At 48.1% G+C, this 57,958-nt stretch overlaps 1 protein-coding gene across 1 annotated transcript; it reads right to left on the minus strand.

Annotated features, from left to right (window-relative positions):
* Positions 1–233: 233 nt before the first annotated feature.
* LDLR (low density lipoprotein receptor) lies at positions 234–41,968 on the minus strand. The gene is made up of 18 exons (XM_048490047.1): positions 41,829–41,968; positions 35,707–35,829; positions 34,276–34,398; positions 30,378–30,755; positions 29,299–29,421; positions 28,138–28,260; positions 25,476–25,595; positions 23,803–23,928; positions 21,182–21,353; positions 19,653–19,880; positions 18,232–18,350; positions 16,410–16,549; positions 13,438–13,579; positions 8,147–8,299; positions 7,864–8,016; positions 6,095–6,172; positions 5,181–5,338; positions 234–3,161 (listed from the first exon to the last, which is right to left on the minus strand). Exons 1-18 carry the CDS (start codon positions 41,884–41,886, stop codon positions 3,126–3,128), a joined length of 2,553 nt encoding a protein of 850 aa, XP_048346004.1. The 5' UTR covers positions 41,887–41,968; the 3' UTR covers positions 234–3,125.
* Between the last annotated feature and the right edge of the window lie 15,990 nt (positions 41,969–57,958).

A 57,958-nucleotide genomic window follows, 5' to 3' on the forward strand; every position in this document is an offset into this window, starting at 1 on the left:
ATGTTCATGGACTACAAATCCCATCAGCCCCTGCCAGCATGGCCAATTGGCTCTAGAACAGGCGGGAAAGAGGACTGAGCTGCTGTAGCAGAGTGGACTGCAGAGGCTCAGGTGGAGAAAGGTGTGTTTGTGAGTGCTTACCCATGTGGAAAGGGAAAAAGACCAATGGACTAGACTCTGGGGGCTCACTGAATTTTCAGGCATGGACCACAGAAAAGCTAAAAAAACACCAGTTTTAGTGTGTTTCAAAATTTATTAACCTCCATTTGGGGGACGACCCCTGAGATTTTCAACATGGCATTAAAGTATTTTTTTAAAAAATGTCTTATATCTCCATGAGGCTACTGCAAACCCTGTTCAGCACATCTAAAAGCTCGCTGGCTCAGTACCAGCAACTGCACCTTCCTTCAGAACCCAAACTTTTCTTTCAAATAGCTGTCATTTTACCACCAATTCTTGGGTTAAAAAGGGTTTCCCCGCTGAAGGCTTTGTAATATAGACACAGCAGGGCCAGACCCACAGCACACAAACTGCTTCATTACGCTTGTTTTGGAACTCCAGTGTTGACAAACCTAGTCATTGTCCCAGGGGCACAAAAGAAGCCTAACTAACAAGAAGCCTAACTAAAAAGAATGAGTGAGACAATGACCCTAAACCACAGGGTGTCCAACTCTGGCCCTTCAGATGTTCATGGACTACAATCCCCATCAGCCTGTGCTGGCATGGTCAGCAGGGGCTGATGGGAATTGTAGTCCATGAACATCTGAAGCACCAGAGTTGGACATAGCGCCCTAAACGAAGCCAAAGGAAGATGCAGTGTACAGCACAAGATCAAGGGCGCCACGAGCACTTGCAGAGGCCTTGCCTTCCTCTTCCCCTTCCTTTTCAGAAAAAAAGCCACTCACTTATTGTGGAGTCCCTAAACTGGTACAGGAACTACTAACAGACACAAGAGAATAGGGGAGACCAAAACATGGCATTCCACAGTAATGAAGCTATTCCTTTAAAAAGAAATATTGGGTTCTATAGGGTCGCAAAGCCAGCTTGTGCTTTTACAGCAGCAGATAAGATATAAACATGAGCTGAAGAAATCAAATGCAAGAGTGACAGGAGAATTAGCCTATTTCGATCCCTCTCCTGCCCTGCTGAAAGGGCAGAAAGATGCTATGAACAGACCAATACGATGTGCCAAAGAAGACAGAAGTACGATCTCCCTGCCCCATGTTAGCACACCCACGCAAATACCGCTAAAGACAGAGACAGGCATTCTCCAAACTTTAGGTTGCCAGCTTCATGCTACTAAGAGCAGCAGTAAAAAGAGCAATAAAGCCTGCAATGACTAACCAATGCATCACATGTGATTATTCTAATAGGGTGCCAGATACAGAAGTGTAAAAGACAGATTTATACCATACCTAAAATACATTTCTAGAAATGTCTCAGCCGTCAGGTTTACACCAATCGCAGCTGACACAACTTTCAGATGCACCCCTCCTTCTCACAAGCACGCTCTGTTGCCAGGTTCACAAAAAAAGAGGCGGGGCGGCGGGGGATAAACCAGAAAGCCAAATTGAAAACCATAAGAACATAAACTTAGAAATAAATAATTCATGTATTTTATCAACATATGTACAAATACACAGCAGAAGGCAGATTTCACGCAAGAGGAAATATGTATAGCTATATAGGCATATATAATCTCAACGCTGTACATGTATTAATTTACACCGTTTCAGAGAAAACAAAAAGTTTGGACTTTTTCCCAGCTTCAGGCCAAAAGAGTTGAGTTCTTTTCCTTAGGACGTAGTGCTTTTTCCCCTCCAGTGAAAGGAAATCAGATGTGCTCGGCCATGAAGAAGCACTTGATACTTGAGGTCCTGTTAATTGACGAAGGCTTCGAATTACAGACTGAGCGACGGGATTTCGTATCCCTTCATCCCTGCAAAGACAAGAGGCTTGAGCCGCAGCAGGTAAGACCACCTGTGCTGTCTGGCTCTGCGGCTTTGTGAAGGTAAAGATCTGCCTCTTGACAGCAGAACACCAGTGCATCTCTTGAGAGGACAGAATCAAAGCTCGGATGCTGCCGCGCTCGAGACATTTTCTTTGCGACAAAGACGCAGAGCCAGAGTTGGGGGGCGGGGAAGGGTAACAGCATAAAAAAGCAAGCCAAAGTGGAACACAGGATCCCTGGCATAAGGACCACAGGTTAAGGCAACTGGAACCCTGCAGTCAACGAAGAAAGCAGGAAGATGGCTTTTGAGGTCCGGGTTTTCTTGACCAGCACAATCTGACTGACACAGTTCATCAGCACCAAATGCACAAGCAGCGCAAAACACAAACAAAAAACCCCCCCTTTCCTTCCACATCAGTGGTTTGGATTTCTCTCTTGGCAACTGTGACAAGAGACAAAGGAATCAAGTGCAAAGGCATGTTTATAGGAGACGGATGTCACGAGGAAGGCTCAAACACAGGAAAACAAAACGCCAGGTAGGCTAACAGGAAAAACAAAGGACCGGGAGCCGTGGGTCAAGCAAAAAGTTGCAACCTGGATCTGAGCAGGAGAAGACCCCGGAGTTATATTTTCTTTGGCCACAGTGAACAAAGCCCCTCTTTCAAGTGGGACGGCACACGCTGCGAGGTCACTTCAAAGGCTTCTCCTCAGTCTTGGTCTGGGCCGGACGCAAGCGTGGCTCAGAAGCCTCTGCAGAGGGTCCCTTTCCCAGTTTGCTTCATCGCTGCCCGCTGGTCCTTTTGAAGGGCTGCCGCAGGACACAAGGTCGGCCCAATACGGACTCCTGAGACTCGAATCCAATTTCGCCGTCTTCCCTTCCGACATAGGAAAATGTCACCCTGCTCCGGTTAAAAAGTCTCAGACACAGTAGGCACGTCAGCATCTGGGCAGCCGCGTGGGCTATAATAAATATGCAGAAATATAAAGGTCCGACAAGGCCCCGAAGTGCAGTTGGCTCGAGCTTGCAAAGGCCACTCGGGGCCAGTGCGCTGTCTGTCTTTTCTTTAAAAGGGAGAGCGAGGTCTACCCAGTCCCTTTGGAAGTGGTGCTGGCCAGGGCAGCCGAACGGTCTCTCCCAGCAAGGAGCAGCAAAGGCACTTCCGGCGCTGAAGGTTCACGCTGCGTCGTCCTCCAGGCTCACCATTTGTCTCTGTTTCCAGAAAAGAAATGAAAATAACCGAGTTACTCAAAGGGTTAGTGAAGGGGAGTCGGCTGAACTGCCATGCAGGCCTCAGGTCCAAAGCCTGCCTGGGCAGTATCGTTCTCAGCATCTTCTTTGTGGCGTAGTGGTTAAGAGCAGGTGTACTCTAACCTGGAGGAACCGGGTTTGATTTCCCGTTCTGCCACCTGAGAAGTTGTGGAGGCTTATCTGGGGAATTCAGATTAGCCTGTGCACTCCCACACACTAGCTGGGTGACCTTGGGCTAGTCACAGTTCTTCTGAACTCTCTCAGCTCCACCTACCTCACACGGTGTTTGTTGCGAGGGGGGAAGGGTAAGGAGTTTCAAAGCCCCTTTGAGTCTCCTATAGGCAAGAAAGTGGGGACATAAATCACACTTCTTCCTCTAGGTCAGGGGTCTGTAACCTGCGGCTCTCCAGATGTCCATGAGCGACAATTCCCATCAGCTCCTGCCAGCGTGGCCAATTGTAGTTCATGAACATCTGGAGAGCCACAAGTTGCAGACCCCTACTCTAGGTGCCCTACCTGCAGAGGTTAAAAGGGCATCTGAGACCCAGGAAGAGCAAAGATTCTTTCCTCAAGAGTGGAAACATTTCTGAAAGATGCTTCAGCAACCATTTGGGCAGAAGGGGAACACAGGAGCTAACAAAACTGCAGAAGCAACCCAAATTAGCATTTCATCGTAGAGTAAACAAAACTCATTCAGTCCCCTTGCATCTGCTCCTAGTGAAACCTCTCCTTGTTCAAGAACAGTACACTGAAGCTAGATGATAATTGTTCAAATCAGCAGGATCCAGAGAAAGTTTCATTAGGAGCAGATGCATCGCTGCTTGCTTCAAGGCAGGGGCGACTACCCTTCTCTCAGGGAGGCACTTACTGTCTCCCAGATTCAGTCCATCAGCTCCCACTCCCCCACCCACAGTAGATTTAAGGAACTAAGAGGGGCAAGGGTCATACAGGCAGACGGCAGACCTTGAGCTTCCAAGAATCCTGCTGGGAATTCTATCTGAGATCTTCAGTAGAAGACAGGACGTCAGATCAGAAGAGGAAGAAAACAAGTTGGGATTTATACCCCACCTTTCTCTCCTGGAAGGAGACTCAAGGTGGCTTACACGTTCCTTTCCCTTCCTCTCCCCATGAACAGACACCTTGTGAGGCAGGTGACCAGCCCAATGTCACCCAGCAGGAATGTAGGAGTGCAGAAACATATCTGGTTCACCAGATAGGACTCTGCCACCCAGGTGGAGGAGTGGGGAATCAAACCCGGTTATCCAGATTAGAATCCACCTGCTCTTAACCACTACACCACGCTGGTTCTCCAGAGACAAGAGTATAAGGAAACACATCCCATGCCTCGTCAGGGGCTATAGCAGAGCATCAACTTGGCATGGTTCAAACAGTGATGAACGTTCACATATACCAGGGTCTGCAACCTGTGGCTCTCCAGATGTTAATGGACTACAAATCCCATCAGCCCCTGCTGGAATGGTCAATTGACCATGCTGGCAGGGGCTGATGGGATTTGTAGTCCATGAACATCTGGAGAGCCGCAGGTTGCAGACCCCTGACATATAAGGCGCTTTTGCAAGAGGACTTTCCTGAAGGCAATCTTCCTTGTGCAGAAGATTAATACAATCACACATGTAACTTTTTACAAAACTTAAATACTCTAGCCCAGTGGTGGCGAACCTTTGGCACTCCAGATGTTATGGACTACAAATTCCACCAGCCCTTGCCAGCATGGTGATGCTGGCAGGGGTTGATGGGAATTGTAGTCCATAACATCTGGAGTGCCAAAGGTTCGCCACCATGGCTCTAGCCCAACTGTCAAGCAATCACTTTTAAAACGGCAAAGGGGTGTGTGCGAGAGACAGGGGGTCTCTCAGTGAAAGCAAGTGAAAAAGCCCAGAAGACGTCCTTATCGCTTCCCTTTGCAGGACTGGCCCAGGACAATGGCCAACCTCCCAGCTATCTTCGGTGCTAGCTTACCGACGGGTATGTATATCCTTCCTGACTCCGGCAAATGTGAACCTCGTCTTCAGTCGTTTTCTGATAGACCGGATTGTCAAAATTGATGCTGTTGGTATTCTTGAGGCGCCAGTTTTTCCAAACCAGAAAGACTCCGAACGAGATCAAACTGATCAGCACTGAAAAGACAACCAGGGAACGACACTGTTTAGCCAACAACGAAGCAGAATGTGGAAAATTGTACGCAAGTCAGAAGCTGTTGTTAAGATAAATATACAGAGCCTAAAAAATGAATAAAAAGCGCCCAACTGTCAGGAAGCACACTTGACGTCAAAAGGGGTCCTGGTTTCTGTCATGGTAATGGGTTTTCTCTACTTTTGGCTGCCTTTATGCTTTGTAATCTGTAGTAACGTAGATTGCGCCCAAGCGCCAGTTGGGCTGATAGGCCTTCTGACGGCCTTGAGAACTAATGGTTTTCACATTCCTGCTCTGTATTGCCTTGCTTTGATATCTCTGGGGGGGGAAGGAAAGGGGGCATCTTGGTGGGCATAAAAAGGGGTGCTTGAGAAGTCAGTCTTTAGAAATGGCTTCTTCTAAGGCAGGGGTCTGCAATCTGTGGCTCTCCAGATGTTCATGAACTACAATTCTCATCAGCCCCTGCCAGCATGGCCAATTGGCCATGCTGGCAGGGGCTGATGGCAATTGTAGTTCATGAACATCTAGAGAGCCTCAGATTGCAGGCCCCTGTTCTAAGGCCATGCTGTTGTCTGTCAATAAAGGCTTTTGACTGAAATCACCGGTACTGGCGACAGATCTGGGGCTTGACACCAACCCACTCAGAGGATCCTACTTGGCTACTGCTGAAGTATCTCAACGCTCAGTCGGGGTGCCCCCATCTCACTCCCCAAGCCAGAGCCAAAGAAAAAGCCACTTACTCAGGGGCAGGACAATCGAGAGCGCTGTTCGGCTACCTTGTTTTTCATCATTGGTTTCTGCAGCAAGGCCGTTCCGAGCTGGGGAAAAAGAGACAAAGCGCTCAAGGTGAAACATCCCTTCATCAGAGAAACCCAGGAGAGCGAAACCATCCCTGTTAACAGCCGCAGTTCTGAAGAAGAAGAAGAAGAAGAAGAAGAAGAAGGAGGAGGAGGAGGAGGAGGAGGAGGAGGAGAAGAAGAAGAAGAAGCTGCTCACATATAGAGCACATAGTGCTGCTCACATATATTCTGAACCAAAAGCCAGCTGTGGCGTAGGAGGTTAAGAGCTTAAGGAGCAGGAGTGGCGTAGGAGGTTAAGAGCTCGTGTATCTAATCTGGAGGAACTGGGTTTGATTCCCAGCTCTGCCGCCTGAGCTATGGAGGCTTATCTGGGGAATTCAGATTAGCCTGTACACTCCCACACACGCCAGCTGGGTGACCTTGGGCTAGTCACAGCTTCTTGGAGCTCTCTCAGCCCTACCCACCTCACAGGGTGTTTGTTGTGAGGGGGGAAGGGCAAGGAGACTGTAAGCCCCTTTGAGTCTCCTGCAGGAGAGAAAGGGGGGATATAAATCCAAACTCTTCTTCTCTTCTTCTATATTTGCAGCCAGAACTTATCCCTCTCCAGACCCACCACACCTGCACCTATCTTCCCACACTGTGCTTGGAGAAGAAGCTGCCACAGGCCACTGAGTCCAGAAGACACCTTGAGACTGGCACCACTGGACTGCGCCTACCAGGGCTCTCCCGGGTCTCATGCAAAGGAAGGTCCTTTGTGCTACACCCAGAGCACACGCTTGGCCACTGCATCGCTGCACTCACCCGTGATCCCTCGGGTGTGCCCTCCCCCATCAGTTGAAAGAGGCCCCAAAGGCCATCCAGTCCAAGCCCCTGCCATGCAGGAACACACAATCAAAGCGCTCCTGTCAGATGGCCAGCCAGCCTCTCTTTAAAAACCTCCCAAGGAGGAGACTCCACCACATGCCAAGGTAGAGAATTCCACTGTCAAACAGCCCTGACTGTCAGTACGTTTTTCCTGATGTTTAGGTGGAATCTCTTTCCGGTCATCTTGAACCCATGACTCCTGGTCCTAGTCTCTGGAGCAGCAGAAAACAAGCTTGCTCCCCCACCAACATCCCTTCAAATATCAAAACATGGCACCTCTTAACTGTCTCTTCACCAAACTATTAATGGAGCTCCAGCACAGTGGACACGTGATACCACCCCCCTGACCCCCCTTCTTTGCTTTGCTCCTTGGCTCTCCCTCTGGAGAACCAGGTTCAATTCCCCACTCCTCCACATGAAGCCTTCTAGATGACCATGGGCCAGTCACGGTTCTCTCAGAACTCAGCCCACACAGAGGCCGACAATGGCAAACCTCCTCTGAACATCTCTTGCCCTGAGAACCCTACATGGTCGCCATATATCAGCGATGACTTGACGACACGCACGCACACATCAACCGGCCACTGAGCAGAGCAAACCTGAAACCTCAGGACTCCAAGGCTTCCGAATGCTCAGCTCAGCATTTCGGTCCGTGGTGGCAAACCTTTTGCACTCCAGATGTTTTGGACTACAATTCCCATCAGCCCCTGCCAGCATGGCCAATTGGCCATGCTGGCAGGGGCTGATGGGAATTGTAGTCCATAACATCTGGAGTGCCAAAGGTTCGCCACCACTGATTTAGGTACTTGTGGGAAAGACTGAACGGCTGGAGTTTTGCTTCTTACCTTGCTGGGCCTGGGTGGCCAGCGCTGGCGTGGTATATCCGGAACGGTCTGTGGTGCGTTTGCTCAGCACGGTGGGGGCAGGAGACTCATGTTGTATAACAGCTGGGGTCCTTGTGGTGCTGACAGAAGCTGGGCTGCTGGCAACAAGGTTATCTGTACAGTGAAAGACAACAAACAATTGACACATCTGCCCGAAACAGAAATTTTAACAAAATGAGCAGAGGTGAAGAGGAAGAGCCCTAAAGTGGTCTAAGAAAGGGCAGCTGGCATTCCACATCTGTACCTGTAGTGCAGCTTCTCATATCGTTGGCCAGGTGCATGCCATCAGGACAGGTGCAGGTGTACTTGGCAGAGTGAACAGTGATTTGTGGGGCAGGAAGACACAAGTACTGGCAGCCTCCATTTGAAATGCCGTTCTTCTCACACTGGTTGACACCTTTAAATAAAATACAGTGCAATTGTAAAGCGTGGCATTTGGGATCTCACAGGCATCCGTGTGCTGAAACAAAAATGCATAGGGATCTGTGAACTAGATCACCATTCAAGTTAATGCCCCAACTACAGATGCTGATGAGGAAGAAATTGAAAGCTTTTATGCAACTGTCCAGGAAGAATTTGATCACCCACTTAATCAAGATTCCTTGCTTTGCTTCCTGGTTCTCTTGCTCCCTATTTTATAATCTGTTTTTGCATATTTTTTGCTATTTTTAGGGAGGAGTTTGGTTGCTCCCTTCTTTTTGGGGTGGTTTTTAAAGGAATTGGATAGCGGGACACCATTTTTATTGTTATTGTTTTGACCGCTGTTTATATGGTTTTAATGGAATTTTAGTATATATGGTCACTATTGCAACCCTTGTTATATATTGTACATAGATTATGTTGTGCACCGCCCAGAGCCCCTTGGGGATTGGGTGGTCTATAAATTTAAATAATAAATAAATAAATAAGATGTGCTGATAACTGGACTCGAACAGAAAAGTAGGAAACAAAGCAGAATCAAATAGTTGGCAGATTTAGGCTAGGAGCATGAAATGAAACAAGAACACCACATAGAATTCCAGAAAAATAACAATTTGTTCATTGCGAACAAATTTCAGGCAACCAGACAAATATATACATGAACAACACTCGACAGCCAATACAGAAATCAAACAGATCATATAATTGGTAGCAGAAGATGGAACTCTATTCTCTCTGCCGACAGTGGTACAGATCACGAACTGTTAATGTTGAACATTAGAATAAAGCTGAAGAAAAACCTCAAAAACATTCATACTGCCAAAACACAATTGAAACAGCATTCCAGAAGAGTGTAAAAAACAAATCTGCATTACTAAGTTCAAGTGAACGTGAATCATAAGAACTATGGATTGAAACTAGAGATATTATCAAGGGAGAATGCGCAAGGTCCTGTAGCCAAAGAGAACTGTTATTACAACCACTGTTAAGAAATTGAAGGGCGATTCCGCACACAAGTAAAATAGGTTCGACCCAGTTCCCTGAGAAGGGTACTAACCTAGGTCGAAGCCACTGTTGTTCCCCACTGCAACCAGCTTGATCCCAGCTTGGAGGGCAGAATCATCCTGTGCCTCTTCGTCGCTCCGTTCCGATTGGCTACTGTTCTATGGCCATGTTCCGTCTCTCCCCACACACGTTATAAAAAAAACTGCCACAGGAATGGAGGGACAACGGTGGCGTTTTTTTGATTGGCCAGCTGTACGCATGCCCGAAACACTCAGCTGTGATTGGCTGAATTGGGGTCTCCTGGCACCAGGGATTCCGCACTTTACTGGGATCGAGCTGAGTTTGAGCGTGGTTCCCTGAAAAAGTAGTAGTTCCCAACTGGAGTCGGAAATTTGACCGTTACACGGGGCAAAGCTGGTACAAAACCACGTCGATCCCAGTGGTTGTGTGGAGCACTTAGGTCGAACGCAGCTCGAACTTAGGTCGATAACCCAAGTGCGGAATCGACCGAAGAGAACAAAATGGGAAGAACACGAAATCTGTTCTTCACGATCCAAGAAACCATGGCAAAATTTAAAGCACACAGGCATGCTGAAAGATCAACCTAGAAATACATCAACTGAAAAGCACTAAATAAATAAAAGATGGGAACAATATACCGAAGAACTATACAGAAGAAATGGAAAGGTGAGGGATTCCTGCCAAAAAGAATCTTTTGAAGAAAAGCCTTCATTTTTAGAAAGTGAAGTGAAAGCTGCACTGGCAGAAATTGGGAGAAATAAATCACCAGGAGTAGATGGGATATCAGTAGAGCTATTCCAAGCCACAGAAATGGAGGCTATCAGAATCTTGACAAGAATACGCCAACATATTGGGGGGGGGGGGGGGGAGAATGGCTCACAAACTGGAAACGGCCAATTTACACAGCAATTCTCAAAACAGGAGACGTCAAAGAACGCACCCACTGTCAGACGATCGCACTAATTTCTCACACAAGTAAAGTGATGCTCAAAATCTTACAACAAACACTGTTACAATACATGAAGAAGAAATGCCTGACGTTCCAACTGGATGCAGACAAGAAAGAGGCGCTACCAATCATACTGCAAATTTATGTTGGTTACTGGAGCAAAATTACATTGGTTACTGAAGCATACGAGCGAATTTCAGAAGAAGATCATCTGGTGTTTCATCAATTACAGCAAAGATTTTGATTGTGCGATCATGAAAAGCTCTGGCTGGTTTTAAAGGAAATGGGTGTGCCACAAGCAGCTGACTGTTTTGATGTGCAACCAGCACTCTGGACAAGAGGATACTGTTAGGACAGAATAGGGAAAGACATAGCGGGAATGTTGTGGGGTTTCCGGGCTGTATGGCCGTGTTCCAGCAGCATTTTCTTCTGACGTTTCGCCTGCATCTGCGGCTGGCATCTTCAGAGGATCATCTGAAGATGCAGGCGAAACATCAGGAGAAAATGCTACTGGAACACAGCCATACAGCCCGGAAACCCCACAACACTCTAGTGATTCCGGCTGTGAAAGCCTTCAACAATACAAAAAACATAACATTTTCCAATTGGCAAAGGTGTTGGACAAGAATGTGTTTTATCTACCTAGCCCTTCAATCCGGATATAGAAAAAAATCATAACAAAAATGGATTAGATTTAGATGAAGGTGGGGTGAAAATAAGGGGAAGGAACATCAACCGTTTGAGATACGCCAAAGCATGACTACAGCGAAACATCAAGACGACAAAATTAATTACTGGGGAATTACTCAACTTTAAGGTTGACAATGAGGAAACTGAAATGGGTCACGACTTTCTACTCCTTGGCTCCATCATCAACCAAATGGGCAGTGGTGGGATCCAAAAATTTTAGTAACAGGTTCCCATGGTAGTGGGATTCAAACTGTGGCGTAGCGCCAATGGGGCTGGGCGGGGCACGACGGGGGCCCGGCCGGGCATTCCAGGGGCGGGGCATTCCTGGGTGGGGCTGTGGCAAGGACGCAGCCACTGCACCAGTCCTTGGGCGGGAAACGAATGCACGCAGGCGCAGGCTGCCACGCCCGCCGGTGCACCTCCTGCTAGACTGCTTCAAGTTCTGTGCGCTGCTGCTGAGAGGAGGGGCGTATCTAAGGCAAAAATCCTGTGGCAAAATCACCAATTAGTAACCCCCTCTCGGCACACACACATAATTAGTAACCTACTCTCGGGAACCTGTGAGAACCTGCTGGATCCCACCACTGCAAATGGGTGACTGCAACCATACTAGGAAATTGTGTCTAGGAAAGGAAGCCATACAGGAACTTAGAAAAGTTTCTTAAGCGTGAGGTTGTGTCACTGGTAGTCAAGGACCAGTTAATTCAGGCCATAGTATTCCCTATTACTATGTACGGGTGTGAAGGTTGGACAATGAAAAAATCTGACGGGAAAAACAGGCAGATTCCTTTGAAATGTGGTACTGGAAGAGTGTTACAGCTAATATGGACCACCCTAAAAAAACAAGTGGGTTCTAGATCAAATCAAGCCGAAACTGTCTGTAGAAGATAAAATGCATAAACTGAGGTGATCGTACTTGGCTCACATTGTGAGAAGACGAGAGTCACTGGGAAAGACAAGGCAGCAGGAAAAAAGGAACCCAAATTGAACAGGTTAAGTGCTATAAGTACCTTGGCCTTTCGTTCTCCTATAACCTTTCATGGGCAACCCAGAGGAAGGCCGCTCTCCTAGATACATCTAACAGTATGTCAGCATTACTCCGATTCTTTTACAGCTGTGGCCATTCCTTTATCCCTCCTGCCCTCAAATTTTTCAATGCCAAAGTCGCCTCGAGATTGCTTTACAAAGTCCCAATTTGGATTCAAGCTATTAACCACTCCTTGAATTCCCTTCAATCCAAATTTTTTCACAAGATAACTGGACTCCCAAATTGTGTGCCGCTTGGCTGAGGGCTTTTAGATTCTGGCTGCGAATTCATTTTCTCTCGGACTTCTCTCGAAATGGCTTCTATTGGACTGTCAATGGATTCACTTTGCCCTTTGTCCTATTCAGAAGCCTACAGAAAATTAAAAGGTCAACTATTGGATAGAGAGTTCTCTACCCTAATCACCGCAGCCAAGAAAACATGCTCCCCCCTGTATTTTTCTCTCCCATTTGAACAGGGCCACTTGGCACACTACCTGTATTGCTTAATAAACCCTGCTCAAAGGAGAGCCATATTGCTCGCCAGGTTTAATGTTATGCCTTCTGCCTTGTTCCATGGCAGATTTAACAAGCAAGAAAAGGCTAATAGATTGTGCCCATGTAATGATGGCTCAGTTGAATCTCTGGCCCACCAATTACTACACTGTTTCAGATTCAAGGAAATCAGATCCAAGTATGTGAATCTTACTCCTTTACATTTACCCAATCTCCCCGATTTATTTAGATTACACTACTTGCTGGACAATCCTGATCCTTCTCTCTGTATGATAGTGGCAGACTTTCTTCTGGAAATTACTAAATGCCAGTAGATTTCCTTCCACTTAACATTTATTTCCTGTACTGTATATGTTTTTAAATCAGTTTTTTACTATTGTTGTACTGTTGGCTATGCCAATAAAGGCTTGCTGATTAATGAAGGAAAAAAGGAAGAAGAAGAGGAGGAGGAGTTTGGATTTATATCCCCCTTTTTCATTAATAAGGAGACTCAAAGAGGCTTACAATCTCCTTTCCCTTCCCCACAGTAAACACCGTGAGGTGGATGGGGCTGAGAGAGCTCCAAAGAACTGTGACTAGCCCAAGGTCACCCAGCTGGCACATGTGTTGGAGGGCACCAGCTAATCATATTCACCAGATAAGCCTCCACAGCTCAAGTATTGGAGCAGGGAATCAAACCCAGTTCTCCAGATTAGAGTGCACCTGCTCTTAACCACTACACTACGCAGGATGGGAAGACCCAACATGAGATGGGTTGAGTCGATAAAGGAAGTCACCACCCTCCCTTTGCAAGACCCGAGCAAGGCAGTTAACAATAGGACATTTGGGAGGACACTGATTCACAGGGTTGCTGTGACATCTTGACAGCTGAACACACACATGTGGACTAGACAAGCGTCCAAGGCAAATACCTTTTGGCTGTCGCACACTATGATACAGAGTCATAGCATCTGGCGAAAACAGATCTTCGGCCACTTTGACTATATCTGAGCCAGTGATGCGGTTGGCGCTGAAAATGGCTTCGTTTAATACATCTGTCCAGAATACTTTATCCTGCAAAAGAATCCAGAGTTAACATTCAACTTAGAATGTTGCAGGATGCTAGTTCATCCTCAACCTCCAGACAAATCCAGAACAGTTGCTGAAAAAAATTGATACCGTATATACTGGTGTATAAGTCGACCCGAATATAAGTTGAGGCACCTAATTTTACCACAAAAAAATGGGAAAACTTATTGACTCGAGTATAAGTCTAGGGTGGGAAATGCAGCAGCTACTGGTAAATTTCAAAAATAAAAACAGATACGGTCGAGCGCTATTTGGGGGTCTCTGCCACTGACACCCCCCCCATCTCACCAATCCCAAGGTCTCTGCCACCGACCTCTCCATCCCGCAGCTTGTCCAGCTCACCCAGGAGAGCCAGGGGTCGGCCACCGCCAAGAAGAAGGCAGAGGTAGAGAAAGCAGCTGAAAGGGGCAGAGAAGAAGGCAGAGGAGAAGGCAGAGGAGAGCGAAGCAGAGAAGGAGGTTGAGAAAGCGGCAGAAGGGGGGAGGCAGAGAAGAAGGCAGAGGAGAGCGAAGCAGAGAAGGAGGCTGAGAAAGCGGCTGAAAGGGGGGAGGCAGAGGAGAGCGAAGATGGGAGAGGGGGAACGCCACACAAGAATTAAGTGGGACCCTCACTCACATATAAGTCGAGGGGGGCTTTTTCAGCATAAAAAATGGGCTGAAAAAGTAGACTTATACGTGAGTATATAAGGTACTTTTAGAATTAAGCCAGCATTTACAGATGGAGGATTTATGGGAAAAAAAGAAGCCATCCAGGAGATGGAAAGGAAGGTTTCTTCTCATCAGAGGACTGGAAAGTATCCCGGGGGGGGGGGGGGGAAGCCTCCTGCTCACTCTGTTGGGCAGAGCACATGCAAAATGAACAGCAACAGCTGTCACATCTGGATTTCACTTTTACTTATGGTGGAAAAAGGAAAAAGCCCCAGAGAAGGACAGGAATCCTATCCTAGCTGCAGCATGCTGGGCGTGGCCCATTCCAGCCAGGCAGGACGCATGGTCTGCCAGAGGAACACCGTCCAACCCACTGATGAAGAACATGGTTCTGTCACAACGTGAGCAACGAATAACTTATTTCAAAGGACGACTCTGTGGCTGAACATAAGTAAAGTATGCTGAAGACTTAGTGTCATAAGTCACTCAGAATTAAGTCAGTGCAATAGCCACGGACTCCCCCACTCCCCCCAGATCCGAAAAGCCAATGAGCAAGTCCAGGCTACGGTTTACAGCTTTGCAGAGGTGTATCAGGGGGAAATGGCACCCGGGGACAACACCTTCTCTTGGCACTCCCCACACCCGCCCTCGAGGGTGGGGCTTGGGGGTGTCAAGCCCTGCCCCCCCCGGCCTCCGTGCAGGCTGGCTCCTGCCATCTCCAGGGTCTGCGGAGGGCAAAAGCCAGCCTGCACAGAGGCTGGGGCCACCCACAGCCGAGCCCCGCACCCCTGCAGGCCAGCTCCTGCCATCCCCGGGGCCTGGGGAGGAAAAAGCTGGCCTGCAGGGAGGCGCAGGGGGCAGGATGCTGCAGCAGGTGGCCAGGAGCTGGCCTGCTGCCGCAACGCCCATCTGAGCTACCCCCCGCCTGCCCCCAAGGGCCTGGGGAGGAAAGCAGGCAGATTGGACAGGTGCCGTCGCAGCAGGCCGGCTCTTTCTTTAGGGCCCCCCCCCACGCCGACTGTCCTTCCGAGCCAGGTCAGTGTGGGGAAGGAGGGGGGTGGGGGCGATTTTGCAGGGGCCCCATTGCGCCCGGGATCATTTGACCCTCCCCCCCAAACCTGTGGGTCTATGCCCTTTGCACATCCAGGGTACCCCTACGCTGATCGATAAACATTATTTGAAAATAACACAAGCGATGTCAACTACAGTTTAAACACTGCCAACCTGGGCAAAAAACAGCCACAGTGAAAAGCAGCAGGTAAGATGGCATCCCCACAGATGCACACTCCACCCACTGTGAACCTGCTTGCACATCTGGACAACAGATGTGGAACGATGAGTTACCAACAAGATGGGCTAAGACAGAGGTGTCCAACCATGGTGCTTCAGATGTTCATGGACTACAATTCCCATCAGCCCCTGCTGGCATGGCCAATTGGTGCTTCATGGGAATTGTAGTCCATGAACATCTGAAGCACCACGGTTGGACAGCCCTGGGCTAAGATGACCTGGGTAAGCAGGACATGGGAAGGAAACCCGGAGGGGGGAATTGTGTGCAAGCAGAAAATGCAGGCAGGAGGAAAGGATGTCAAACGGGGTGGGGAGATAAGACTAAAATGGCCAGAGATGGAGGGAAGACAGATCTGAGGCAGCAAGCAGGAAGGAGTCGAGGAGAAATGGGATTTCCTCTCCCCTCTGTGGTTTTATTAAAGTCTTCTTGTTGTTGTTATACAGAAAGTTGTCGTTTGCCCACGGAGTCATGCTTTCCTCAACAGCTCCCATCCTTGCATTTTAACCAGTCAGCAAAATAAGACTTTTATTGCTGGAGCTCCCACTACACGAGCGACAAATCCTGCAGAATTTGGCCTTGCGTTGGGGTGATGCTTCTATTAGTTGCATGTTGGGATTGGGGGTTTTTTGGCAAGGGAAAGGAAAGGAAGGTGTTCAAAATGGCTCTGAGATGGAGCAACCAGTGTTAAGGAAACAGCCTTTTTTTGAAAACAAGTACATGATTCACCCTTGTGGCAAGAGTAGGAGCGCTTTGGCAACACTCAGAAGAAACTCAAGAGCGAATTTCTTCAGCGCTACCATTTTAACAAGCAACCTCTTGTGACCCTTGGACATTCCCCACCCCAAGGCACAGTCAGCTCCCCCTGAGTCTGCCTCACCTCAAAGACTGTGATGGCGAAGGGGTGAGCCAGCTTCTCCTCATTCACAAGGATAGTCTTCCTGTTTTTCCCATTCACATCAATACTGGAGAGAGAATGGAGCTTGGAATCCACCCAGTAGAGGCGCTGGTTGGCCAGATCTAGTGCAGGAGAGAGGCACCAATGCTTACCTTTTCTGTACATACGTAAGAGCGAGCCAATCAGAGACGTAGCTGGGCCAGAGTGTGCCCAGTGCACCCTCTGTGTTTTCCACCCCCCGCAGTGCCCTGCCTCCCTGCACTTACCTTACTTCAGCCTGGAAAAGTGGCCTGTTCCCTTTAGACTGAAAATGGCCTGGTGGGAACTACGCTTTCCATGATATCTTGGGGCTCGCAAGGTCTCCTGGGGAATGTGGTTCCTGCCAGGCCATTTTCAGCCTGAAGGGAACAGGCCGCTTCTACAGCCTGCACTATTTCGATAAGGTAAGTGTAGGGGCGGGGGGGGGGGGGGAAGCCATGGAGGGGGAGGTGATTTTCCACTCCCCCAGGCCTGCACCCAGTGCAACGCGCACACCCCGGTCCCGTGGTAGCTCCGCTTCTGGAGCCAATTACCTACGTCCTTGCCTGTACGCAAACAAGTTCTAGGAGTACTGGTGGTCTGTATGCTGAGTATGGGCAGCCAGTGTGGTGAAGTAACAAAAAAAGGCTAATGAGATTTCAGGGTGGATCAACAAGGGCATAACAGCCTCGCTGCAAGATGTCATAATCCCGCTATGGCATTGGTCAGTATTGTGTGAAGTTCTGGAGGCCTCACTTCAAAAAGGATGTGGACAAAATGGAGCGGGTGCAGAGGAGCGGTACAGAGATGAACAGCGGCCTGAAACCCAAGCAAGCCCTCCAAGGAAAGGCTGGGGGACTGGGGAACGTTTAGTGAGCAGCAGTGGCGTAAGAGGTTAAGAGCTCGTGTATCTAATCTGCTGCCTGAGCTGTGGAGGCTTATCTGGGGAATTCAGATTAGCCTGAGCACTCCCACACACGCCAGCTGGGTGACCTTGGGCTAGTCACAGCTTCTCGGAGCTCTCTCAGCCCCACCTACCTCACAGGGTGTTTGTTGTGAGGGGGGAAGGGAAAGGAGATTGTAAGCCCCTTTGAGTCTCCAACAGGAGAGAAAGGGGGGGTATAAATCCAAACTCTTCTAGCCTGGAGAAGAGGAGGTTGAGGAGGGGCATGATTGCTCTCTCCGTGTATCTGAAAAGCATTCCTCTGCTGATTTCTGAATACTGCTCATCCAAACAAAGATGAGAAAAGGCAGGCCCCTCAGGTGACATCATACCACTTTACAGGTGCTTTTTCATGCCGTAGGTCGAGGCGTCCAACTTTGGCACTTCTGATGTTCATGGACTACAATTCCCATCAGCCCCTTCTGGCATGGCCAATCAGCAGGGGCTGATGGGAATTGTAGTCCATTAATATCTGAAGCGCCAAAATTGGTCACCCCTGTCATAGGTGCTCCCAGAATACGGTGAACTGTATGTATATTTAGACACAGTGGTACAATAATGTAGACAAAAAATGACGGTCACTCCAGGCACTCCAAGGTGGACACCAGAGTGGAACGGTTGCTCTCCTCTCCACCAGATCACGCACAGCCTGAGCAACGGTTTCTAAAAGCCAGTTCAAGACAGGCGCAGTACCCAGACCGCACTGTTGCTGCCACCAAGTGAGAAGATCGTCACCAGCCCCAGCATGACTTCAAGCAGAAAAGGAACTTCAAGGGAGAACCTCACCACCCTGTGCTGTGTTGCTTGTGCTCATGATGGCTACACAATAATGCCAAGACTTACCCAAGGTTATTCCATTTGGCCACTGAATGCCTTCTTTCACTAGGGCAAAACTGTCAACTCCGTTCAGACCACTTTTGGCAATTTTAGCGGATAATCCCCAATCAGTCCAGTACATGAATCTGGCGGACGAGGAAAGGAGAAACCGAAACATGAAAAGGTCAACTGAAATAAAAATTCCGGTGACCATTCCAATCCCCATTCTCCCCCCCAGCCCCGCCCCAAAAGATTTATGTGATTCCTTCTAGTTGCTGCTCACCCAAAGGGCAACTGGCAACATCGAAACAGCATAGTTTTGTCAAAACCAACATAAAAAGCAGACAATATAAAATATAAACATTAAAATGTATTAAAATATACAGCTAGCACCACACCACTAACAAAACAACCCAAGCATGTGGACTGCACTCCAATGGTCAACCAATGGTGTGATTGGTGTTTGGAATATGCTGCCACAGGAGGTGGTGATGGCCACTAACCTGGATAGCTTTAAAAGGGGCTTGGACAGATTTATGGAGAAGTCGATTTATGGCTACCAATCTTGATCCTCTTTGATTCTTTGATCTGAGATTGCAAATGCCAGCAGACCAGGTGATCGGGAGCAACAGCCGCAGAAGGCCATTGCTTTCACATCCTGCCTGTGAGCTCCCAAAGGCACCTGGTGGGCCACTGCGAGTAGCAGAGAGCTGGACTAGATGGACTCTGGTCTGATCCAGCAGGCTTGTTCTTATGTTCTTACACAATTTGGCCTTACATGCCCTGCAGAAACTATCAGAGGTGGAGCACTCACGGGGAAGGTGGACCATGCGTAATCCTCCACCAGCACCCCAGTAGCATCTTTAACTGTCTCTTTCTTAAATAGAGCAATTGTGACCAATCACCCTCTTCGTTGGAGGGAGTATTCCTGGTATCTCTTTTAACTTTAGATACAATTCTGGTACTAGCCTCTTCGCTAAAAGATAAGCTTTTATGCCATGCCGCCATCACAATGAAAAACACCGTGTGTACTGCAAAAAAAAAAATCTCCCTTTCGTTGCCCGTGCCTAGTGCAACAGAGCCCAATTTGCCAATCTCAAGGCAGGTTCCCTTCCATCAGCACCCCATTAGCATTTCCAGGAGCAGCAGTGGCGTAGGAGGTTAAGAGCTCGTGTATCTAATCTGGAGGAACCGGGTTTGATTCCCAGCTCTGCCGCCTGAGCTGTGGAGGCTTATCTGGGGAATTCAGATTAGCCTGTGCACTCCCACACACGCCAGCTGGGTGACCTTGGGCTAGTCACAGCTTCTCGGAGCTCTCTCAGCCCCACCTACCTCACAGGGTGTTTGTTGTGAGCGGGGAAGGGCAAGGAGATTGTCAGCCCCTTTGACTCTCCTGCAGGAGAGAAAGGGGGGATATAAATCCAAACTCTTCTTCTTCTTCTACATACCCATGCACAGGATCGACCACAATGGATCGTGGCTTGGCTCCGTTTTCTGTGATCAGGGTCTTCCTCTTCAGGCCTTCCGTGCTGGCAACAGACACGGTGCCCATGCTCGAATCGGTCCAGTAAAGGAGGCCGTGCACCCAGTCCACAGCAATGCCATCTGGATCTTGAATGCCGCTGCCGATCACTGTGGAGTGATGGGAATGGTTGCCAGCCTTGTCAATGGGGGTGCTGCGCAAGAACAGAGTGACAGTGAGCGTTAATGAAGGGCGTGGCTCTTCTAGGGCCGCAGCACTTCCCCACTTCCTGCAACACAGAGTCAGGGGGCAGCCGTATCAGTCCGCACGAGAACAGTTAGATTTGAGTTCAGTTGCACCTCGAACGCCAGCAAGCATTTCAGGATGTCGGCTTCAAGAATCAAAGCTTCCTTCATCAGAACGAGCTTGAACTCCTGAAAGTGCGTACTTACAAACTCCTGCAAGTCTCTAAGGTGCGCCTGGGCTCCAATCCAACTGTTCTGCAACAAAGAAATCTGACTTCCACTCACTCCCTCACTGCTGCAACCCAAAGTTCACATTCAGTCGGCGCTTGAGATGCATCAGCTGCTCTGGCAGAGGACCAGAACCTGCTACAATGGCTGCGCCAGATTCAACCAAGCAGCTGACCGGCAGGAAAGCTCCCGTGGCTAGTCCAGGGCCCGCCTTTCTTCTCTCTTTTGTGTGCCAAGACAAGATGATTCTCTGCACCCAGGCTTTTAACTAAAATGTAGATCTTTTGAACATCCTTTTTTTTAGCCGGTTTTAAGGTATTCTGGGGTGCTGTGTGGTTTCCGGGCTGTCTGGCCGTGTTCTAGTAGCATTCTCTCCTGACGTTTCGCCTGCATCTGAAGATGCCAGCCACAGATGCAGGTGAAACGTCAGGAGAGAATGCTGCTAGAACACGGCCGAACAGCCCGGAAACCACACAGCACCCCAGTGATTCCGGCCTTGAAAGCCTTCGACAATACATTGAAGGTATTCGTTTGTTTTGTGCTGGTTTATGCCGCTGACTCGGTTTGATGTAGAGACAGCACAGAAATTTTCTACATAAAATCAGTTGTTTGTAAAAGGCCATCCTAAATTCAGAAGCGTTATTTCCACAGCCGTAATTTACATTTTTGGCAGTTGTGCTACGGAACATTACAGTATGACACACCTGTCATCTTCTTCCCCTGTATACGTTAATGTGACCTTGCGAGGTCTGAGCCACATATATTATCTACTCTACGGCTCTACCACAAGCCCAAGTCGAGAGCCACTAATCCCGTGGTGGCGAACCTTTGGCACTCCAGACGTTATGGACTACAATTCCCATCAGCCCCTGCCAGCATGGCCAATTGGCCATGCTGGCAGGGGCTGATGGGAATTGTAGTCCATAACGTCTGGAGTGCCAAAGGTTCGCCACCACTGCACTAATCCTTGGTGCTTAAAGGGTTGCCTATTAACGTGATCCAACTACCGACACAAGTGGCACGCACACCCCCGCCAAATTACCTATATATTTTCTTCTGAGAGAGGTCAGACCAGTAGACTACATTTTTAGCAATTTCCATGTCCAAAGCCACAGCGTTTTTGAGGCGGGGTATCAAGCTGGTGTACTCGCGGCGATCCAGAGTCATCTTTCTGACTTCGTGGCGGTTAGTGAAGAAAAGGTATGCGATTGTGCCTGAAAATGAGGCGGAAAAAGGAGGAATTAGAAACGGTAGCGTGCTATCTCAGGCTACAGAGGAGACAAGCACACCTCCGGTCCAGGTCACATATGCAGTGTGGACTTGACTGTGGGCTGAACCTCTTTTGTTTCTAGCCTAGATTCCTTCTCACCTGAATGTAACAGGGCAATTTTCAGTGCTGCCTTTCCTCCAAAGCAGTATCAGCACCGCAGCAGCACTGGTGCCTAGCTGGCACCTCGAAGAAGAAGAAGGAGAAGGGGAAGGGGAAGGGGAAGGGGAAGAAGAGGAAGAAGAGGAAGAAGAAGAGGAAGAAGAAGAGGAAGAAGAAGAAGAAGAAGAGAAGAGGAGGAAGAAGAGGAAGGAGGAGGAGGAGGAAGAAGGAGAAGGGGAAGGGGAAGGGGAAGGGGAAGAAGAGGAAGAAGAGGAAGAAGAAGAGGAAAAGAAGAGGAGGAAGAAGAGGAAGGAGAAGAAGAGTAGTAGTAGTAGTAGTTTGGATTTATATCCCCCCTTTCTCTCCTGTAAGGAGACTCAAAGGGGCTGACAACCTCCTTGCCCTTCCCCCCTCACAACAAACACCCTGTGAGGTAGGTGGGGCTGACAGAGCTCCGAGAAGCTGTGACTAGCCCAAGGTCACCCAGCCGGTGTGTGTGGGAGTGTACAGGCTAATCTGAACTCCCCAGATAAGCCTCCACAGCTCAGGCGGCAGAGCTGGGAACCAAACCCGGTTCCTCCAGATTAGATACACGAGCTCTTAACCTCCTACGCCACTGCTGCTCCTACGTTACTGCTGAGATGGCTGATGAGGGGAAAGTTCAAGACCACGCGCACCCCTACTGACAGGTATTGACTGAGAAGGCAGAGCTTGGGAGCCGATCAAAGGTTCGCCACAGAGCTCTACTAAGGCAGTGAGTATTACAAGCTGGGTGGGAGAATAGCAGCCAGCCTCCTGTCTTGAGGGAACGAAGACTATGCGCATGAAAGGAGTGCTGTGATAGCAGAAAACTACAACTGGGACATTAATGTATCCTCAGGCTCCTTAAATTATAGAAGAGCCACCTTCTGCAAAGACCAGCTCAAGAAGAAGGGAAGAGGAGAAGAAGAGGAGGAGGAGAGGTTTACAAACTTCTTTCCCTTCCCTCCCCCCACAACAAACACCCGGTGAGATAGGTGGGGCTGAGAGAGCTCTGAAAAACTGTGACTGTCACTAGCCCAAGGTCACCCAGCTGGAATGTGTTGGAGTGCACAAGCTAATCTGGTTCACCAGATAAGCCTCCACACTCAAGTGGCAGAGTGGGCAATCAAACCCAGTTCTCCAGATTAGAGTGCACCTGCTCTTAACCACTACACCACGCTGGCTCTCAGGATACTTTTTAGTCTTCACACACACACCCCAACAACCTATACTAGCCACACTATCAACAAGGACATCCACAGTGTCCAGATGTGTTTAAATCTAGAGTTCTAACACTCAAGTAGTAACATACTTGGAATACTTGTTACAAGAAACTGGGCTCAGAAATCAAATGTGACATACCAGGTTAACCTATCCTCTAGTCCAAGGGTAGGGAACCTGCGGCTCTCCAGATGTTCAGGAACTACAATTCCCATCAGCCTCTGTCAGCATGGCCAATTGGCCATGCTGGTAGGGGCTGATGGGAATTGTAGTTCCTGAACATCTGGAGAGCCGCAGGTTCCCTACCCCTGCTCTAGTCCCATGGTGGCGAAGGTTCGCCACCACTGCTAGTACTTTATATTATTGGTTCATTCTCACTTAATTTGAGATTCTAGATTTAGGATTGTAACCTGGTCCTCAAGAACATCTGAGCAAGAAAGATCAAAAGCTTACAATGTTTTGTATATTTGTAATAGGATCATCTTGAGGCTTCATGAACAAGGTAGGCCATAAATCCTGTAAATTAAAAACCTACTAATTACAGTTCTACATTTATCAATAAATCTAAGGTGGTTTACGGTTTAATAATAGCGCCGTGAGATCTAACAACTTAAAATAGGGAGGAAAGGAAAGAAAACATAGTCAGATCTGACCACTTGCATAAGGAAGGGAAGATCATGTCCCAAAAGCAAGCTGCATCATTTGTGTGGTAATAAGATTCCTGAAGCTACTGTAACGTGAAAGACACGCTCACCACCTCAGATCATCATAATCTATGTGCGGCACAACAGTGACAAAAATGCATTCTATCCAATCCAATTCACAAGTTTTCTTAAGCAAACCCCCCAGTCTGTGCAAGGGTAAAATACTTTTTTTGTGAAGATGCACAGCAACACACAAAGGCTGACCTATGGTCCTGCCTTGTCTCTAAAAACGAGAAAAGGAACACATTTAGGCTCTTGCCCACCTTCCCAATGGCAGAGCACTCATTCACAGCCCCGACGTTCCCAAATCCTGCAACAGAGCTGAAGCATAGAAAACCTTGCACTTACCAACTACTTTGCAAATCTTGGTGGCAGGGTCAATCTGAAAGCCTTTGTTGCATTCACACTTGTAGCTTCCCTCCAGATTTACACAGATCTGGTTACAGGTATCAGGTTCGAGGCATTCATCAACATCTACAAATCCAAAATTGTGTTATTTTGAACCTAAAATAAGTAGTTCTTGTTACAATTTTGCAAAAAAAATTTTTACGAGTCTGCTGGTATTGACTGTCTGACAAGTTACTTTTGTTCCAACCACAGACTAACATCACTACTTGTCTGAAATCTAATTCTTCCCATAACAACCACCAAGAGGAGGTGGAAGAGTCCTAGCTTGTTCTGCTGCAGAATTTGCTACTCTATACTTCTATACTAATGGCCACAATCTTTCCTCATTTACATAGCTTGTTTCCTTTCTTTTAAGAAGTGTATCCCAGAAGTTGGGCCATGGCAAAGAAGAAGAAGAAGAAGAAGAAGAGGAAGAAGAAGAGGAAGAAGAAGAGGAAGAAGAAGAGGAAGAAGAAGAAGAGGAGGAGGAGGAGTTTGGATTTATATCCCCCCTTTCTCTCCTGCAGGAGACTCAAAGGGGTTTACAATCTCCTTGCCCTTCCCCCCTCACAACAAACACCCTGTGAGGTAGGTGGGGCTGAGAGAGCTCCGAGAAGCTGTGACTAGCCCAAGGTCACCCAGCTGGCGTGTGTGGGAGTGTACAGGCTAATCTGAATTCCCCAGATAAGCCTCCCCAGCTCAGGCGGCAGAGCTGGGAATCAAACCCGGTTCCTCCAGATTAGATACACGAGCTCTTAACCTCCTACGCCACTGCTGATCTGATTCCCAACAGGCAGCGGGTGTTGCAAAATATCTCTGCCTCAGACTCTGGAAAAATACCCCCGCTATAGGCAAGACTGACCCTGGCAGGACAAACTTCACATAAACTCTCAACTAGTTACTATCCTATGTGGCTCGAACTCCAATAACGATCGCTTTCCGAATGCTGATTTATTTATTAAATGTATATGTTGCCCCTTTAGAAACTACTTAAGGCAATTTACAAAATAAAAATAAAGACGAGAACAAAAATAAAAACAGGTACCAGAAAGACCTTTGTGGTGGTCGGGAGGGGGGACTTCCAAAGGGGAGACGCTACTTCTGAAAAATCCTGGTTTGACTCACCCTGCACCTCTGGGCTTAGAAGGAGGATCCTTAACTGGTGGATTGGATAGAATGAGGGTGTGCTGTTCCTTCAGATACACTGGTCCCAAGGCTTTTAAGGCCTAGGGGGGTACCAGCCATCTTACCTGTGCCTAGAACCAGGCAGCTGCCTAAAGTATCAGTCAAAGTTGATAAAAGGCACTACCTGCCCACAAAGGAGACCCGAGGCGACAATCGTCATCCGGAATCCATCGGCACTCCTTCCAGTCCAGGCAGACTGCTCAACCATCAAGAGGCTAAAAGCCATTGCTTTCACATCCTGCATGTGAGCTCCCAAAGGCACCTGGTGGGCCACTGCGAGTAGCAGAGAGCTGGACTAGATGGACTCTGGTCTGATCCAGCTGGCTTGTTCTTATGTTCACCTCCATCTTGCTTGGACTGAGCTTCAGTCCATCTTCTTACCTTCTTTCAACAGGTGCCAGGGAGACAGTCAAATTGGACACAAGGGAAAGACAAGCAATACAATTTACCTTCGCATCTCCTTTGATCCACCAGTCGGAAGCCCTCGGGACACCAACACTCATATCCAATTTTCAGATCGTTGCAGTAATGAGAACAACCACCATTGTTGACCAAGCATTCGTTTGTTCCTACAAAGAAACACACCAAAATACCGATCACAAAACTATCCTCACCAAGGATGATCTTACAATTAGAATATTTTAAGAGACTCCCATCAGACCCATTTTTCATGCATTCCACTGCCCCACAAAGTCGCCATTAAAACATTTAACTGGCTGGCAGGTCCTGTTGAATGTGCAGAGACTCAGGGTGAAGATTTGGGCTTCCTCCAGATTTGTGAGTCTTTTGCAGAAAGCCACTATTCCTACTGTAAAAATCCAGTGGAAATGTAAAGAACGCGCTCTCCGGTCCTCTGTGAACTGCAGGAACTTTCAAATAATCTGCCATAGCATTCGGCTTTATAGAGGGTAAACCATCCAGCCGGTTCTCCATATTTCACTGAGACCTATGGGACCGTCTCACTCCGTATGTCCCGGGTCGCTCAGCGGAAGCCAACTTGCTGGTGGTCCCCTGCCCCTCTATGATGCGGCTGGCCTCCACGCGGGCCAGAGCATTTACTGCCCTGGCCCCTGCCTGGTGGAACGCTCTTCCTCCAGCAGTTAGGGCCCTGCGGGACCTTGGGGAGTTCCGCAGGGCCTGTAAAACTGAGCTGTTCCACCGGGCTTTTGGGGGGACCGGCCGCTGATTCAGCCCCTCTACTTGCCCTGTTCGCTGGTTGTACACCTGACCAACTGCCAGCCCCCTCCCAGAATTTGACCACTCCCAGGTTTTGACCACTGGGGTGTGATGCCAGACACCCCTATTATTAATTATTAACTATTTATTGTAGGATGCTGCTGCTATAGTTTTAAGGTTTTGTATTTTTAACTGGGGTTATTCGATTTGTTTTATTATGGTGGTGGTTGTTTTGTTGTACACTGCCCTGAGCCCTTCGGGGGTAGGGCGGTTTATCAAATCGAAATAATAATAACAATAATAACAACAACAACAATAATAATAATAAGAAGAAGAACAACAAGAAGAACAAGAAGAAGAAGAAGAACAACAACAACAACAACAACAAGACGACTCCTCAGTGGATGGGTTTTGTGCCCTGGACATGCAGAACAGAAATCCAAATGTCATGTTTTTAATTCTCCATCATTAGTTGTTCTGAGTCATGTAAATGGCCATCTCAATGTAAGACAGAAGTACAGCTGGGTTGGTTCAGACCAAACACTGCTCTAGTCCAGTATCCTGCTTCCACAGGGGCGAATCAGATGCCTCAAAGGCAATATATATATTTTAATTGAAAAAAAGCCCTTAAGCCTACTCTAGAGCAAAGGGTATTGTGCACACAGAAAAATGTTAGTTTTTAGGTCCTGAGCAGACTTCTCAGCTCTTATTTCTAAAATACCACACCTGCTCTGGGGAGTTCCTTCCTACTCCTTTCCTCCTTCCTAATAGAATATTTTGCTTTTAGATGGTCCAGAATGCACCCTTCCAAAATAGTCCACAGCAATCCAAACAAAGAATTAGGGTTAATTCTATTATATTAACTATTGTAAAGCTCTCTTAGAAAAATGTTTTGGTCCTGACCACAGGTTTCAAATGCTGCTCATCCTTTCCCTACTCTACCTGAAGAGCAGCAGTGGCGTAGGAGGTTAAGAGCTCATGTATCTAATCTGGAGGAACCGGGTTTGATTCCCAGCTCTGCCGCCTGAGCTGTGGAGGCTGATCTGGGGAATTCAGATTAGCCTGTACACTCCCACACATGCCAGCTGGGTGACCTTGGGCTAGTCACAGCTTCTCGGAGCTCTCTCAGCCCCACCCACCTCACAGGGTGTTTGTTGGGGGGGGGGGAGGGAAAGGAGATTGTCAGCCCCTTTGAGTCTCCTTACAGGAGAGAAAGGGGGGATATAAATCCAAACTCTTCTTTTCTTCTTCTCCTCCATGGCTGTTCCACCCACTCCTCCAGAACCAGGGGTTCCCTCAAAGTAGTCAGGAAGACAATGAGATCTGTATGATCTGAGGTTGTTGTAGTTTTTCTGGGATGTGGCCGTAGTCTGGTAGATTGTGTTCCTCACGTTTTGCCTGCATCTGTGGCCGGCATCTTCAGAGGTGTATTACAGAGAGAAGTGTGATACACCTCTGAAGATGCTGGCCACAGAGGCAGGCAAAACATTAGGAACAAGATCTACCAGACCATGGCCACACAGCCTGAAAAACCCACAACAACCAGCTGAATCTGGCTGTGAAAGCCTTCGACAATACATTGTGATCTGAGGGTACGCAGCTTCTTATGTACTACATTACAACCCCGCTCTTGCGATCTAATTTTTTAACATGAAAAAACAAAGAATCTTTAATCTCACCCAGGAGTTCACTGCAACTTCCCAATTCACATCCTAGCAATTTGACTACCTTGACTCGGACACAGGAAGGCAGGGTCCGTCCACTGTTCATAAGAGCGGCCGAGAATGAATGCTATTGTAATCACAGACGTTGAGGGCAATGGAAGGGACGTTGAGGGCAATGGGAGACTCTAGCTCCAAATGCTTCAAATGAGCAAAGCGGTGTGGTAGTTTGTAACAGTGCATGAACAGAAGAAACACAGGACTGAATTCTTACGGCATTCCTTGATGGGCTCATCCGACCAGTCGCTGCAGTCTCTCTGGGCGTTACAGACCTTGTCCATAGAGATGCACTCTCCGGAACGGCACTTAAACGAGTTTTTTCCTTCACAGGTTGTGACTGTTACAAAAAGTAGAAGAACATCCTTCATTGTCAGGGGGGTTTGCATCTAGCGATTGAGATGTGTTGTCAAAGGGATTGTATCTGGTGATTGAGATGCATTCCTAAAATATGTAACCAGCCTGTTCTATGTTATCACTGAACGCCGCTCAGAGCCCTTCAGGGGTACAGCAGTATACCAAATGAAATAAATCATCATCATCATTCTGGGACATTCTTTGATCTTTTGCTTTATGGCTTCACACGCTGTGTAGATAACTAGGCTTCCCCTGATACTCTAGTCCCATGGGAAGCAGTGTTGTATCCTCGGTGGGGGTAGGATGCCAGGTGGCTTTACCTCTGCTCCAAACTAACACTTTCTCACATTCCTTGGGAAAATGGGAGGGGGCATCAACATTGCAATAAAACAGGTAGCAAAAGCCAGGTTCCCCAGAACTGACTTTGCCAAGCTGGCTGCTTCGATGCCAATCAATAAACATCACTCATCAACAATACAGAGTCTGTTTATTGCTTAAGAACATAAGAACAAGCCAGCTGGATCAGACCAGAGTCCATCTAGTCCAGCTCTCTGCTACTCGCAGTGGCCCACCAGGTGCCTTGGGGAGCTCACATGCAGGATGTGAAAGCAATGGCCTTCTGCGGCTGCTGCTCCTGAGCACCTGGTCTGTTAAGGCATTTGCAATCTCAGATCAAGGAGGATCAAGATTGGTAGCCATAAATCGACTTCTCCTCCATAAATCTGTCCAAGCCCCTTTTAAAGCTATCCAGGTTAGTGGCCATCACCACCTCCTGTGGCAGCATATTCCAAACACCAATCACAGCTTCAAAGTCTGAGACGTGACATTCATTCAACATTACATTTTGAACTATCTCCCATTTTGCTATTCTGTGAATTCTCTAAAAAGCAGCCTTGCCCTCTCTGTTCTGATAAGCTCTGACTGTAGCCTCAAAGGCTGGCCAATGGTCACACACACCCCTCAAGCCCCTCCCTCAAGTCCAGCTGAAGCTCAGCCAGAGCAGAAGCCAGCCTGTCCTCACCGTTGACGCAGCCGAGCTCGTCACTCAAGTCTTTGCAGTCATTCTCCTTGTTGCATTGCCGGCTCCCGTGGATGCACGTCCCGTCATCACAACGAAATTCGTCTGGGCGACAGGTGGCTTGCGCTGCAAACAAACAGAGACTCCTCAGGGACAGAGAGAATGAACAACTGGGCTGAACACTGAGCCTAAGGCCTGGCTCCAAGCTGATCCCCAAGTTCACGGCAGGGCAGCATTTTCTTCGGGCCAGAGGGGGAACACACACATCTAGCCTGGGGCTCATGGCACGAACTAGGCCCCACCAGCTCTGGTCACATGGTGCAGTCAAAAGAGTAACCAACAGCCTTGGATAGAGGGTGGACTTGAGCCCCACTCTTGCTTAAGAACATAAGAACAAGCCAGCTGGATCAGACCAGAGTCCATCTAGTCCAGCACTCTGCTACTCGCAGTGGCCCACCAGGTGCCTTTGGGAGCTCACATGCAGGATGTGAAAGCAATGGCCTTCTGCGGCTGTTGCTCCCAAACACCTGGTCTGTTAAGGCATTTGCAATCTCAGATCAAGGAGGATCAAGATTGGTAGCCATAGATCGACTTCTCCTCCATCAATCTGTCCAAGCCCCTTTTAAAGCTATCCAGGTTAGTGGCCATCACCACCTCCTGTGGCAGCACATTCCAAACACCCATCACACGTTGCGTGAAGAAGCGTTTCCTTTTATTAGTCCTAATTCTTCCCCCCAGCATTTTCAGTGTATGCCCCCTGGTTCTAGTATTGTGAGAAAGAGAAAAATTTCTCTCTGTCGACATTTTCTACCCCATGCATAATTTTATAGACTTCAATCATATCCCCCCTCAGACGTCTCCTCTCCAAACTAAAGAGTCTTAAACGTTGCAGCCTCTCCTCATAAGGAAGGTGCTCCAATCCCTCAATCATCCTCGTTGCCCTTCTGTGCACTTTTTTCTATCTCTTCGATATCCTTTTTGAGATGTGGCGACCAGAACTGAACACAGCACTCCAACCACTGAACCTCCCATCCAATCCCCCGCAGCACCTGACCACCCACGTTCCTCTTCCCAGAGCGTACCACAGCCCGCCTCATCTGATTTATCCCGGCAGTCGAAGCCGCCGTCGCATTTCCAACGCTGGTGAATGCACTCTCCGCTCCCGCAGTGAAACTCCAAAGAAGAGCAAGGGTTGGTTTTCTTGGCCCCCTCTTGGGCTCCGCAGTGCTCTAGCCACTCGTCCGATCCGTCCTTACAGTCAGCATCCTCGTCACAGGCCCAGAGCCGGGGGATGCAGTCAGAACTGTTGCACATGAACATTTCCGGGTGGCAGGCCGGGGCTGGGCAGTGCGCTTCGTCGCTTCCGTCTCCGCAGTCGTCATCTTTATCGCAGACAAAATCCAAAGCAATACAGTTCCCATTCTGGCACTGGAATTCACTAGCTGCACAACTTTTAGGGGCTGTATGAAAGCAAAGCACAATAAAAAACTATTACAGCCTCCGGTTTGAGTGCGTTGAAACATCTTCCTGGGCTCTGTTTTTCTATGGGAAATTTCCCATGTCTAAAGGTCCATAGTTTTGATCTTCGTTTCAAATTTGTTCAAGCCAATGCATTTATAATTTATATATTCATATGTATATTTCATATAAGTACTAACTTTACATATTGTACGTTATGATGGGCTGATTTGATTGTATAGAATGTAATGAGTTTATTGTAATGACTGAAATGGTTAATACACTGACATTATTTTAAAAAATAAAGGTCACAGTTTCATAACGTTACCTATACTGAAAGTCTTGACTGTCAGCACAATACTGTATGTTGTTCTAGATTTTACAAGTATTGTTCCAGTACAAGTAACTATCACATCAGCCTTTGAATTTTTTTAAATGCTAAAGCGGCACTTGATTTGCATTTCTTGTTGCTATGACATAAAACACAAGGTACACATTTGAAATCTGTTTAAGCAAAGGAGCAGCAGTGGCGTAGGAGGTTAAGAGCTCGTGTATCTAATCTGGAGGAACCAGGTTTGATTCCCAGCTCTGCCGCCTGAGCTGGGGAGGCTTATCTGGGGAATTCAGATTAGCCTGCGCACTCCCACACACGCCAGCTGGGTGACCTTGGGCTAGTCACAGCTTCTCGGAGCTCTCTCAGCCCCACCTACCTCACAGGGTGTTTGTTGTGAGGGGGGAAGGGCAAGGAGATTGTAAGCCCCTTTGAGTCTCCTGCAGGAGAGAAAGGAGGGATATAAATCCAAACTCTTCTTCTTCTTCTTAAATCAGGTCACTGGATGATCCTCCAAGAAATTTTATGATTCTCATTTTTTCTGGAAAACCCACACCATTTTGTGCATAGATGGAGCAATCCCCCCAGGCCCCTCCCCCAAGGGCTTCAAAATCTACATTAAGATTTGCGGGGAGGGAAGAGAAAGAAACAGCCACAAGGAACAATTGCAAGGAACGAAGGCAGCGGCACACTCATCTGCTGCATCTCATTTGGGGATGGGGATGAAAATGTTAAGCCAAAAGCTTCTTCTGAAAGATGACGACGACAAAGAGGAGGCATTTGGATTTATACCCCACCTTTCTCTCCTGGAAGGAGACTCAAGGTGGCTTACAAGCTCCGTTCCCTTCCTCTCCCCATAACAGACACCTTGCGAGGCAGGTGGGGCTGAGAGAGTTCTGAGAGAACTGTGACTAGCCCAAGGTCACCCAGCAGGAATATAGGAGTGGGGAAACGCATCTGGTTCACCAGATAAGCCTCTGCCACTCAGCTGGAGGAGTGGGGAAACAAACCAGGTTCTCCAGATTAGAATCCACCTGCTCTTAACCACTACATCAGAAAACTGTTCTTTAGATGCATTCACTGCTTGTACAATAAGAGCCGCCGACATGAATTACTTCTGAAAGGGGGTGGGGGGGGCTGGCATTTGTTTCTTAGCAGAAATCAAGCCATTGTCCCAGAAAAGTTTGGCTATTATTTGCCGGGGTAGTGATTTGGTAAACCTGAACTAAGCCCCCGCCCGCCCCCAACCAAACACTTATAGTGTTTTCTGGGTTTTTTTCATTTACTGAGACTGCCCCTGCCCCCCAACAGCCTGGCAGCCAATAAAACCAAACATTATTTGGCTTTGTGAAAATTTTTTGGACAACTGTAATGTTATATATCAAGAAACTAGTGAAGATTAATATTGGGATAAATAACGACTTAATGTTCATGGGTGTAATGGAGGATAGAAGGGTAGATAAAAAATATAGCTATATCTATAAAATAATGATCAAAGCAGCACATGCAACAATAGCTTTAGGCTGGAAAGAAAAGAAAAAATGGACAATCCAGAAATGGTTGGAATACATCTGGGAAAAAGTGACACTGGACATTTTCGACATAATAACAAAGAATAAACTGTGGCAAGATAAACAGGGCGAAATCTTGAAGATATGGACCATATACGAGGACTGGATGAAAGAAGCTGGAGTCAATGAGGAGAAATGGGAGAAAAGATTACAAAGAATGAACTTACTGCTGTTTGTTTGACAAAAATATGAAAAATATGGGGGGAGGGAAAAAAGGGGAAAACGTATCGTTTGAAAACAAATGAAAAGCATTAATATAAATGTAATATTCAAATGATACAATAAAAAATTACTAAAAAAACATTATTTGGCTTTATCAGTTTTTGGAGTCGGTTGGGGAATGATCTAAATGCTCTGCTCTCCTCGCCGTTGCTGCTTCTTGGAGCTTGGGAAACTCTGTGTGTGTGTGTGTGTGAGAGAGAGAGAGAGCGCAGGGGTGGGGCAGTGGAGGGAGAGAGAATCTGAATGCTGTGCTTGGCTCAGCCCGGCACAGCATTCAGCTGCGGTTCTCCCCACCAGAGAACTTGTTCATTGCAAGCTCTCCCCCCATGCGTGGTTTCTTTTCCCACATCAAGCAATTAGAGTACAGGTCCCTCTGTAGGCTGCTATAATTATTAACTGGGTTAGGTTGAGGAATGTAAATAGAAGTTATATTTTATGAATCTAGCTGGAGATTGACAAGCCGTGCAAACTTTCCAACAGATTTCTTCAGGCACGAGATCGAAGAAATACATTCTTCAGTGCCAGTTACACCTCTAAGTCGCAAGAGGAAGGATCCTACAACAGACTGGCTGGGTCCTTTATTCCGTTATGGTCAATTTAACGCCACGTACAAGAAGAGCCGCGTGCGTGGCGTAGTGGTTAAGTGCTTGCACTGCCACTCACACGGTCAGGAGTTTGAGCCCCCTGTGGGTCAGATATCCTGGCAGCTGGTTCATGGTCAATTCAGCCACCCATCCATTCTTGGTCGGTAAATGAGTACCTAGCTCATAGCTAGGGGGTAAAGAATAGCCAGGGAAAGCAATGGCAAACTATTCCATAAAAACGGCTTGCCTATAAAATCACTGCTCGCAGTGGTACCCCAGGGTCGGATATGACGGAAGGGGAAACTTTACTTTTTACAAGAAGAAGAAGAAGAGTTTGGATTTATATCCCCCCTTTCTCTCCTGCAGGAAACTCAAAGGGGCTTACAAACTCCTTGCCCTTCCCCCCTCACAACAAACACCCTGTGAGGTGGGTGGGGCTGAGAGAGCTCCGAGAAGCTGTGACTAGCCCAAGGTCACCCAGCTGGCGTGTGTGGGAGTGCACAGGCTAATCTGAATTCCCCAGATAAGCCTCCACAGCTCAGGCGGCAGAGCTGGGAATCAAACCCGGTTCCTCCAGATTAGATACACGAGCTCTTAACCTCCTACGCCACTGCTGCTCCTAAATTGGCACGGATCCTAAATTTCACAGGATTGTGGTACCACAAGAGTTCACTGCTGGATTCTGCACTTGGCCTGAATGCACACATGCAGGTGGGAGCAAAATCCAGGGGTCCGGTCCAACAGCATGCCTGGCTCAGCCACACTCTCCTCGCCCCGTTTTAGAGAGCTGCACAGCACTTCTCATCCAACTTACGGCACTTTTCTTCATCTGATCCATTTTCACAATCCTCCTGGGAATCACACCGCCAGGAAATATCAATGCAACGATTTATGCGACCACTGCACCTGAACTGCCCTGGGCCACAAGTCACCGATCCTGAGGAGACAAACGAGACGTTAGAAGGCCAGAAGATTTGGATTAGTACTCTGTGTTCATTACTGTATTAACAGCACTCTTGATATGGTGCTAAGAATCAACACGCTTGCACGGAAAGACATCTGCTAGTCATTTTTAGTTGTCCAATCTCCTCCTGACTATTAATGTGCAACAGCAGCCAAAAGTACTTTGTGGGTGAAGGAGAGAAAGAACAAAAGTTCCAAAATGGGGAAAAGAAGTATTGACCAGGGAAGATGGTTCTGCATGTCCCCCAAGGCCACTTGGACATCTAACCGATATCTGTCTGATGCAGTGGAACTCACAAAAGAGGAGCAGCAGTGGCGTAGGAGGTTAAGAGCTCATGTATCTAATCTGGAGGAACCGGGTTTGATTCCCTGCTCTGCCGCCTGAGCTGTGGAGGCTTATCTGGGGAATTCAGATTAGCCTGTGAACTCCCACACACGCCAGCTGGGTGACCTTGGGCTAGTCACAGCTTCTCGGAGCTCTCTCAGCCCCACCCACCTCACAGGGTGTTTGTTGTGGGGGGGGGGGGGGAAGGCAAGGAGATTGTAAGCCCCTTTGAGTCTCCTACAGGAGAGAAAGGGGGGATATAAATCCAAACTCTTCTTCTTCTTCATACTGAACTAAACTCTTTGGTTTTTAAGGTGCCACTAGATTTGATTCATTTGCTTTTAGCACCCAGATCTCCACAGAAGATGGGATTCGTTTGTCTGAAAATATTATATCTTGCTTTATTTCCTTTGATTCAAGATTGATTAAAATTCAAAATACTTTAGCATGAATGAACTGAGACACAAGACTCCACTTGAAAAACTAACTGGACACCAACTACTCTGCCCCGCAAACCACATGCAGGAAATATCTCTGGCTAGTCTCACGATGTCACTGCAACAATGAACAATGGCCGGAGCTGCGGCAAACATGCCATCTGCTGCACGGGGCAGTCCTTATGCACACCATGAGATATTTGAAAAAACCTGCCCTTTTCCATACAGGGGGACCCTATCTTTCGAGCAGACTCTCGCTCATGCCTGGAAGTGGAAGGGAGAAAGCCGATAAACTGTGATGTCCGCATCACTCTTTTAACAAATGCGGCTGTTTCCTGACAACAGTCAATCTGTGCACTTCTGACATTCTACCTCTAAAAATGCAGTGTTTTCCCCCATAGTCACTTCACAAACTGTTACCTTTCTGCAACACATAGTGGGCACAGGGGAAAGGAAGGTCGTAGTCCAACTCTCTGCAATGCAGGAACACACAATCAAAGGTCACTCCAGAGCAACTTACGGCAGGCCTCCTGAGATTCATCAGAGCCATCTGGGCACTCCGCCTGGCTGTCACAAAGCCATTTGTAAGGGATGCATTCGCCAGTCCCACACTGGAATTCATTCCGTGCACATTTCTCCACACCTGAAAGGCAGAGTCCATATTATTAGCCACCATCATATCACTCCTCTTGCGCCCCATAAATTGATTTGATTTAAACCCCTAGTCAGGAAGACTCTAATGGCATTTTTTCTATGTAAAATGTACTTTTGACCACAAATATATTGTTCACAACACAGAGATGGTATCATTTTTAGAAGACATTACACATAATAACATTTTCAAGCAGTTATATATTTTGAAAAAATCCAGACCAGTTTTATTTATTTATTTATTTATTGCTTCAATTTTTATACCGCCCGATCCCCAAAGGGCTCTGGGCAGTGAACAACAAAATTCAACGTCAGGCAGGAACAAGTCATACGTAAAATATAAATACATAGGCTCCATCCCATATCATCAATAAAATAACTTAAAACTCATAAAAACAGCGAAAACAGTTAATACATAAATAGACAGGGTGTCCAAAACCCCAATTTAAAACCTACCCCCAAAAGGGGGGACGGCAGGCCCCTCAATATGAGGGGACCCTGATGTAACAGCCCCAAAGCAAGGAGCAGTAAAGGGGCACCATATCAGCGGCCGGACACTCCAAAGGCCCGGTGGAACAGCACAGTCTTGCAGGCCCTGCGGAACTCACCCAGGTCCCGCAGGGCCTGGACAGCTGGAGGAAGGGTAAAAGTCCTGGCCCGTGTGGAGGCCAGCCGCATCATTAAAGGGCCAGGGATCACCAGCAGATTGGCCTCTGCTGATCGCAGAGGCCAAGTGGGGACATATGGGGTGATGCGATCCCGAAGGTACGAGGGTCCCAGGCCGCGCAATGCCTTAAAGGTCAAAACCCACACCTTGAAGATGATTCGGAATTCAACCGGGAGCCAATGCAGCTGACGCAACACATATATGTCAGAACGTGAATAATTATTTGGGTGTGGTAGACTTCCGATCAATGAAAATTATGCTTGGAGAGACATCAAGGCCTTAGGAATATCTGCTGAAACAGTTATATTCTTATTTCTCCTCACAATTGTCACCAGACTTCACAAGCCCACAGTTTGAGAACTGCAAAAGTAAGCAACTGTCCCAGTGGTTCTAACTTAGAACTTAGCCCTATTGGGTAGATTGCAAAGTTAACCTAAAATAATCTATATAGAAGACTCTGGAACCCTGTATAGTTGGTTCCCTAATCCATGAACTATTGGTACCCGTGTGCAAAACTCTTCATAGTCTCATACTACAGAACCATAATGGGTAATCTTGACTGCACAAAAAACTTCTGATCTGTCTTGACTAAAATTGTCCTTTCAGACTGTTTTTCCTCAAAAAAAACGTTCTATTACAAAAATCCAAATGTTTAAAGTCCTTCTTTTTTTAAAATTGATTTTTATCCACCTGTCCAGCCCCTAAGTCTCATTAGTGCAAACAGAGCCTTGAAAATGGCAGGATAGCCTCAAAGGAACTTTATGCACCAGGAGAGGTCATGAAAAAATCAATGCCTTCCTTGGAGCACCAATCAGGCCAATCGAGGTTTAGCCATTAACGTAAATGGAATGTTAAATTTGTAAATAAGCATGGCCCAACATGGACAGCCACAAAGAATGAGCACAACACTGCCTTTGACAACTCCACAGGAAAGGGTGGAATGGTCCTCTACTATGATTCAAGAGCCCAAACATAAGTCATATTTCCAAACTAACGTACCTTACGGCATCATTCTAGACCATTGGTGGCGAACCTATGGCATGGGTGCCAGAGGTGGCACTCAGAGCCCTCTCTATGGGCACACGTGCACAGAGTTCATCGTGGGGGGGGCAAAAAACTGCCCCCCCCAATACATCTAGGCTGGCCTGGGCCGCTGGGCACGACGTGTAGGTAACCCTGTTAAGTGCTGTTAAACCCCACTGATTTTCATGGGAAGAACTAAAGCACAATCCTTTACCTGGGAGTAAGCTCAGTTGCTGGCAATGGGGCTTGCTTCTAAACATTCCTAGGGTCATGATTCACCCATTCGAAGTGTTGCATGGTTGCTTCAAAGCAAAGCCACTGACTACCACCAAGTTTACTCCCAAGTAATGTGTGCCTTGGAGCCAACCGTTTTTTCTAAATTAAAACCTCAGTATTCCGGTTAAATTGCTGTGTTGGCACTTTGCGATAAATAAGTGGGTTTTGGGTTGCAGTCTCGGCACTCGGCCTCAAAAAGGTTCACCATCACTGTTCTAGACAATAAAGAACGTTGGAGCTCTGAGCTCCAGGTTGTGTACATGTAACAGGTGAGACAGACTGTCTGGGGCGTGGCTTGTTTGTAGCTCTACAATATTTTAAGGAAGGTGCCAGAGTGTCCTTGACTATACTCTTTCTCACGGAAAGAGTGCAGACCTAGTTCTGTCCCCTAGGTCCATAGCAGAGTATTCTAGAACAAAGAATGTCCATGGAATGGCATATTAATTCCTGTCATCTTTCAGTGAGGAGGAGTAGAGAAGTGCTTTTTGATGAACACCTCAAGAGAAGGTGTGAACCAATCCCATCCCCTTTAGTTTGGTTGAACAGACCCTTTTGGAAAAGCTGAATTTCCAAAGCAATACGATTCCCCTTCCTTGGGATTTTTCCAAATATCTAGAAAATTTCAGGTCATGGAAAATATCTGTGGGACTCGGCAGGGGGAGGGGGTAATCAAATTTGGGGTGTAGCTGCAAGTGACTCTACTTAGAAGAACCCCAGGTTTGGTGCAGATTGGGTCAGAAGGTCCAGATTTATGGGCCCCAAAAGAAGGTGCCCTCCCTCCATTGGAAATAATTGAGAAAAATTTGGAGGCCCATAAAATTGGCTCTCTTGACCAAATCTTCCCCAAACTTGGGGAGATTCTGTAAGGAGAAGCACCAGCAGCTGTAATGTAAATTTGGTTCCTCTACCTTAAAAATCCCCCTGCGGAGCCCTGCAAAGTTATCCCACTCATTATCTAACATAGGTGCTGTTCCCTTCCCGTTAACTTTGGAAGTGAAAGACTCCATGTTACTCTATAGGGCAGTGGTGGCGAACCTATAGCACGGGTGCCAGAGGTGGCACTCAGAGCCCTCTCTGTGGGCACGTGCAAACAGAGTTGCCCCCCCCCCCCACATCTAGGCTGGCCTGGGCCGCTGGGCTCAATTATTAGCATTAAACCTAAGACCTAGTTTTGGGAAAGCAGTGTAGGTAACCCTGTTAAGCGCTGTTAAACCCCACTGATTTTCATGTGAAGAACTAAAGCACGATCCTTTACCTGGGAGTAAGCTCGGTTGCTGGCAATGGGGCTTGCTTCTGAGTAAACCCTCCTAGGGTCGTGATTCACCCATTGGAAGAGTTGCATGGTTGCTTCAAAGCAAAGCCACCGACTACCACCAAGTTTACTCCCGAGTAATGCATGCCTCAGAGCCAACAATTTTTTAGAACTAAAACCTCAGTATTCAAGTTAAATTGCCATGTTGGCACTTTGCGATTAAAAAGTGGGTTTTGGGTTGCAATTTGGGCACTCGGTCTCAAAAAGGTGTGCCATCACTGCTATAGGGAATCTTTCCAGGGCGGCCGGGGGGGGGGGGGGGGGGGCTGATTTTCAAGGTAGAGCCACCAAGCCTCCAGCAGAGCTGCAGGTGCCTCCCCTTACAAGAACCCCCATTTTGGTGAAGGTTGGGTCAGGAGGTCCCAGATGGAAGAAAACCGGGTGCCTATAAAACTGGACCTCCTGACCCAAACTTTACTAAACTTTGGAGCTCTTGCGAAGAGGGGCTATCCTGAAAAATGTGTGGCCTCTATCACAAATAAACTCGGCCCTCCGCAGCTCCATAAAGGCTACCTAAAGAATGTGAAATTGCTGAAAAATCTTCCTCTAATCAAAGCTCTCCTCCACAAATCTGACTCCAATTAAGAAATTTTACACCCAAGAATCCAAACGAGACAGCTTTTTGCACCATTTTCACAGTTGCAGGATTTTTTTTCAGCAACATTGCATTGTTGGGGGAACCTTTGCAGCTTTTGGTGTAACCCAACGCACCCCCTACTCAGGACACGCAAGATGCCCATTCTAGTGAAGAGCAGGGCTTGGGCCAGACACAGTCTGTACAAAGCATTTCTGACGGGGAATTCGCACTCCACGTACAGACTGCTCATGTAGGAACTGTTCTTTGCACTCATGGCCCCAGGAGGTGCTTTCAGGAGGCACAAGCACACCACCACTTTAGGATGCAGGTGAAGAAAATCGAAGACTGCAGGAATGTCCAGGAAGCAAAGAAAACGGCCCCATTTCAGTAGTCCCTGAGCCGTTTCCTGCTGCCGTCTATCTCTGTCTTTCATAATCAGTTCACAAGGAGCGGCTGCGCCCTGCTATCAGCCCGCACACACAGCCAATCCATAATGGGAAGTCCTGACCACGTCACAGGATTTGCACAAGGTTCTCCCTGTCTGGCGCTTTTGCCATGGTGATACGAACAAACCAGAAATCCAAACAAGGATACAAAAACCACACACACCCATGGGGTGGCATGATCCACCCTCCACCACCTTGTTAGAGAACTAGAGGTCTGAGTTCTGGAGGTGTTTAGTTATATGGCCTGGACGACACAGGCATTCAATGTGCCCCAAGTTTCTCACGTCTCAAAAAATGAGAAAAACCCCAGTCAAGGTTTCAGACGGATTCAACTGGTTGTTGGGGGTTTCCCAGGTTGTGTGGTCATGGTCTGGTAGATCTTGTTCCTAACATTTCGCCTGCATCTGTGGCTGGCATCTTCAGAGGTGTATCACAGAGGGAAGTCTGTTACACACTGTGTCCATCCGTGTCTACCAGACCACGGCCACACAACCCAGAAAACCCACAACCACCCCTCCAGTCAAGGTTCATCGTCAATACTGGTGCAGACACAACACTTCACGCTCAGAGCAACTTCCAGCGAAGTGTGGCTACTGCAGCCTCCTTGCCTTCCGACGCCTGCCAGCTATGCCACCTCGAGTCAGCCCAATAAGCAGCACTTAATATAAGTAATAAGCAGGCCTAGAGAACCTGCTTATTACTCTGCAAATGTGAACCATCAGCTGCACCAAAAACGGAGCCCGCAGCTCAGAGCCGGCGGGTGGTTTTGAACCTGTGGAGAAGACTGCAAGTGCCGTGAAGCCCTCTGGGGCAACCGGGCCTCACCCATCTGGCTCTGGGCACCCAGATGCGATGGGAATCCCGATAAAACACTCACAAGTGAGCCAGAAACACACTTCCACCATAACGGGGAAAGAAGCCTGCAGGTGAGAGTGGCCCCTGGCCTCTCACCTGAACCTTCTTCTACTAGGTAGGAGATGGACGTGGTGGAGGTTCCAAGAAGGAAAGCAGCTTTGGCCAGGGGAGAAATAGTCGCGGGGAGCACACACTCGCCCCCCCCTCCTGGAGTTTGCACCGACGACGCTATGCGGACATCCCCTGATGGGAAGGCCACTCCCGGGCGACCCAATGCAGACCAGAAGGTTGGCAGTGTCCGAGGAAAAGGGGCCTCCGCTCCAATTCTGTCCAATTTGGAAGCCCCCCCGGGAGGGTCCCTCTCTGAGAGTCCGAGATGCCCCAAGAGAGGGCGGCTCCGCAGGGGCGTCGTTCCTGCCGCTGGCGCCGGGCGTGGCGAAGTCGTTTCTGCGGGGCAACTCGTGCGGACGGCCACTGAGGCGTGGCCGGGGGGGGGGGGTTAGAAGTCTGCCGGGGTGTTGGATGCGGCAGGTGGGCAGCCCACTCATCCCGGGAAGACCAGACGCAGCCCCGCCGGAGCCCCCCCGCCCCAAGTTGCCCCTGCTTGCCCGGGGGTCCACCCGTGTCCAGGGAGGAGCATCCACAGGGAGGCACGGGGGGAGGGGGGTGTTGAGCCTCGCGTCGCCTCCTGGCAAGCTGACACTTCCCCCCCCTCCATCCCTGCGGCGGCCCCGGGATGGGCTGGACAGCGCTGTCCACCCAAAACGGGCAACCCGGAAGGGTAGAGAAGCGCCCCCTGCCCACCCACGTGGGCTCCCCGGCCCGGGACCCTCACCCAGCGCGGTCCCCAGAAGCAGCAGCAGCACGAGCAGCGGTAGCGACGAGGCTCCCATCGCGGCGGCGGGCGGGTCGGTGTGTCCGTCCGCGGTTCTGCGCCCGCACCTGCCTCCTTCTCCGCGCCTCGTGGCCGGCGGGGGCGGGGCTTCCAGTGGGGTGATTTTCAAACCTTGCCACACACCCGGCGGGGGAGTGGCCACGCCCAACGCGCCATGTGACGTCACGGCCTTAACCCCTCCGGCCCCGGAGGGAGGCGGATGTGGAGTCTCCAGCGGTGGTGCAACGAACGGACTTTGTATTGTTGACCGGCGGCGTTTATTGGGAGGCAACGAAGCACCCATCTTGGCAAAGCCAGTTCTGCGGGATCGGGCTATTGCTATCCCCTTCATGCAGAAGTTGATCCCCTTTTCCCTTAGAATGTGAGTTAGTTTGCAGCAAAGTCGGAGGGGGGGCGTGCGCCCCCCCCCCACCACTATTTGTTCCTAACCCAAAGCCCCAAGGTCAGCGATAGAGCTAGAGCCGCCTGGCCTCCTGCCCCCACAGCATAAGGGAAACATCCCTTTTCCCGTGAGACCGAAAGTATCAGGGGAGAGCCTAATTATCCACTCAGCGTGTGAAGCCATAAAACAAGAACAAGGAAACAAAATGTCCCAGGACAGCAGTGGTAACGATAGAAACATTACCATATTGCAAGCTGGTTATATATATCTTGCAGCGATTGCATGAGTGTATCTCAAGCAGATACAATCTCCGGCAATACATTTTGTAGCAACTACAACAGGCGAGGAATGCTTCTCAAACTAGATACGGCCCTTGACAGCAGCCCAGAGCAGAGAGCGGCGCCCCGGATTGGGGGGGAGGCGGAGCGTTGCCCCCCCCCCCCCCAGCAGGCCTCTCTCCTTCCCGGCGGCGAACGTGTGGGCGAGGCCAAGCCAGCCGAGGAGGAGGAGGCAGCCGAGGGCAGGAGGGACCGCCGTCGGGTGCAGCGCCTGGGAGGACCGCGGGGAGCCGCAAGGGCGGCGGTGGGGTCGTTTTCTTCCTTCATGGGGGTCTCCCGATTTCGTCGTAGTCGTCCCCCCTCCCCAGGTCCACCCGGGGGCAACAGACCTCCCGCGGGGCGTGAGCCTCCAGGCTGGCTGTGCAGTGGCTGTCGGAGCCTCCTCGGAACTAACGAGCGACAGTGGGGCCGGGGCCCCTGCTCCAGAGAGGCGGAGGCCGAGCCTAGTCGGGAACCTTGGGGGTGGGTGAAGGGGGGGCGTGTTGCAGGCGCTGGGCGGACCCCCAGATCCTCCTCCGCCCCCTCAGTGGGTCTGGAAGGGGAGTGAGGGTGCTCCCCTCCCCTTCCTCTTCCCTGCGAGGGTCGTGCTGGGACTCTGCCTCTGGGGGCTGCTTTGAGGCAAGAGGCCCCGGGGAACCTTCGCCGGGGGACGGGGACGTGCGGCTGCAGCCTATCCTGGACTGCACGTGGACACCCTGCTTCCGGCACCCAAAGGCGCCGCGTCCCGGGGATGCCCATAGGGGTGCGCGTTCAGAAAAGTGGGGTTGAAAGAAGGGTCACCTTTAAACAAGCCGGCAACTCCGCTTAACAGCTGAGGAACAAATGTTTTTTTCTTGGGATGGCCAGCTGCTGCCAGCTTTTTAAAAACCCCTCCTGCGTCCCGTTCATGCCAGGTGCTTTAAACACTAAATCTCCCTTCGTTTTCCACCATGGCCTAGTGGTGGCGAACCTTTGGCACTCCATATGTTATGGACTACAATTCCCATCAGTCCCTGCCAGCATAGCCAATTGACCGTGCTGGCAGGGGCTGGTGGGAATTGTAGTTCATAACATCTGGAGTGCCAAAGGTTCGCCACCACGGCTTGGCAAACGGGAAAAATTGGGCCCATAAAACTGAACCCCTTGACACCGTCTTTATCAAACTTTAGGGTTCTTGGGGGGAGAATCACCAGCAGGTGCACTGAAAATTTGACACCTCTGCCTTGAAAAATGCCCCCCTTTAGAGCCCCGGGAAGATTTCCCGGAGCCTCAAGTTTTTCCACTTTGGGGAGCAGGGGGGCACACATACAGATATAGATATTTGGGAACATTCAATTCCAATATACCCCGATCCAATTTCTCCCAATTTTTTTGGGTTTTTTTGGTTTGGCACAACCCCAGATGTAGTGCACAGGTGTGAAACTTGTGGCCCTCCAGATGTTATGGACTACAGCTCCCATCATCCCCTGCCAGCATGATGCTGGCAGTGGATGATGGGAACTGTAGTCCATAACATCTGGAGGGCCACAAGTTTCACACCTGTGAGTTCAGGCGTCAGAGTAGGATCTGGGGAATCCAGTTTCACATCCCCACTGGGGCCCTGGTAACTTGCTAGGTGACCAGTCACACTCACTCAGCCCTGACCTTGGCTAAAATGTTGATGGGAGAGGAATACCAGGGCATGACACAGAGACAGGCAATAGCAAACTACCTCTCAGTGGCTTCTTCCCTTGAAAACCCTACAGGGTCACCATAAATCAGCTGCGGCTTGACAACCACAAAAAATAAAGTGTCAGCATTCCTGCCCCTTCCCCTTTTGAGCACCGTGCTGCGTTTGCTGGTAGCTTCAACTTCAGGGATCAGTTTCGTCAGGAAGAGATCCAGAGTAGGTGTAAGGGAACAGGGGAAACAATTGCAGAGTCCGGAGCCTGATGCCATAGGTTCAACTGTGGGTCCCCCCCCCCCCGTTGGAATTTGGGGCTCCAGGGATGACGTCCCTCTAAGGGGGTCTGAGCAGGGAAGCGAATAGAATAGAATACTTTATTTATGGCCAATGACCAAATATAGCAGAGAAGTGTTAACGACCCCCGTTGCCTTTTTCCTCCATTTTATTTGAGATTTCTATCCCTTCCTCCCCCAGTAAGCTGAGCTCAGGGTAGCGAACAACAATATCTAATCTAATAATACAATAAAATCCGATCTAAAATCAAACCTATCCTAAATCAATTAAAACATTAATAAAATATAAACTTCTAACATTAAAACAGTCAACCAATTTGCATCGTTGGACTTCCCAGCAGTTTTGGATAAAAAGAGATGCCCCCCCCAGGTCATTAACCCCCCCTTCAAATTTTTCTCTAATATACCCTGTTTCCCCGAATATAAGACATCCCCGGAAAATAAAACGTAGTAGAGGTTTTGCTGAAGTGCGAAATGTAAGGCATCCCCCAAAAGTAAGACGTAGCAAAGTTTTTGTTTGGAATCACGCCGGACAAACAGAACACAGAAAAATAAGACATCCCCTGAAAATAAGACATAGCGCATCTTTGGGAGCAAAAATTAATATATTCGGGGAAACACGGTAGCAAGGAGGTTAAAGGAGAAAAAGGAGGGGGGAAGGGGAGGAAGAAGGAAAGGGGGAGGCCAGACTAGATTATCAGCTGCCTCAACCATCGCCTGGCCGAACATCTCCATTTTCAGAGCCTGCTGAGCTGTATCCCATCCTGCAGGGCCCTAATCTCAGATAGTAGAGTGTTCCACCAGGCTGGGGGATGAAGGCCAGCCAGATATCCTTCAGGTCAGGGATTCGCAGAAGGTTACCTCTAGAGGAACGGTCTTGCAAAGAGGATCCAAGACCAATCAGGGCTTTAAAGGTCAATACCAGTACCTTGAAGTTGATCTGAAACTCAAGTGCAGCTGGCGAAGCACTGCAGATATGTGTGAGGTTACTGGGATCCCAGTGAGGACCCTTCCCATCACATTCTGGGCCAACCTCGAGGGAAGCCCAGCATAGCACAATCTAATCTCCAACGGAGGTGACCGTTGGAGTCTGGAATAACCAAGCCTGGAGATGGCTGTCGCATGGATCACTGTGGCCAGGCAAGACAATGTCAGTGCTGGTGCCTGTACGTACCTTTTCCCCCAGCAAAGTACAAAGGTGAGGGGTCTCAGTCTGCCCAATCAGATTGGGGCAGTCTCTGCAGTAGGAAGGGCCAGGAGCTCCAACATGGACCCGGCTGGCAGCTGCCTCTTCTCTGAAGAGAAGAGAAGAAGAGTTTTGGATTTATATCCCCCCTTTCTCTCCTGCAGGAGACTCAAAGGGGCTTACAATCTCCTTGCCCTTCCCCCCTCACAACAAACACCCTGTGAGGTAGTGCAGTGTAAAACAACAGAATGACCCCCTTGGATCGTTATCTGGAGAATGGACTTTTAAAAAATCCCGTTTTAATTCCAGGTAAAGTTTTATTTTTTTTAAGGGCACGGGTTTCAGGTGCTGAAATTTCTGAAGCTGAAAACTGTGCAAGGAAAACAATTCTTGCCTTGCACTCCACCCACCCTCCCAGCTGCTTCCGAAATTGCTGATTCCAAGATGAGGCTGCAGTGATTGCATGGGAACACGGTGAACACAGTGTCTCTTTCATCTTGCGTATGTACCATTTCACAATGTTGCACAAGGTCCCGAGGCCTTATTGCTCTTCCCTTCCTCCCGTTTGTTCCTCTTGTTTCCTTAACATCCTTCGTCTGAGTTTGCCTTGCTTTGACCATTGCTTCTTTTTTAGAATTCAACTGATATTTGGGAGCACACAAACCACAATATCTGGCTGTCTCTTGGTTTGGGGGTTCAAACTGAGAACAATATCATTCCTGTCACAGCAGTGTGTGTATAAATCCTTCAAGGGTTCCCACAGAAGGTGCTGTCAAAAAGCAGGTTGGTTCATGTTCTCTGAAGGGGTATCTCCTCTGTCCAGTGCTGGAGTTCCACTCCTATTTGTTCTCCCTGACAAAAGAGATGGGTGGCCACTTCAAAAACATTTATTTATTTATTTATTTTATTAATTAAACTTATAGGCCGCCTCATCCCCGAAGGGCTCGAGGCGGCTCACAACATGGCTGTTCTAACGAACGGCAAATCAACAACATAAAAACTTAAATCCCTTAAAACCTATGCAGCAATAAATTAAAACAGCAGAAGTATGTTAAAACAAAATTGTTTAAACAGGCGCCCGAACCAAGGCTAAGGAAGGGAGGAAGTAGGTAGGGCCCGCGATGTTATCAGTGGATCAGGCCCAACCAGAATAAAGAAGATGGAGACAGGCAGCCTCAGATTCGGTGGGGGGCAATCGGACCACGGCCGGCCCCTCCAGAAGCCCGGTGGAATAGCACCGTCTTACAGGCCCTGCGGAACTCACCAAGGTCCCGCAGGGCCCGGAATTATAAAGTTGGAAGAGACCACAAGGGCCTTCAAATCCAACCCTCAGCCATGCAAGAATACACAATCAAAGCACCCTAGCCTCTGTTTATAAACCTACAGGGAGACTCCACTACAGTCTGAGGCAGTGTGTATCCCACTGTTGAACAGCCCTTACTGACAGGAAGTTCTTCCTAATGTTTAGGTGGAATCTCTTTTCCTATACCTTGAATCCATTGGTCCTGGTCTCTGGAGCAGCAGAAACAAGCTTGCTCCCTTATCAACATGACATCCCTTCAAACATCTAAACATGGCTATCATGTTACCCCTTAACCTTCTGCAAACATACCCAGCTCCCCAAGTCTCTCCTCATCGGACATGGATTCCAGCTCTTTTTACCATTTTGGTTGCCCTCCTCTGGACTCATTCCATCTTGTCAATATCCTTCTTGAATAGCAGTAGGCAGAACTGGACACAGCATCCCAGTTGAGATCTGACCAGTGCAGAATAGAGAGGTACAATGATGTCCCTCAATTTCGACACTGCACACCTGTTGATGCAGCCCAGAATTGCAATGGCTTTCTTAGCAGTTGCATCACACTACTGACTCCCAGAGCCCTTTCACGTGAACTGTTGTCAAGCCAGGTGTCGCCCCATTCTATATCATTCTGCACATTTCATTTTTTTTCTGCCTGTGTAGTATGTGACATTTATCACTGTTGAAATTCTTGTTAGTCTTGATCCAGCTCATTTTGACTCCTGCCCCTGTCCCCTGGGGTATTGGCTCCCCCTCCTACTTTGGTATCATCTGCAAATTTGATTGGCTTGCCCACTATTCCATCATCCATCATCCAAGTCAATGATAAAAATGTCAAATAGCACTGGGCCCAGGACAGAACCCTGGGGCACCCCACTACCCCCCTTGTTACATAAGTGGTGGTTGTGTTCCTCAGGACTTTCTGAAAAGGTGACTTCTTAACTTTTCTGAATGAGAAGGGAATCAATAGATGCTTTGGAAAAGGGAAGATTTCCTGGTCCATGAGGAGTGGTTTCATTCACCCAAACAGATGCACACCTCAAATACCATATAGAGTCTGAGCCAGAGTTTTAGCCTGAAAAAGAGCAGTTGGAATGAAATGGCCACTCTGTTCATAAAAATCTTAGTAATATACTGGGCAGATTTTTGTCCTGCATCTGCTACAGAATCATGATGGGCTTTCCTAGAATTTATGGCATGTAAAACAACCCCTAAATACTTAAACCTGGTCACCTTCTTGCAGGGTGACCTTGCGCCACTCTCAGACCTAACTTGCAAGGATAAAATGGAGGTCATGGGAAAGATATATGCTGTTCTGAGTCTCCCATTGGGAGAAATGTGGGGTAATAAGGGAAGCAAAATAAATTAGGCACAGATAAGCCTGACTTATGTTTTGGCAAGAGAAGAGAGACAAGTGTGTGAATGATGTTCCAGACCTGGCTACTTAACAGGTACACTGCATAACATATGAGAAAGTTCAGAAGAACTGTGACTAGCCCAAAGGCACCCAGCAGGAATGTAGGAGGGTGGAAACACATCTGGTTCACAAGATAAGTCTCTGCCACTCAAGTGCAGGAGTGGGGATCAAACCTGATTCTCCATATTAGAATCCACCTGCTCTTAACCACTACACCGCGCTGGCTAGATATGCTAGGCTAGATTAGCAATCTATATAACATTGTCATAATGATAGGGCTTTTTTGCTGGTTGCTAGATAAGCTAGGGTTATCTACAATCAACAAAAAAAGCCCTGTCATTATGTTGTAGAAATCCCCCCCCCTCCTGGTGCTAAAAAACTTGTTTGGTTGTGGTGGGGGAGGGGGACTCGCCCACATGGGGGATGGGGTATGTGGAAAACTCAGATTTTGCACTGGGCTACATTTTGCCTAGATACGCGTGTGCTGTCAGGTGCATACCATCTGGCCTGGGGGATTTGGACTCATCCTATGCTGCCATTCTTTTGCCTTTCCTATAGCATGAAGAAATGCATTTTGATATGCCAGTTAGGTCCATGAGAACAGATCCATGCATTATGCGATTTTTATCCAATGTAACTGGCTAATGGACAACTTTGTGTTGCTTCAAAGAAACATCTTTTAATGTTGTGAGTTCATCAACTGTTCCGAGATGTAACCAAAGATTATTGGGCTTAATTTGCATAAATTAGTGTCTCATGTGTTGAAAACTAAGAACAGAACCATTTCTAGCCGGTCGTTTATGCTACTAATATACGCCAGTGGCAAAAAGGAGGATCCAGTAGAGGTAAACGCCAAGACATTGTTCTGCTGTGCTTTGTAGAAGAATTTCATATGTTATCTGGCAGGCACATCAGATCACATGTAGCTGGACAGACTTTAACATACTTGTCCGTAATAATGCCATGATTGTGCAAGATAATATAAATGCTCCTGCAACTGAAACATCAAGTGCTTGTGAGATCCTATCACCATCATGCACTGTTTGCAACTGGAGACTTGATATAAAAGCTGTAGAATTCATATGGAACCATCCAGAAAAAAATGCTCATGCTATTATAACAGGTGATGGCCACTCAGTTGGATAGATTTAAAAGGGGCTTGAACAGTTTTATGGAGGAGAAGTCGATCTACGGCAGTGATGGCAAACCTTTTCGAGACCGAGTGCCCAAATTTCAACCTAAAACCCACTTATTTATCGCAAAGTGCCAACAGGGCAATTTAACCTGAATACTGAGGTTTTAGTTTAGAAAAAACGGTTGGCTCTGAGGCGTGCTTTACTCGGGAGTAAGCTTGGTGAAACAACTGTTCAACGCTTCGAATGGGTGAATCACGACCCTTGGAGGGTTTACTCAGAAGCAAGGCCAGCCTAGATATGTGTGTGTGTGGGGGGGTGATTTTCCGCTCCCCCTACATGACGAACTCTGTGTGCGCGTGCCCACAGAGAGGGCTCTGAGTGTCACCTCTGGCACGCGTGCCATAGGTTTGCCACCACTGATCTATGGCTACTAATCTTGATCCTCCTTGATCTGAGATTTCAAATGCCTTAGCAGACCAGGTGCTCAGGAGCAGCAGCAGAAGGCCATTGTTTTCACATCCTGCATATGAGCTCCCAAAGGCATCTGGTGGGCCACTGCGAGTAGCAGAGTGCTGGACTAGATGGACTCTGGTCTGATCCAGCAGGCTCTTTCTTATGTTCTTAACTGGAACAAGTTTCCTCTGTATTATTAGTGGGCTTTAAAAAATAAACAAACGTTCATTAGTAAAAGAGTTCAAGTTGTAGAACTGTGGGATTTGTGCACTGCGTCAGGTGCTGTCATAGAAGGTGATGTAAGTGGATTCAACAGGGCAGTACAGAGGGCATACAAAGGCCATATTAAGAAATGTATTAGCACATGGTAATGATGTCAGTTAGGACAGTGGGAGGTCCAAACCCAGCTCGTCAGTAGACAGTCACAAGTAGAAGAAGAGGAAGGAAGGAAACCAAGATGGATGTCTAAAGAACTGTCAACTGAGCTGTGATTTAAAAGGGACATGTATTAAAAAGGGAATACGGAGGAAATCACCCAATAGGAATCCAAACAAATAGCCAGGGTGTGTGAGGAGAAAGTCAGAAAAGCTAAAGCTCAGAATGAGTTCAGGCTTTCCAGAGACATTAAAAACAACAAAGGCTTTTTTTTTGTTATGTCCATGGCAAAAGGAAGAAAATAGGGTTGCTGCATGGAGAAAAGGCAGGACTACTCATCACCTTCTTTGTCTTGGTCTTCTCCCCAAAAGAAAACAGTGCTCAATCGGGGGGAGATGGAACAGAAGGAGCATAGGGGAAATTCAGCACAGAATCAATAAAGAGCTGATACAAGAATTCATGACTACATGAATCCAAGTCTCCAGGGCCTGATGAACTACATGCCAGGGTGTTGAAAGAACCGGCAGAAATAATGTCAGAAACCACTTGCAATAATCTTTGAGAATTCCTGGAGAACTGGAGAAGTCCCAGTGGACTGGAGAAGGGCTTATGTTGTCCCCATCTTCAAAAAAAGGGGGAGTGGACCTGAACACTTACCGCCCAGCAGAGGCGTAGCTAGGGAAAATGGAGCCCTGGACAAAATCTGAGTCTTGCGTGCCCCCTCCCCATGGGGGGCCACCCTTCCCCACCACAACCAAACAACATTTTTTGTACCAGGTCATCTCAAAGTCACCATCACATTATAGAACATGCCCCAACACACAAATCTGAACACACCCAGGCTCCCTAGTTTAGACAACATTGAACGTGATGCTATTTTTGAAGGGGGGGGGTCCACCCTGAAAAAGCATCACTTAATGTTGATTAAACTAGGGAGCCCAGATTCTCCTTTTAAATCCACCTTAAAGGGATACTCTGGGCTCCCTAGTTTAAACAACATTGAAAGTGATGCTGTTGTATTGTGTTGTATTCAATTTGTATACATCCCTCCCCCAAAGGGCTCAGGGCGGTGAACAACAACAGCAAACATCAGTAACCATAACATCAAGCAACAAAACATCAATAAACATAGGATCAATAAACACAACATTATAAACATAGAATTATAAATAAGAACATCAATAATCACAACATCATAAGCTATAAGGCAACAATAATCATAGCAGCATCCCACCCCCCAAACAGCATCATTTTCAATGTTGGTTGTTGTGGGTTTTCCGGGCTGAGTGGCCGTGGTCTGGTAGATCTTTTTCCTAATGTTTCACCTACATCTGTGGTTGGTATCTTCAGAGGTGTATCACAGGGAGAAGTCTGTTATACACTGTGTCCAGACTTCTCTTACAACAGACTTCTCTCTGTGATACACCTCTGAAGATGCCAGCCACAGATGCAGGCGAAATGTTAGGAACAAGATCTACCAGACCACGGCCACACAGCCTGTAAAACCCACAACAACCAGTTGAATCTGGTTGTGAAAGCCTTCAACAATACTTTCAATGTTTTTTTTAATCTAGGGAGCCCAGATTCTCCCTTTAAATCCACTCCAAAGGGGGTGGATTTAAAGAGAGAGCCTTGGGAAAATTTGAGGGTGCATGTCAGGGGAGCAATGTTTAAGCTAACAGTACCAAAATTTTAGGCTATCTTCAGGAGACTCTCCTGATGAACCCAGATTTAGTGAAGTTTGGTTCAGGGGGTCCAAAGTTATGGATCCTCAAAAGGGTAGTCCCATCTACCATTAGCTCCCATTGGAAACAATGGGGGCACCCCTTTTGGGGGTCCATAACTTCGGACCCCCTGAACCAAACTTCACCAAACTTGGGTGGTATCATCAGGAGTGTCACCTGACAATAACCTGAAATTTTGGTGCTGCTAGCTAGCCTAAAAACTGCACACCCTGCTGGCCAGCAAAGTAAAAACACTAAAAATACAAAAAAAATAGAAATGAGCCCAAATTTTTCTGCACCCCCAATGGTGGGTGCCCGGGACATTTGTCCCCAGATGTCCCCATTGTAGCTACGCCTCTGCCGCCCAGTCAGTCTGACATCAATTCCCAGAAAGATTCTGGAGCAGATTATTAAACAGCTAACCACTGTGTGTGTAGGAATTTCTAGGAATGCTTTTTACTTTTATGGACTTTTTAGTTGTGTGGTTTTTAAGAGGACAGCAATCTCCAAAGTAGAAACAAACTCAAGCATTCTCAGACAGTACAAAGTCTCCCAAGTGCTGAGATCTTGACAGGACCCTGACATTCAGCCCTTGACATTCCCCTTCCTCTAAGTCCAGGTTCAGCAAGATATTGAAGCTGGAACTCCTGAACCAAAGAAGGAGCGCAACAGCCCGAGCAGCCATTGATTAGTTTTCTCCAAGGGGGATATGCTTCCAGCTCATGAAGTACTGTAAGTATCCCTGATGATGCTGGGAATCCAGGATTTGGGATACTTTGTAGTGGACATTCTCATCAATCAAGACGGGCCCAGGGAAGATGCCACCTGTCTAGAAAGGTGCTTTCTTTGACAAGTTGCAATGAAAAGTGGGGTTATACATTTATCAGTTTTAGGGAGCTTCACCTCAGAAGCACAGAGATAACAGTAGAACAAGCTGGCTTGTCATGCTACCACCTTCTCCCAGCTCACCTGCAGTCTCATATCAATAACCTAGCTTGATCCTCCTTGATCTGAGATTGCAAATGCCTTAGCAGACCAGGTGCTCAGGAGCAACAGCAGCAGCAGGCCATTGCTTTCACACCCTGCATGTGAGCTCCCAAAGGCACCTGGTACATGTGAGCTCCCAAAGGCACCTGGTGGGCCACTGCGAGTAGCAGAGTGCTGGACTAGATGGACTCTGGTCTGATCCAGCAGGCTCTTTCTTATGTTCTTAAGGCCATTGCTTTCACCTCCAGCATGTGAGCTCCCCAAGGCATCTGGTGGGCCACTGCGAGTAGCAGAGTGCTGGACTAGATGGACTCTGGTCTGATCCAGCAGGCTCTTTCTTATGTTCTTAAGGCCATTGCTTTCACCTCCAGCATGTGAGCTCCCCAAGGCATCTGGTGGGCCACTGCGAGTAGCAGAGTGCTGGACTAGATGGACTCTGGTCTGGTCCAGCAGGCTCTTATGTTCTTAAGGCCATTGCTTTCACCTCCTGCATGTGAGCTCCCAAAGGCATCTGGTGGGCCACTGCGAGTAGCAGAGTGCTGGACTAGATGGACTCTGGTCTGATCCAGCAGGCTCTTTCTTATGTTCTTAAGGCCATTGCTTTCACCTCCTGCATGTGAGCTCCCAAAGGCATCTGGTGGGCCACTGCGAGTAGCAGAGTGCTGGACTAGATGGACTCTGGTCTGATCCAGCAGGCTCTTTCTTATGTTCTTAAGGCCATTGCTTTCACCTCCTGCATGTGAGCTCCCAAAGGCACCTGGTGGGCCACTGCGAGTAGCAGAGTGCTGGACTAGATGGACTCTGGTCTGATCCAGCAGGCTCTTTCTTATGTTCTTAAGGCCATTGCTTTCACCTCCTGCATGTGAGCTCCCAAAGGCACCTGGTGGGCCACTGCGAGTAGCAGAGTGCTGGACTAGATGGACTCTGGTCTGATCCAGCTGGCTTGTTCTCATGTTCTTAACCAAAAGAGTTGAGATCTGGACAACTCATAGTTGCTGTTTTTAAATCCGTGCTGGGAAACTCCTGTAATATAAATGTTGAACGATGCCGACGAGAAACAAGTATTTGCCTGCAGATGAAGAATATTGCGCCAGCTGCGAGAAAGTTTAGCTCGTTAAGTCAGAGCTTGTCTGTGGTGGTGCAAGACTGTAGGATGCCTGACCACAAGGACAGGTTGAAAGAGAAAACACTTCTGTGCAACAAATGATGAGTCCTGATTAAATGTGGCGTCCCAGATGATTTACTGATGTAAAAGGTCCCGTGAACAGAATGTGCTCATTCCCTTGACTGGCCTGCATGCTTTCACTCGCTGCAACACTGAGTTCTTTTTCAGATAATTTCACTCCTTTCACACCACTGAGAGAAGCCTGTCCAATTTGGAAGCCCCCCTCGGGAGGGTCCCTCACTGAGAGTCCGAGATGCAATACAGGGAGAAAAGGAAATATGACAAAAATATGTACAAAAATCAACCCTAAGTGGGCTTATAATGGGAAAAGAGATTCTATCACTGGGCCCAGGTGAGAGCCCTGCAGCCAGAGGCATAGCTAGGGAAAATGGAGCTCGGTGCAAAATCTGAGTTTTGCTGACCCCCCGCCCATGTTCGTTTGTGTTTTTTGTATTTTTAAAGTGTTTTTTCAGTGTTCTCCCTGCAGGGGGCGCAGTTTTAGGCTAGCAGCATCAAAATGACCCCGGCGAGACCCACCCTCTTGGGCTGGAACTGCTCAGCTAGGTCGGCCTTGGGGGTTCCTCCTGGATCACGGCAGCCCCCCAAGGTGATTCAGGAGGCGCAAACCGGCCACCCCCGTTTCGAGAAGCGCAGCAGCAGCAGCCTCTGGTGTCTCCAAGGGTGCCATTTCGACTCACAAATGGGGCAGCGCTGAAGTTTCACCCAGATGGTTTTTCAGGAAAGGAGAGCAGTCGGGGGTATATTCCCCAAACTGGGCCTTTCACTGCTGAGCATTTACAGTTCCCCAGAAGGTCAGTCCAGTTGCACTTGGCCTTCAAGGCTGCCGCGGTCCTGGAAAACCCACCCTCTTGTCCCCCTCCCTGTTCAGGCCATTCCAGGGTGACCCCTTCCCAGGTGTCCCCACTGCCAGTGGATTGCCATTCATTCATTTAAAAATACTTATACCCCACCTCTAGGTGGCTCACACAACAAAAGGTCAGAAACTGTAACAGTAAAGAGAGATAATAAAAACTACATAAAAGCAACCCCACTCCCCCAGACCCACCCTCAGACCAGCAGCTGTAGATGGGGGGGGGGGGGCAGCAAAAATTTCAGGTTTGTTGTTTGTGTTTTTTAGTGTTTTTCAGTTTTTGGCCTGCAGGGGTGCAGTTTTTAGGCTAGCAGCACCAAAATTTTAGGGAGTTTTTCGGGGAACGCTCCTGATGATACCACCCAAGATAGGTGAGGTTTTGTTCAGAGGGTCCAAAGTTATGGACTCCCAAAGGGGGTCCCCATCCTCCATTGTTTCCAATGGGAGCTAATAGGAGATGGGGGCTACACCTTTGAGAGTCCATAACTTTGGACCCCCTGAACCAAACTTCACCAAACCTGGTGGTATCATCAGGATAGTCTCCTAACGATACCCTGAAATTTTGATGCTGCTAGCCTAGAAACTGCACTCCCTGCAGTTGTGTTGCCATTGATGTGGTACGTGGGCAAAAACTCTATGGTTAAAAAAAAGTGTTCACCATAGTGCCCAAATATTAGAGCATCCCTGCGTTGCCAGCAAGATAATGAAATTTTGATGCTGGTAGCCTAAAACTGCACCCCCTGCAGGGAGAACACTGAAAAAACACTTAAAAATACAAAAAATAGAAACGAACATGGGCAGGGGGTCAGCAAAACTCAGATTTTGCACCGAGCTCCATTTTCCCTAGCTATGCCTCTGAAGTCTACTGCTGGGATGGGCCCCAGGTCTGGGTTTCTCTGCTCTGTAATGTTCTCATGTGGAGGGTGTGTGTGTGTGATGCATATTATCAACTGCTTGGTGCCTTTTTGCCAGTTTTGTCTTTTTCATTGTTCTCTGAAGTCTGCCAAGTAAATCCTTGAACCAACCGAGTGCTTATTGGGTTCTGATCCAGGGATCTGACAAAGGCGTATCTAGGGAAAACGTAACCCGGTGCCAAACCTGAGTTTTCGGCCCCTCCCCCCCATGGGCGGCTGCCCTCCTCCACCACGTCCAAACAATGATTTTTTGAACCAGGTCTTGAAGTCAGTGTATGGACCCCAGGGCGGGGGGACAGAGACAAGATCCCAGAAGCAAGTCTTGGTTTATTGGTTTAATTTAAAAATAATTTTTGTAGCCTGAAATCTTAGATTTCAAAAGAAACGATCTAAGCAAAAAGAATGTGGGAAGAAGTTATTATTTCAAACTAGCAGACCAGCAAGAATGCTTTTCCATTTGAAAGATCAGGCCGCGTCTGCTGCTCAGCAAAGAGGAGGATGAAGTTTGAGGGTGGGGAAGATGTCAGATCTGGAACCTTTGATCAATACTGAAAGATTTGAGGCCAGCCAAGCCTAAAAAACAAGGACTGTATATATAGGGATACAAGGCAATGAGGTATAAGCAGTTAGTTTGAGTATAATTTCAATAGATACTTCATAAACCGTTCATAAAGATTATTCATGAAGATATGTTGTGATTATTTAACTGGATATAAAGGTAATAAACACACATATAATGAGAGCATGTCATAAACATTGTCCATGAGGCACGAAACCTGCAATAGTCATATTGCGTTCCAGTCAGTTGAAAGAGTCAGTATCTCCAATATTCAATGAATCAAAAATATTAAGATGAATTGTGGTAGTAGACAGCAGCAGCTCCAGCAAGTGATGAAGAAACTACGGCGACAGCAGCCACATTCGCAGAACGCGTTGCGCTCTAGTCCACGTTTTCAACAGAAATTTCTTCAGTGCGTTCAGGTAAATCTATTAGAAATAGAGATTGAATTCTCTTATTGTGTGTTTAGCTAAGTCAAGCAGCATACAGCTTCTACATACAGGCTCTGGATTCTTGATCAGTAGAGTTTATTGAAAGGCAACAAAGCACTCTGCTTGGGAAAGCCATTCTGCCAAACCTGGCATTCCTGGTTCTTTTCATCCCCAATCAGTTACCCCTCCTGTTTTCCCAGAGAAAGTGTGAAGAGAGTTGTTTGGAGGCTTCGGCACCCCAAGGTCGCAATAGGAATAGATGCAGCCACCTGGCTCGCCTCCCCCCTCAGGGGCACATCCTGTTTCTCTGGGGATTAGCTCGCTGGGATCATTAGCCTAGTTATCTACAATCCGTGTTGAAGCCATAACGATCAGGAGAGAGAGGAAGAGAGAGAGAAAGTCCCTTTACATATCACTCAGACGTCTTGCAATTGCACTGAAGTGAATGTACCCCTCAATCACCAGGTGCAGCCCCCGACAGGGGAGCCTCTCTGGCCCTGTAGCGCTGGAAACAAGGGGAGTGTTACCGCCGTTTGCCAGGTAACAATAAGTGATTTCAGCTCAGCTCAGCAACGTAATGAGGCGCAGGAAGCCGACGTTCTTCAAGCAAAGGATTTTATTGCAAAGTGGTGGTCACAGCTCGGTCAGGAGAATCGCGCCCTTGCAACGCAGTGCAAGAACTTTTATTCCCAAACTTCAAAGGGGGCAAAGGGGCAGGGAAGTGGGAGGTGAGGGGGCAAGCCCCTCACCCAAACACCGATCAAAACAAACAACATGAAAGCAGGATACATTTACAACTTCTGAAAGAGATTACAAATCTCGCTGTCACATGTCTTCCCGCGAGATCTCGCACGGGTGCTGAACGGAAAGCAGATAATGTCCATTCATAAAATC

The sequence above is a fragment of the Sphaerodactylus townsendi genome, linkage group LG03 (assembly GCF_021028975.2).
Source record: "Sphaerodactylus townsendi isolate TG3544 linkage group LG03, MPM_Stown_v2.3, whole genome shotgun sequence".
NCBI lineage: Eukaryota > Metazoa > Chordata > Lepidosauria > Squamata > Sphaerodactylidae > Sphaerodactylus > Sphaerodactylus townsendi.

Bases quoted from the DNA above. Each gene is read 5' to 3' on its own strand.
- LDLR (XM_048490047.1), bottom strand. From the start codon at position 41,886: ATGGGAGCCTCGTCGCTACCGCTGCTCGTGCTGCTGCTGCTTCTGGGG. The intron at 25,596-28,137 runs GTAAGAATTCAG...GTTTCTTTGTAG, and splicing joins TGAGCCCATCAAGGAATGCC to GAACAAACGAATGCTTGGTC. The intron at 3,162-5,180 runs GTAAGCTAGCAC...TTCTGGAAACAG, and splicing joins AAGGATATACATACCCGTCG to AGACAAATGGTGAGCCTGGA.